Here is a 72,089-nt window from a genome sequence, read left to right as displayed (position 1 = left end):
AATGGCTGCCTTAGAGCTACTAAGTATTACGAGCACATGTCTAAGCATGTCTTAAATCTTACTCAGCAATGGATGCTTAAAGTTGTTTTGAAAAGACACCCATAATCCATGCCTTTGGGCAGCTCATTTAACTAGGTTGTCTTGTAGCTGTTATAAGCAGACTGTGAATTGTGAAAATGAATTGGCTGCCTGGAAGATAGCTAACGCTAACTGCTGCCCCCATTACTAGCTGTCCTAAATAGATAATTACGTAGGCTACTTGCCAAAATAAATTGAATGTTCACCACTGCCAGCTATTTGAACAGGTTGACTACATTTTGAGCTAACCTTGGCTTAAAACAGTTAGCTAAAATCTATCATTGCAATCTGTTTACAGTGAGCGAGCTAGCTAGCTGAAGTGTCCGTCCAGCAAAGAAAATCCCTTGCAGCTAGTGTTTGCTATATTTCAAAGCATAGTCATTTATTTAATAATAAAACATTCCATGATAAATTATGATCATTTCTTAGAATAATGCTCTATGCAACTTACCGAGCCAAGTTGAATCCAGTCAAGATCCGAGTCATGATTGCTCGTTGGCGCTCAAAGTTCAATTTGAGCACCAGTGTTGTGATTGGCTGAAACTGTTGGGGACGGGGAGTGCCTTCCATGCAGTGCTGCCTTGAAGACGACGTTGGGGGCTTAAAACACCAACGAGCGTATGAGCTCACCGCGAAAAATAACCACAAGCTGCCATTTTGTGAAGAACTCTTCAGTTCCCTGAGTAACTTTGAGAGCGCAGGTCTTTGCATCGCGTCGCTAGTGTCTGTCGGCAACATTTCGCCATATAGCCTATATATGGTTAGTAATGAATCTTTATATTTTTTTATGCAAACGAAATATCAGTAACAGATTAATGTTAGTTTAGAAGACGGCTTAATTATGTTAAAAATAACGTCTGTAATCAGAAGCGGATTCCTTCATGTTGATAGCTTATAGCCTAACGTTTAGTTACTTGATTTGTAAATGTGATTTTATAAACATAAATTGCATATGTAGACTCTTATAAGGTCAGAATGATATAATAATTGCGTGTTAATTTTATATGGGTTGGGAGTTGAAAATCGATCAATGTATCCTGAAATTGGATACCCAAGGTTAGGATTCGGATTATTGTTATAAAATAAAAAATGTGATTCCTCTTATCGATTTATTCACACTTATTTTAGTGTAAATCACAATTTTCTTTTACACGTCTGTGAGGACCTGACCTGCCAGGACCTTGTGCAGTTTCGCGCTCATATTTACCTCAGTCTATCAAATGGACCGCAGGAAGTGCTCTAAAGTGTGCATTTTTGTCCAAAGACAAAACTAGGTGTGATATTTACAGTATTGTCTGCTATAATATCGTAATTGTTGTTTTAACTATGTGCAAACTGACTCATTTGAAGAAGAAAAATTACGCCTTGAGAGTCAAGCTTAAAGGGATAGCCTAGTTCACTTCAAAATGAGAATTCTGTCATCATATACTCACCCTCAAGTTGTTTCAAACCTCAGAAATATAAACTCCATCTTGAAAAAAACTAAATCAGTCTACTTTGCTCCAACAAATTTCACTTCATTCATACACTTGTTACAAATTTATATTAGTAACACCAATGGGCTTTTGCATAAGTGCTTATCCCCTCATGTGACTTATTACAGATGATGCTACATATTGTGATCACCCTTGGTTCAGTTGGAAAAAAAAATTCTTGTCAGGATAAATCCTGAAAATTCAAAATGCACATCACAGTTCCAGGTGAGCAGAAAGAGTGGGAAGGTTGTTCAGAGGAAGACCATGGCCTTGAATCCACACATTGCATCGTTCACAGAGCCGGATGACCATAAGGCCACTTGAGCCAGTGCCCAGGGGCACCAACCATTCACAACACTAGGGGGGCACCGCACCATATGACACAAGCTTTAAAAATATTTTTCGTAAATTGTTATATTATTAACTTGGAATTCTTGAAACATCATACATAAACACGTTAATGAAAACTAATTTAAGAATAATAATAATACTAAATTATAAATAAAGATTACATGACCATTATAGTTAGTTTTTAGTTAAAGAAAGACAAGGACGCTAGACGTTTAGCTACAATTCAAAATGTTCCAGGGATCGAAAGTTAATGTTAGCTAGGCGACGGCGATGACCGCCAGACGAATGAGGATGGGGGAGACAGGAGCGAGGAAGACTCGGGTGAGGAAGAGGACATTAATGAATGTGAGAGCTTGTACTGTAGAATACGATGTGAGAACTTGCAGAACAAAACATCTGACAACTTACCGAAATGTATAGCCTAACGTTATTCCTCATGCATAATGACGATCAATCAGTGTTTTTCAACTGCGTAAAGAGGTCCATAAAACAGCTGGAGAACAATTATGTCACATAACATTTACCTCAGGAAAGCCATTTAATGACCATAATATAGGCTATAGCACGTTAGTTGGCTAGAAAAAAGAGCTATAGTATTTTGCTAAATATGTTTAACGTTCTGGCTACTAGCAGTATATTACATATTTATTATATTGTTACTTATATCATTAAATAAAGTTATTCTAATAAAAAAACGCATTATATTTAATTTGAGTTATTTTTAACCTTAAATAATTAATGCCTTTCTTGTGTACCTAATGTTTATCCAAATGAGTCAATATTAAATCAAATCACAATAATTGAATTGATTTGAAATCGTGAAATGTGTCAAGCAATAATAATAAAAAAGTAGTGTCACGATGTGACAAAAAGCATATGGAACTTATTCCCGCTGAAGCAGTGTTTCCGGTGGGACACTTGTGAGTGAAACTCCGTCCCCAGGTCTGTGGATGCGTCTGTTGCCATGACAACCCCGAAATGACAGATTGGCAACAGGTGTGGGGAATTTACTCTGAGAGTTTGGAAGGAGCCCCGCCAGCATTTGAGAGGATAAAAAGCAAGAGAGAGAGGCAGTAAGAGGTCGGTTCTTTCTCCCCTGTGAGAAGTTGTTTTATGGGGCGGTTGCAGTTATTGGAGGACTGGTGAATGAAGAGGAGAGTGTCGGCTTAATGAGGGACTTGAGGACAACAGAGGGAGAGTGAAATACCCCGTTTTCATTGGAGAGGAGCTAAGTAACTGAGTCTCGTAACTGCATGTATTTGACACTGAATTGGATGTGGCTTGGAGTGTGTGGATCACGATCATAAAGATCACCGAGTGGATTGTATTGATTCCTTACCGATCTCTTATCTCTCCCTCCATTAAAAATGGTGATGCGAACTCCGTTTGTGTATGTGAAGAAAAACATCCCAAAATATCCTCAGCAGTATTGATGATCACGGCCCCCTCGCAAAGAGACCCAAGGGTGAGTGCTGGCTCTAAATTGCACTTTGTGAAGTGAGTTTGCAGTGCCTAAGATTGACGTTTCCCCCACATTATATGCTTGAAGTGGAATTGCTGTGTGTGTGTGGAAGATACATTCCCTTTTGCCGTGCACTCTCCCTGTGTTATGCTGGTCTATTGTCAATAGTGAGAGTTCTGCGACATTGATCCGTTCTAACTGTTTGGATGTTGAAGAATTATCATCTGGGATTTGAATTCACCCCTCTGTTTGCGCTAATAGGAGAGGAGATGCCCTGTTGCAATGTTCACTGTCTGTCCCAGTAGAAGCCCCGTGCAGCCCGTCGACTTCGAGTCTGCTGTATCCTCGTAGCCCACCAGTGTTGGGAGAAGTGACTGTCCCTCTGTCCCGAATGCGAGGTTGGCACGCTTTGTCTGAAATACTTACTCTGTCTGCGTCGGAAGAAAGCCCCGTTCAGCCTGTTTGACTTTGAGTCTGCTGTATCCCTACAACTCATCTGTATTGTGAGAAGTGTTCGTTCCTTCCAACGCATGTGCACTGTATGCTTTGTCCGAAGCATCTATTCTGTCTGTCCCAGTAGAAGCCCCGTTCAGCCTGTCGACTTTGAGTCTGCTGCATCCCTATAGTCACCTGTGCTGGGAGAAGCGGCTGTCCCCCTGTCACGAATGTGAGGCTGGCGCACTCTGTCCGGGATATCCACCCTGTCGGTTTCAGAGGAAGCCCCGTTCGGCTGTCGACATTGAGTCCGTTACCACTTTGGAACCCCCTTGCTCTGGAGCAGTGTCCGCCCCTGCTGCGAGCAAGTGTGGGAACAGTGTGCTGTGTTGGAACCGCCATTCAGTGTGTCCCCCTATCTAGCTACTCACCGGCTTGCCGTGTATCTGCTGAAGGCTCTGGTGTTGCGAAGAAAGTGGACGAGCCGACCACTCCTTACCCAAGGAAGACTCCCCTAGCCACCCCACCATCAGACCGGGTACCTGCCGTATACGTACCTGACTGATATCCATCTGCCCCAAAGCCCACACCTGTGAAAGAAGGAAGGAAGGTTGGAATTACCTACTTACCAGAGGAGACTTACCGGACCGCTCGTTCGCCGATCGCACCCCCACCTGTGAAAGACCTACTTGACCACCTACCTGTTCGCCGGTCACCTGCTGCAGGGTCTGTACTGGGGAAGAGGGCGGGAGAGTCCCCCCAGTTACTGCACCGTTCACCCTCGATCCCTGAGGGCAACAAGGAAGACGATTTTAGATTAGGATTTCCAATTTGCTTTTACTTCAAAATAAAACTTGATAATTTTATTCTCTGACACGCTCCTCGAGGTGGTCCTGGTTCAGGGGTGGGTGCAGTCTAGCTTGGCCCACCCGACCTGTGACAGTAGCTTACCAGAAATTGTTCTTGAGGTATGGTGTCACTTAATACGGCCCTGATCGTTCATCAGGGACTTTGCCGAATATGATTGGCAAAATCATTAGGTAAGAGTAATAGAAAAATCCTAAAAGGGTGGAAATGACTTAAAGGCCGTGTTGCAGGTTAAATTTTTCAACGAATTTGTGCAATTTGCTTGTTGGTAATGAACATTTAAACTGTTATCCATTGTATTTGATGTTGTTGGGTATCACAAAACGGAATATAATACGAAAAAGTAGGTACTATCTTACAGCGCCAACGATTCTCCTTTCCGCCACAACGCATTCCATGACGTCACCTTGGGGAGAGAGTTTACCAAAGCCCGCGTTGAGAGCGACTAGAGAGACGAGTAGTAGACGAGAGTATTCAGATAGCGCAGATTATAGAACATGATCATTGTCTATACAACACATCTCTAGTCACCTATAACTGTTTAAGTTGGTTCATAAGACTTTGTGAAAAAAGTAAACAAACAATTAACATACTCGTGCGTGCTGGCTTGAAGGGGACCATGATGAGATGTGTGTATGCTATCTTCAGCACAAACGGGTTCAGGCAGCATCCATTCAGCATTCAGTCACATCTGGTCGCGGGGTGAGCTCCTCAACCAGCGACCAAAACGCACTCACTGCCCTACAGGCTACAGGTACAGAAAAACGCAGTTTCCATGGGACGGCACCGCCCGCACAAGCACCTGCCAAACACCGCGACAGACACGCGGCGGCTACGTTTGCTACGTTACATTTTAAAAATGATATACATATCTTGAGTGATTTATGTACCCATTAATCGACAGTGGTGGTTAAGCTGCAACATGGCCTTTAAACCATACATTTAAAAAAAAAGAAAAAAAAAGTCTGTTTTAAAATGTAATTATGTTCCCCTCACAGTTTCCATTCAACAAATATGCCTTGTATATTTCAGTCTCGATCAGTCGAACCACGAACACCGTGCTAAGTTAGCTGGTCGATAGGTTTAAGTCACAGTTCATCTCACGTAGCACGGCGTTCGTGGCTCGACTGGTCGAGACTGTTTTCCAAAAGATGGCTCCTGCCTGTATACGTGACGTGTACTGTCTTTATAAAGTATCTTCTTATTAAACTGTCTGTACACTTACACAGTTCTCAATGCTTTGGTTTGCATGTAGGGATCCCTCATTATGCTACCGTGTTAGTGTGAGGCTATTTTGAGCCTTGTTAGTGGTATTAACTAGCGATTTATTTTTTACTTATATTCGATGCACCATATACTAGCGTTATAAGCTAATCAGTTTAGAGATAAAACTGGGTACATTCGATTATCATGAAAACACATCCCATAGAACGGTCGACTCGGTACCCATGTGTTATTAATCCCTAGGTTCATTTTGCGCTGGAATTGTCCTTTAAGATATTAATATGAACTTCTGTATTCAAGTATAAGCTTCATTCATAATGCTTCCTCGGTTTCAAGGTTGTGCACTCTCTAAACTGTCCTTTGAAACGACATCACATTATAAAACATTTAGATCGATTTTTGAAATGTGTGAAACGATTTGAATCCGCAGAAGATGGAATCGTATTTCATTTACATTTAGTCATTTAGCAGATGCTTTTATCCAAAGCGACTTACAACTGAGGACTAAAGTAAGCGAGTCATCGTGAAGAGGCAAAAATAACGCAAGAAGTGCTCAAAATACAAAGCTCAGGCATTGCTCAGAGTAGCATAAGCCGAACAAGGGAGGATTAAAGGAAAAGGATTTTTTATTTTAATTTTTTTATGTCAAGTGTTCACGGAAGTGATTAGTTTTCAGTTGTCTTTTGAATGTGGTCAGGGATTCTGCATTCCGGATGAGGGTAGGGAGATCATTCCACCAGCAAGGAATCGTGAATGAGAATGTTCTGGAGAGTGATTTTGTGGCTCTCTGTGATGGTACCACGAGCCGTCGCTCATTGACCGATCGCAGGCTTCTGGTAGGGATGTAGATTCGTAGGAGCGAGTGAAAGTAGTAGGGAGCTGAGCCTGTGGTCGAGCGTCAATGCCTTGAACTTGATGCGAGCAGCGAGTGGTAGCCAGTACAGAGAGATGAACAGAGGAGTGACGTGGGCCCTTTTGGGCTCGTTGAAGACAAGACGGGCTGCAGCATTCTGGATCATTTATAGAGGTTTAGTTGCACATGATGGAAGACCAGCCAGAAGAGCATTGCAGTAATCAAGCCTAGAGATAACCAAGGCCTGGGCGAGAAGTTGTGTTGCATGCTTCGTTAGGAAGGGCCTGATCTTCCTGATGTTGTGCAGTGCAAACCTGCATGATCGAGCTGTCTTTGTGATGTGGTCTGTGAAGGTCAGATGCTCATCAAATGTTACTCCAAGGTTTCTGACCAACCTTGATGGGGTGATTAAAGTTGACCGCCCCTTCTGGTTTTCGTAGCTGGGTTGGCTTATTAGTAAACGCACAGATGTGTGTTTTGTCGTAATGATTGTGTGGTTTGTAGCTGCCGGATAGTTCGCTGCAAGGGCTCTGGGCGGCTGCGGCTCTCACTGTCCACGGCCCTCTCGTATTCCCGTGCTTTGTGGAATGGTGGTGTCTGGCGTGTGTGGTGAGGATGGGCGATGGTTTATGAATTTAAAGGTACGTGAAATGTCCACTATTATGCAGCGCTCATTCTTTTATATTTTGAATATTATATGTTATGTTGTATTTTAGGAGGAATAGATGTTCTGCGACGCCTGGTGGGCAACATGTGTGTGTACAGCCTAAGCGTCTTGTGCGACGCCCGTTCTCCAGGACGTGTCACCGTGATCGCTGTGTATTCCACTAGTCTTTCAAATTGTTTTCTATGTGTTTTTTCTTTTTGGTATTTATGTTTCTTATTATTTTCAGTATATTTATTTATAATTTTTTTGCTCAACTGGATATTCTGATTGGCAGTGTTGTATTTTGGTTGCTTTCTGATACTTTAAAGGTGCTGTTAGCAGTGTTTGGAATACTAAGTGTTAGGTAACTAAGTTATTTTTTCAGTAACAGGGTAATCTAACTAATTACTTTTCCCGTCGTTACATTGCAGATGTCCAAAACGTGCAAGACGTTAATGTTACTAGATGTTAAATTCGGTGCGTTACATTTATTGATCAGGCATGTGATTGGCTAAGGACAAAAAAGCAGGAAAATATACTGATAATTGAATTCATATCTTGCTACTCAGTCAGAATCTCATTAACCTGAAATCCCAGTCTCTGTCACAATAATCATATAACGTTAGGCTATGTGATGTTTTAGGCCTATTTTGCAGACATCCATTTAAAATGTAGGCAATGGCTTATAAAGAACCTTTCTTCCATATCCACTTAGGTTTCTCAGCTTGGACTCAAGCATTTGTGTGGTCCAGGTAACGTTAGCTTTGCATAAAAAAAATGGTTAAATCATTCGCATGGCTACTTTTACTTTTATACTTTAAGTAAATTTCCAAGCCTGTACTTTGGTACTTTAACTTGAGTAAAGAAGTTAAATCAGTACTTCTACTTTTACCAGAGTATTTTTTAACACAAGTATCTACTTCTACTTGAGTACGAGAAGTGAGACGGACTATTTTCTTTAGCGGAAGCAATATAAATCGTTTTTAAATAAATAAACTCCTTTTAAAATCAATATTTTGAGTCAAATTATTGATTTATTTAGTATGTAGCCATGTAATAAGCGGGATAATGTAGAGTTTGTCTTACATGTCCTTCACGAGGCACACGCGCGCGGTCTCTTGCTCTCTCTTTCCCTCTGTCATGCACGCGCTACGCGGTTTGAAGCACAGTCTCTGTCTCGCGGGCGCGCTCACTCGCTCGCTCTAGATTCCGGGAGAAACTATTTGCGGCCATCAGTGAGCTATATATTTAATATAATTATTAAAATATAATTATTGATTTTTCATTAGACTATTTGTTGGTGCCCCCTCAGCACTCGGCACCCTACGCACAGTGCGTTATGCGCGTGGTGGGAGCGGCAGCGCTGAATGAACCTTATTGAAAAGTGTTACCATTTAATCAGTTAACGGTTAATAATCGGATAATGTGAGGTATGGAGCACAGTGTTTTTTTTTTTTTTTACAGATCTGCATGATTCACGTAGGTCACATTTTCTGGTTGGAAAATCTGGAATTCCGGATTAATCCGGAAAAATCACATCCCTGATTGATGAATAAACTGTGTATTCCGATTCCGAACGCACCCCTGGCTCACAGCTAGTGAGGTGGGTTAATAACGAGGTAAGCGATTATGATTGGCTAAGGCAGAGTCATGTTTCATGGTAGCCAATCAGAGCCAGTGTTTTTACACACATGCCAGTACACGCGCCAGGCACCACACACACACACACACACACACAACAGCTAAACCGATTCGACGGAGCAGCAGAGATGGCGAGTCCGGAGCAATCCGATGAAAAGTTGGCATTTTCAAGGTGGAGATTAGCATTAAGATAAGCATTACTTTAAATTTATTGAGGTCAAAGGCAAGAAGTGTGTACATTATGTCCTGGAGCGAAGACGTTGTTGACATCCGTTAAAAGCAACTCAAATTTAATGAAGCATCTCTCATCAACACACGCATATACAAAGCTAGTGCCAAAAAACACCGATACCTCCACCATCACAGATGCTAGTTCGCCATCCACTAGCAAAGGACTCGGGAGAAAAGTCCTCAAAGCAGCAAAAGCTAGATTTTTCTGCCTCACAACAAAAACCTATGACACAGGCTGAAGTCAACCGTATGATAGGCAGGCAGGTATGTTATTAAAAGTATGTTGCCATTATCGACGGTGGAGGATGATTCATTCCGTGCCATTATTGCTAAAATACCTAAGAAAGCAGGGGCCTGTACTCCATGCTCAAAGACGTTTGCTAAATACCTAGATGCTGAGTATGCCGAAATGAACACAGAGCTTTAAAAGAGTTTTGAAGAGTTGGACTTTTTGTCTACAACTGCAGATATTTGGACTGCGCACAACCGCAGTTACCTCGGCGTGACTGCCCACTGGTTAGATCCACACAGCCTAGAGCGAAAGAAAGCAGCCTTGGCCTGCAGACGTTTCAAAGGCCGTCATACGTATGACAGCATTGCTGCTGAACTGGACAATATCCACTCGTCCTTTAGTATTTCTAACAAAATCACAGCTACTGTCACAGACAATGGTTCAAATTTTGTGAAAGCCTTTAAAGTTTACCAGCCCGTTCAGAGTGATGATGACTCTGGGGAGGAGGATGATGTGACTTTTGTCGACCTTCATGATGCCTTACAAGACATGATTGTGGAAGAGGATGTTGTGACTTTGCCACCATACCACAGATGTGCATCACACACAGCAAACCTTATTTCATGCTCTGATGTGGACAAGTGGCTACTTTCAAGGCCAGGCATAAAAGCTGTGTACAGAAGTGCCATCTCCAAATGCACAGCTTTGTGGAACAAGGCCAGCCGTTCCACAGTGGCTGCAGAGATTGTGGATGAAGTCCTTGAAAGGAAGCTCCTTGTTCCATGTACGATCAGATGGAACTCCTTTCATGATGCCATTGCTCGTGTTTGTGAATTCCCAATCGCCACGCTGAACACCATTTCCTACAATTTTGGGTTGAAGGCCATCACAGATCGGGAGTACCAGTTCCTCAGAGTATATTGCACAGTGATGAAGCCACTAACAGTAGCCCTTGACATTCTTCAGGGCGAAGACAACTGTTTCTAAGGCCTCCTACCCACACTGGAGACATTGATCTCCAAGACCCTGGACTTGAAGACTGGCCTCCAAATCCTCAGTGACCTTCCAGAGGCTGTTGTCAAGGTAAGAGCTAGTATTTCTTCAAATACATTGAATGCATACTCCCAGTCTCCCATACATGAAATGTGTATTAATTCTTTAATATTTAATTATTCATATTATATTTAATATTTTATTTAATTATTATGAATTATGAAATCAAAGTAAAATTAAATGTATATCTCTTAGCTCATTGTGTGTGTGAATTTGACGCTCTAGTCGCGTTTGGTGTGAACGCAGCATTCGAGTAAGAAAGAGAAGTTTTCAAAATTTGCATATTTAATTGGGGATATCGAGAGGTAGATGATAAATCTGTATGTTGCTCTTTCTGTATACACCAAACTTTTTGCTTCTTGTTGTGCCTTCTGTCTTTAGTCTTTCAGTCCTGACAAAAACAACAGTGTTAACAGTTTTAATCAGAAATGTAAGGATTGTAGATGTACACAAACGCAAATGGTTCAGTTTACTTGTGTTTGTAAAACAATTTCTTCATTTTTTTAGGTGAGAATCTACATTTTTAAGAAGAGCTGCTTCGAGAATCTGGTGGAATTAGTAAGTTGAATACTTTATTCTTCATGAAATTCTCTTAGAACGGTTGTATTAAATTTTAATTTGGTAATTGATAAATCTGTAGGTAGACAATATAAGATATAATTGAAAGGCTAAAAACATCAATTTTAAAGTACATTCCTTTCATCTTTCATTTCCCTTACTCTCACAAAGTATGTGCTTTAGTAAACCCCCTAATAGCACATACTATTACCCCCCCCAAAAAAGTATATTTAAGTAATTCAATTATTGTAAACATGTGGTTAATTGACTAATGGCTTGAATGATTTGACTACTCTTTAGTCAGGGCAGCCCTAGGGTTTACTTTGAAAGGCCCGCGAGATGGAAAATGAAGCATACTCTGGACTTTAATTAGGATATGTGAGATCAGTCCAGAGTCACCTTACCTTTGAGTCGAGATGCAGCTGCAATGTTGCGGCTACACGAGCCTCCGACTTGCAAACATTTCAGACATTTACATGAGATGTTTGTCATGAATGATAAAAACATTGTTATATTGTTTTAGACCCGCTCGAGCTCAAGAGCAGTGCGGGCGCTGGAGAAGTCGGTGACCGTGGGGAAGCTTCGGCTTTTGTGGCAGTCACAGCCAGCCGTCCTCATGGTCCTCGACTTCTCTCAGGCGGGAGAGCGACCGGCTCAGGTGTGGGCCTTGCCACCTCAGGCGCTTGCCTCACCGGCCGGGACGGAGACAGATGACATTGGTATGAATCCGTTTATCATCACAATCCTAATAGTAACTAAAATGTATCATTAATAGCTAAATTGATGGTTTGTTTTTCAGATGAGCTGTTTCCCCAGTATGAGGAGTTGCCACCAGTCGGGGCGGAGGCCACAGCGCTGTGGAGACCCGATGACCTGGAGGCCAATATAAGTATGAATCCGTTTATCATCACAATCCTAATAGTAACTAAAATGTATCATTAATAGCTAAATTGATGGTTTGTTTTTCAGATGAGCTGTTTCCCCAGTATGAGGAGTTGCCACCAGTCGGGGCGGAGGCCACAGCGCTGGGGAGACCCGATGACCTGGAGGCCAATATAAGTATGAATCCGTTTATCATCACAATCCTAATAGAGCTGCAGTTACTCGATAAGTGGTCCACTAAATTGATGGTTTGTTTTTCAGATGAGCTCTTCCCCAGTTTTCCAATTTGGTTGATTTAGACATGTGGGAGGTTTTGTTTTGATTTATGTCAGTCTGTTTTAATAAAGTTTTGAAAAATTTGACGTTGGGTGTTTGTGTCCTTGTCTTTTTTGGCCGCATAAATGATGTGTAAACAAATCAGGACACTGGCGGCTTCAGTTCTCACCAGTGGAAGAGAGCGAAGGGGTGTCGTCCATCTTTTTCTACAGCCTATGTAGCAGACTAACGGTTTGAGGGGAGTTGCCGTGCCCTCGCGAGCCAGATCACATGACAGGAAGAGAAGTCGTTTCGAGGGGGGAGGGAAGGATAACGTATTTGATAAAAAAAAAATGTATGGAGTGCAAAGATAAATAATTTATAATAAACACTACAATATTACATATAAAAATACGAATTGTTCAATTTTATTTCATGGCAACTTTAGTGGTTTTGTACATATTGAAAATTAATTATAGAACGGTTTATAATAATAATAATAAGGCTGCAGACTAATAACAACCACATAAATGCATTAAATTAAGTTTAGGATAATGTAGGATATGTTCATGAATGAGGGCACATTTTGTGTTTTAACATGTACATCAAGTGTTAATACCTACAGTCAAACCAAACTTTATTCAGACACCTTCAACATATCTCACATTATCACAGTTTATTCGCTGTAGTTTAGAAAATGGTAATAAATATCATGACAAGATCTCTGAGTTATCAGATCAGTTGATATTTCACTGGATTTGGCCATTGTTCTGCGTTTACACTTGGCATTAACATGCGACCTGTATCTGGATGTTGTCCACATACACATTGAAAAGACGAGTGTAAACGCGCTTCTGATGGGAATGTTATCGATCAGCGTGTCCAGTTTCGGAGTCGAGGACGCATTGTGATCGGATCTCGGTGTAATGTAAACGCAATCCAGCCGTCGTGTCTGCATTCACAGGTGGACGTCATATAAATCCCCGCCCAGTCTCCCCACGTGCTGTCAGAAAATAATGGCCAGATCAGTTTAGATAATAAATTAAATTTATTTGAACCTTACAATAAACGTCAATATTTAAAACAGTTTATTTAGACTTACATGATACTGTGTGTGTCATTTTTCATTTTAATTGTGCAACTCTGACAATTACAGCCTGTCCAATCACAGCTGTGAGACATGAGATCTTAATGAAGAGATGCTTTGCCAGAGGAATAATAGGAATAAACTTTTTAATTTTTATGTTTTAAATGTTGAATGTTTTTATTGTTTCAGCATGTTTATTAATCTCCCATTTCTGTTAATATAGTCATTGCATGCTATAACCTTAAACCCAGATGATCGATGATGTGACTAAACCATTTTCTATGATCAACTCTGGAAATATTCCATCATTCAAAAAACGTAATTTGATTTAAGACTGGAGATTGCACAGGAAAGTAAAGTGAGTGAGTAAAAGCAATTGGGACACCGCATTCACACACACCGCAGGAGCGTCCACACACACCGCAGGAGCGTCCACGTCCGCTGGAGTCCAGGCCGAGACACAGTGAGTGTTTATTATCATCACTCATGCTTCTGGCTTTAGTGTTATCTCTACTCCTGTGTTCTCCTGGCCTCAGGTGTGTTTGCGGCTGGACTTCAGGCTCATGCTGGATATTATTAACATGTTAACGTGTGTTTTTCAGGATCCTTTAAATCTCTTTATGAGTGTGTGAAGGAACTGAAATCCAGAGGCGATCGGAGTGATCATATGGGATTTCGCAAGTCGGATAGCAAACGAGTATGTTACTCACACTTTTCCCTTTAGTCTTCAGTCCTGACACATACAGTTTTGATCAGAAATGTAAAGATTGTACAGATGGTACTCAACCAGAATGCCTATTATCGCCGCGACAGCCACCGCGGTAAAAATAATCCAGTCGCATTTCAAAGTCATTCGCGAAATAACCGCCAGGTGGCGCAGAGCGACATTGTGCAAAACAGCAGCTATTGCCGTATTTTGAAATGTAAGCGGGGTTAATGTCAATTAACAGATGAAATAGGCTACTATAGAACATTGTTTAGGACAGAAAAATATAATCATAATTTAAAAATAGAGACGAGAACAATATAGCCTTTATTTCATATTGTAGCCTACGCCTAGACGTCAGTGGGGGACATAAGCCTATTGCCCGTTGGGAGCAGCGTGATAAAAAATTGTTTATAATAATAATAATAACAAAAATAACATACAAAAATAAATTAGGTGCAATGAAGCTGATTATTTGTTTACTATTCTATTGAGGAATGAGACGAATGAAGCACTTCTCTGGAGAATAACTGGGCGCTTCTCAGTGAGTAAACTCATGGCCGAGTGGCAGAACTTACGTATCGATCATTTAAACGACACGGGTTCGAATCCCGAACAAACATAGACTATTGTACATTTTATATTAGCCTATTAATGCATGTCATAGCCTATTATTAATGCAGACAATCAAACAAACAAAACATTTTTTTATACAGGATAGCCTGTTTTTTTTTTGTTCCTATAAAGAGTTTGTAAAAACATGGTTTTAAGCAAGGTGCGATTTGCCAGGGGGACGGGGATTTCCTTCTGGTCTAAACATCCCTGCTTCTGCTGAATTATTTTAATCCCCCCTCCCTCCACAGTAATCAATGCTATAAATTACTTCACTAATAGACCATTTATAAAATATATAAAATAAAGATAAGCAAGGCGTTTAAACAACAAACAATAAAATCAGAACCAGTTTCGGTTACGTTCATGGTTCCCTTAATGCATGCACGGCTTTCAAAATGTCACAAAGCGTTTTGAGATTATTTTGAATTAAATATTGAAGTTTATAATTAAGTATTTTGGCACACCACGCCGAGTGGCGCTATCCATTGTTCTAAAGTCAGGTTTTATTCTGGCATGTTGAATTAGTGTTCGACAGACGCGGCGGCGCGTTCATTTGGATTTATTTTTCTCATAACAGCTAAAATAACTTAGGCCCTAATAGGCTACTCCGTAGTTTTTTAGTCATACAGATCAGAGTAGAGTAGCCTACATCGTTCAAAACTGTAAACTTTTATTCATATTAGGCTAACGACAAAAGTTTATCTGTCGTCTCTGTCTCCGGGAACTGCGCGTCACAAAAATGAGCCGAAAGCCACTTTCCTCCGCTCAGTCACGATAAGAAATCGGCTATGTCTAAAGCCTTTAAATGTCTAAATAGCCTATTTAATAAATGTTATCTGATTAGGTAATCCGTATGAAACCGAGAGGTGCAGAGGATCTACTCAAACTAGCTATTATGTGAGCGCTTACCAATGATGAACGGACAAGGGTGAAAATCTTGCTATAATTAAATTTAGTCTAGGCTAAATCGCCCTGAATTAAATTGTAAAAACAGATCAGATCATTTATTTGTCGACATGTTGCGATATTGTTTCATTTTAGTTCATAATTATTCTATAGCCTAAATGTTATTTAGTTTAGCAGCAGCAAGCACTGTGGTTCGAGATTTGTATATAAAAAAATAATAAAAATTCACAAATCGCGCACCCTGGTTGTAAGGATCCAAAGATCCCCGTGGAATTTAACATTGAGTTGAACATTGTATTCATGACAACAAATGAACATGCGTTTGTATTTAGGTTTGCTTGGAAAAAGCTGGCCCAAACCGAGGTAGTGTTTTATTTCTTCAATTATTGAAATAATCAAATGTTTATCAATAGCCTATCTATTAGCCTATATGTAGCCTAAATAAATTAAATTATTTCATTATCAACACTTTACTAGCCTAATGCTATGACTAGAATTAAGTGTGAATTGCGACTTCTCCTTGTTTTAAGTCGGTCTCATACTCAGATCGCCTGTGGGGGGTTGGGGGTTCAGGAGGTGTTAATGTTCTGTCTTTCATATGGAGAGTAAGGCCCCGTTTACACGATGGGAAAACGCAGATATTTCTCTGCGTTTTGGCCTGTCATTTACACGAAAACGCCGTTTTTATCCCAGAAAACGATTATTTCTAAAAACTCCGGCCAAAGTGGAGATTTCTGAAAACGCCGGTTATGTGTTGTCGTGTCAACTGGGAGAAACGGGGTTTTAGGTTCTCTCTTGTTGATTCTGAGGATTCTGATTGGCTTGCATGGCTTTATCCTTCTCCCTACACTGCCGCCCATAGGTTTAGCATAGTTATAAAGGAACTCGACGGCGTATTTATGCGGGTTGTGTGCACGATGTTATTATTTAAAACGGAGGGGGGGAAATATTCGTTTCTCTAAATACCCGGCTATGTGTAAATGTGGCCTAAGCCTGATGACCGGCAAAGGCAAAATACTTTTAAAGATAAATCTCTCGATGTGTCCAAATGTAGGCCCCTAAATTATAAATATTGTCGTTTTATGTATTGTATTTAAAGGGGTTTCACACACACTTTCAGTTGAAGTGTTCAATCCATTTGTTTCAACTAGTTTTGTAGAATTTTAATATGTTTGAGCAGTGAGTTTGTTAACAATCTGGCATTATCTAAACATGAACTATCGACGAAACGCGTTCTTGCCAACTAAACGAATGCAAGTGAGCAGCAGATACAGAGCGCTTTTATTCTCCACCTTGTTTTATTGTACGGTGAATTCAACAAGGCATTCTGTGTCTTTGAAGCAACAAAGGCTAAATCATTTGTTACAGGTTTTTTTCGTGATTTGTCTGGATGACACACAGCGACATATACAGTATTATCAGCTGTATGATGGGTTTTACCCTGAAATGTTTAATTTCGAGAGAGACCCGGCGTGCGCAGTGCAGGGAGACTAAATAAACTAAAATAAAAGAGATCCAGCGCGAGAGAGAAGCAAAGAAAAACGCATGATCTTAATTTATGTTGCTTTGAACTATTTTCGTTTTGTAGACTAGCCTACTGTTTTAATTGTTTATTTAGCTGCAATTTCTTTGGCAATACAAATTAAAAATTTCGCAAGAATAATATTCTGTTTCTTACTTAGAAAATAAACTAACTCGATGCAACCCTGTTTTAAATAAATAAACTGCCCCCGACATTTTATTTAAACCTTGAAATGTCCAGGATCTGTTTTTAAAAATGTCTTCCTTTGCTATGGCGGGTATCAATGTCAGTCATCTCAATTTCGTGAATGATTCACAAAACAATAATTTAGCAGATTAAAGATAGCTTCGTCATTTTCATTTTCTGACGCGATCGGCTGAATTGATAATCTTCCTTCATCCGTTTTGTCGTCTGTGCAGCGGCTCTACTCGAAATGTAGCAAATTTATGTTGTAATGTGCCATTGATAATTAAACAAAACGCTTGACTTCAATAAACAGTTACCTATCTAAGCATCAAGAATGGTAAAACATTTAACGCTGTCAGCTAAGGTTAGTGAGATTCGATCTCGCATCGCTTGAAGCTCATGGTTCATGGCTCGTGCTGTTGCGTTGTCCACAGAGTTATCATCGGACCGCTGTTAAGATCACGTCTTATGCTCTTGGAAAGCCTCATTGATGTAGCCTAATATTTTTCTATTGCAATGTTTTGTGTTGAAATGTTTTCATTATTTATTAAATGTATTAGGCTACATTTAATTTCAGTCTTGTGATTATGAATTCGTTTAACTACATGTTTCACTTGAATTGATCTGCTAGTACCACATTTCAATGAGCCGCGGCACGGCGGCAGATTACGCAATAGAGAGAATAAACTGACACTTTTCAAAGTCTGCGATTGTAGCGCCTCTTAGCGGTCAAAGGCAGCAAATACACACCCGCAATTTTAGCGGCGGTAAAAGTCGTATTCTGGTTGAATACCATCTGTAGATGCACAAACTAAAATGGATGAGATTACTTACGTTTGCAACAATTTTCTTCACTTTTTAGGTGCTCATCAGTTTTTTTTTAGGAAGAGCCGGCCTGAGAATCTGGTGGACTTTGTAAGTTGACAACTTTATTTTTCATGAAATTCTCCAATAATCATTTTTTTTATTAAATTCTAATTTGGTAATTGATAAATCTGTATGTAGACCGTATAAGATATAGTTGAAAGCCTAGAAACATCAGTTGTAAAGTACATTGCATCTTTAATAAACTCTTTCAGCCCAAAGTATGTGGTTTAGCCCCAAGTATATTTAAGTAATTAAATGAATATAAATATGTGATTAATTGACTAATGGCTCGAATGAATGACAGGGCAGCCCAAGAGTTTACTTTGAAAGGCTGGCGAAATGAAAAGTATCCCGGGCCTTTAGTCACGAGATCAGAGATTAGTTAGGAGTCAACTAACCTCCTGTCGACCTCTTTTCTTTAGCCCGGCTATTCCACTCCTTTGAGCCAAGACGCAGCGGCCATGTTGCTGCTACAGAAGTCTCCGGCCAGCACACACGTCATGCTAGCCTGGGAAAACCCAGACCACTCTCAGTTGTAACTGAGTTAGGGTCTGGCACAGCTCCATAGACAATTAATTTCCACAGGGGCGTCAACAACGGACATTGGATAGATCTAAAACCAATCAGAGCGATGAATGACATGACGTATGCAGAGCGACGGAGAAACATCTCGAGACTCTCAGCAATTCTCTGTTTGTGTTAACGAAAATGACAATTTTAAATCGCTTGAAACAGACGCGATAGCTGATTCGAACGAGTGATGTTGTGATGTTCCACGGCGGCATCCATCTTTGTAATGTACAAAATCTGCGTCACCATCTCTGCTCTGTCGTCATCGTGTAAAGCCCGCCCCAACATTTCTGATTGGTGCCGCGATTTCGACGGATTGGAAATGGGTTTCAATGGGCTGTTTGCCAGACCCACTTGCAGAGCAAATCTAAATTTGCCGGAAGTGGTCTGGGTTTTCCCAGGCTAACGTCATGCACTTATATGACATTTTTGTGATGAAAGATGTAGACATCCTGGTGCTGGAATATCCTCATCACGGCATGACCTTGTTTGAATATGTCCAGCGAAACCGAGGCAGCCTGACTGAGTACGCGGTGAAGCACATAATTCGGCAGCTCGTTGTGGCGCTGCAGCACTGCATGCATCACGGCATCTTTCACAACACACACATGAAGAACATCCTCATATATCCGAACAGCCTGCAGGTCAAGCTGATGGACTTCAGAGGCGCACTGATCCTCCCAGAGACACGTGAGTCGGCTTCTCCAACACCGCTCACTGTTGATGTATTGATGATGCTTTACTAAACACTGCACATGTGTTCCTACAGGAGCTGATGAACCCATTTTAAATGCAGCGGTCAGAAAGCACGCGGAGTGGGCCGTGACCGACGACATACGGATACTGCTGAATGCGCTGGTGCCAAGAATAAGCCGTTGGTTTTGGCAAATGTCGCATCTGTCCAAAGGTGAGAGCAACAACAAGAGTGAGATGGAAATGACATTGAGAAAAACATATAGAGCTCAGTAAAATGATCAGTGTCAATGATGAGCAAAGTGTAAAACACAGCGGATTGACAATGAATGTTTAGCTATGAATAAATGTTAATGGGCATCCAGAGAATATCATAGTAACAGCAAGAAATTAATTTCATGGTGACATGACCTTACATGAACTACACTTCTCAAAATCTGCTTATGAGTGCAAGCGTGACTAATCAACCGTCTTCTGAAAACTGTTGCAGAATGCCTGGATCTTCTTGAAGAACTTAAGGATGACAGAGGGTCACGGATCACCCTAGATGACATTTTACGTCATGAGTGGCTTAATACCCCTTTAAAGAGAAGAAAGACGTTCCCCTTCAGCGGTTTTCAGCGTCCCTGATGGAGGAGAGTTTTATTCTATTTATTTTTTTATTGCAGTTTGGAGGAGGATGTCGATGTTTCACATGTGTGAAGTAGTAGTACTTCACACAAGTAGGCAGTAGTGCAAGTACAATGCAATAGGCTATCACTTGCGAAGCAAACATCCACAAGCAAATGAAAGGCGCTTTCCGAAGTTGGCCACTCTAGCGATACGCTATCTCTGTATTCCCGGGACATCTGTGCCACCGGAGACCCAGACTAACCCCACATCATGTAGACATGTTACTTAAAAAAAAAAAAAAAGAACTAGACAAGCTGTGGATTGAGGTAGGGCTGCTATTTTTATTTGACGAAAAAACGTAGTCTGATGGGGAAAAAACCCTGTTTTTTTTTTTCAAAGCTTCAACCCGATTCAGTGTTTTCTTCTTGTCATCTTAATTTGTTATTTACTTAAGTTTAAAAAATATATTTAGTGTAGGCCTATTTCAGTTTTTTTATATATATCATTTCATTCTGTTTTTCTCTGTTGTCTTGTCACTGTCAGAAATGCTGCAGGTGCGTGATCATGTGGATCCAGGTTCTGTTGTTGGTCTGTTCTGCTGCTGCTGTTTGCACGTTAAAATAAACCTGTGATCATTTTTATTATTTTTATTTTTAACGGGTCATAGACACTCGTTAATTTTATTTTTATAATGCCATTATTAATTCAATATTATAATCTTATCAGTTAACGGTTTATAATCGGATAACGAGCGGCGGTTGTCGGTCGGGAAAATTAACCGAAGTGAGCATCCCTAGTTGGAGATGAACTGTGCAGGACAGGCGATCGGCAGGAGCTGGATTGGGCACCTCTGCTCTACAGTCTTCTGGAACGCAACCATTGGGAGCTAATGAAGACTTCCAAAAGTGTCAGCCCAAACCGACCAAAACTGTTAACGAAATGTCTAGGGCTGTAGTCAACCAAAGAAATGCTTAGTCGGAGATTTCAACATACACGTTGATAACACAAATGATGCGTTAGGAGCTGCGTTTACAGATTTATTAAACTCCTTTGGGGTCAAGCAAAACGTTAGTGGTCCCACTCATCGTCTTAATCATACTCTAGATTTAATTATATCATATGGAACCGATCCAACCGATATAGATATTATACCGCAAAGTGATGATGTCACTGATCATTACATGGTAACTTGCATACTACGTACGGCTGAAATGTGTCATGTTGCGCCACGTTATCTACCAGGCAGAACAATCCTTCCAACCACTATAGATAGATTCTTGAATAGCTTACCTGATCTATCTCCGCTCCTCAGTGAACCCAAACAAACAGATGAGCTAGAGGAAATGACTAGCAGTATGAGCACCATTTTCTCTAGTACATTAGAAACTGTTGCACCAATTAGATTAAAAAAGGTCAGAGAGAAAACTAAAGCACCATGGTACAACAGTGCTACGCATGTTATCAAGAGAGAAACTCGTAACTTAGAGCGCAAATGGAAACAAACTAATTTAGAGGTCTTTAGAATCGCGTGGAAAGACAGTATGTCACGTTATAAAAAGGCTCTAAAAGCAGCCAGGGCTGAGCATCTCCGCAAACTAATAGAAAATAACCAAAACAATCCAAGGTTTTTATTTAACACCGTGGCTAGATTAACAAATAAACAGACATCACCTGAACAAAATATTCCGTTACATTTTAATAGTAATGATTTCATGAATTTCTTCACTGAGAAAATAGAAAGCATCAGAAACACAATTGTAAATGTACAATCTTTGACAGCGTCTTATGATTCAGCCTCAATTATCGCCCCTCAAGAACAATTACAGTGCTTTACAACTATAGGACAGGAAGAGCTAAATAAACTTATCACTGCATCTAAACCAACAACATGTTTATTAGATCCAATACCCACTAAACTACTGAAAGAAGTGTTACCTGTAGTGGAAGAGCCTCTTCTCAATATTTCCACTGTTATGCTGATGACACTCAATTATATATTTCATCTAGACCAGATGATAACACTAAATAATCTAAAATGACAGAGTGTGTTAAAGATATAAAATATTGGATGACGTGTAATCAGTGTTGGGTAAGTTACTCTAAAAAAGTAATTAATTACTAGTTACTAATTACCTCTTCAACAGTGTAATTAGATTACTGTACTAATTACTCACTCTAAAAAGTATTTAATTACTTTTAATTACTAATTACTTTCTAAATCCCATATCAACCTCAACCATCTGAATAATACAAGGATAGACATTAAACGGTTTTAATTCTTCCAAATAATTTCTATAAAATTGCATGAATTATCCTTAAACTGACCAAGGTTAAATAATAAACATATACTTTTTAACATCAGACAATAAATTGATGTTAAACCCACTATTGTTTTATATAGAATTGTTCTAGTTAATACCAGTCTGATCTCATGACATTTTATACTTATTTTACAAGGTGGCTAATTCGTACGAGTGAGGTCGTAGGATTTAGCCACCTCATAAAATGCATACAAATTGCCGTGAGATTGGATTGATCTATACACAGTATTTAGCTCAATTACATTAGAAGTAACTGTAATTAAATTACAGAAAAATTAAGAGTAATCCCTTACTTTACTTTTTAGAGGAAAAAGTAATTAAATTACAGTAACTAATTACTTAGTAATTAGTTACACCCAACACTGCGTGTAATTTTCTTCTATTAAATTCAGATAAAACGGAGGTATTACTGATTGGTCCAAAAAACTGCCCACAAAACCTCTTACAATACAACCTTAATCTAGATGGACGTCCTGTTACTTTATCCTCTACAGTAAAAGACCTGGGTGTTATACTAGACCGCAACTTGTCTTTTGAAAATCATATTTCAAATGTCACAAGAACAGCCTTTTTCCACCTTAGAAACATTGCTAAGCTACGTAATATGCTATCAGTTTCTGATGCAGAAAAGTTAGTTCATGCATTCATGACCTCGAGACTAGATTACTGTAATGCTTTATTAGCTGGTTGTCCTGCATCCTCCGTAAACAAGCTACAGTTAGTCCAAAATGCAGCTGCTAGAGTTCTTACTAGATCAAGAAAATATGATCATATAACACCAATTTTATCATCTCTACACTGGTTACCTATTAAGTTCCGTATCAATTACAAAGTATTGTTACTGACCTATAAAGCCCTAAATGGTTTAGCTCCTGTGTATTTAAGAGATCTTCTATCGCCATATAATCCATCGCGCTCTTTAAGATCGCTAAATTCGAGGCTTCTGGTCGTACCTAGGATATCTAAGTCCACTAAAGGAGGGAGGGCGTTTTCACATCTAGCTCCTAAACTCTGGAATAGCCTTCCTGATACTGTCCGAGGCTCAGACTCGCTCTCCCAGTTTAAAACTAGATTAAAGACGCATCTCTTTAGCCAAGCATTCACATGATGCATCTCATACCTTTTATACTACAGTTAAATCAGATCAAATGCATTCATATTATGAACAGCAGCTACGCTAATTATTTCCCATCTGCCTTTTTTGTTGTTATCTCGGGACGCCTGTCCCGAGATAACTCAAATAGAGTTCGTCAGCTCCAGTTATGTATCCAGCCTCTCATGGAGACTTCAGATGCCCCAACGCCTGTGATGAGACGACTCGACGCCTGTGAAGAGACGACCCAACGCCGGCGATATGTTATGCCCTAAATTTCATGATTAACTAACTGTATTTTTGTATGTATATTTTTGAAATGCATTTTCTGTAAAGCTGCTTTGAAACAATGTGTATTGTGAAAAGCGCTATACAAATAAACTTGAATTGAATTGAATTAGTCGGCCAAAGTCCTGTCCTGTGCAAAAAAAAAAAAGACGCGATGTTTTGCATTTTGATTGAACATTTATTAAACAATTGTCATAGAGCATTTATAAAACAACGAAAAAACATCAATAATACATAACACTATAATAATAATACAATTCTTTGAAAATTAAGTGATTTTTTTAACTGCAAAGTGAGGACCTCTGTCCTAGGTCTATAGTGACAGTCACAATTGCGCTCCTGACCACACCACACGCTACAAAAAATATAACTGCTATATATTCATCCATCTGCTTTGTTTCTAACACAACGCTATTCATTTTCCAGTCCGCATCGATAAAATGGGCCTTAACTGTCATGTATGCCTCCATTCTAAGCCAAGACCACAAATCAGTTGTGGGAGGATTGGAGTAACTGGTTTACATTTACTTTAAGTCCATCAAACCGCGAACGCACGCATGAGTCCCGTGCTGGCACAGTATATCTTGGCTCGGCGATTTTAAACATGTTGCTAAAGCCCTCCACCGTGTTGACTGGCCTCAGATCTTGGGCGATGTAATGCACAATCCCCTTAGTGATGTCCTCCTTTCTCTTTGCTGACAGAGGATGGACCAACTCCAGTTGTGTCGGGGTGCTTCCTGACGCCTGTGGCATGGCCTGGGGATGACCTTTTAAAAATGTATGTTAAATCCACTATTGTTTTATACAGAATTGTTCTATAGTCTATGCAGTAGCCTATTTAATGTAGGCTAATTATAATACATCAGATTTTATTTTAAATTACAGAAGAATTAAGAGTAATCCCTTTAATTAAATTACAATATTTAGATTACTTGGTAATTAATTACACCCAACACTGTATAACAGTAATTCCTCTGTTTGTCTGGCGCTGTTGCCATGGTAACTCATAGTATCTGCGCTCCATTGATAATGGCTTTCTATAGTTGTGGTGCACGTGCTTAACTCTTGAGTCAGTCAACTTAGAGTTGATTGAACTAACTAATTTCAGCTGATCTGAAACCGAAAACTCAGAGTTTCCCATCTCAGGGTAAGTCAACTCAGAGTTCAAGTTTTAACTCAGAGTTGGTTGAACCTCCTTATTGAAACAGGCCCCTGGGGTCCGTTCTTCGTACGTTGCTTAAAACATCCGAGATCAAATGAGACATCCAAGATGATATCATCGTGGTAATCATGATCTGGCTAATTAGGTTCTTCGAACACACCTGCCGGTTATGATTAGTATAACTGGATTGAGTTAGTGAGATAATTGCGCGTTCATGCGCTGGTTTAAAAGGGGACATGTATCGATAGTGGAAACATTGATCAGCAACGCTGCTATTGGCTGCTCATCATGGCCAAAGAGCGCGCTCAGTTTTTCACCTCAGCAGAGCAAGAGTTATTACTGGAAGGGTATGCGGAGTTTGAAAAGATAATTAAAACGCCAGGGAACACCTTAAAGTGTGCAAAAGCCAGGAGAGAGGGCTGGCAAAAAGTAGCAGACAAACTAAATGCGTAAGTGTTCCATGTTATGGTTATATCACTTATTACAGTATATATTCTTGTATTTTAATAATTTCATAATTGCTTGATGTCAGAGCCAGCTCAGGACCCACTAGAACATGGGAACAAGTAAAAGTGAAGTACAAGAATATTCTTCAAACTGGTAATCTTTTCTACTTCTACTGTTTAGTCTCTTTTACCAAAAACATTTTAAATGATGTGTCTGTCTGTTTATAACAGCAACCAAGAAAAAGGCTGATATGAAAAAAACAGGTGGTGGTCCTGCACCCCCACATTATACCCCGGCAGAAGAGCTGGCCCTTGGGTTAAATGTGAACCGACCCATTATAGAGGGCATCCCTGGGGGTAGCTCTTCCTTAGACCAACAGCCAGGGACCAGTAACAGCAACACCTTAATTACAGGTAAATTAGTTTTAAATCATTTTGCTACACTGTAAATAATTTGGTGCTGCATTAAATTAAGTATGTCTATAATCCAAATGGCTGGTACAGTCATTTCAACAGAGAAATATTGAGTCAATTGCTTTGACTTGTGAAGGTGAAAACTGCATAACTTAATCTAAATATATTTTGCAATATGTTATTGATCTTATTTTTTCCTAGTGTAGTTCATTGTAATGCCATTGAGTTCTCCTCTTTTGTGTAGTTTTACATAATACACCAACACTTTTACCTGTTCCCAAGAAAGTGGTGGCTGAAGCATGTGCAGTAAGTGGATTGTTTTTTAAAACTTTACATCAAAAGGGAAGAAAGTGCAACACTTTGTAATACCCATTTTTCTTTTGCACAGGACAGTGAAGAAACCCTCTCAGATGACTGTCCTTTGGAGGAAGTACTTGTAAGTGCATAAATAACTTAATTTAATTTATAGCTGTGTACAAATTATTTCTGACTGCAATATGAGTTGCAGGAGGAAAGGCCTGCGGAAAGGCCTGCGGAAAGGCCTGCGGAAAGGCCTGCGGAAAGGCCTACTTCACAAAGTGATACAGAGGTGGGCAGTCTACTTTTCCTTTTTATTTCTGTTGCATGAGGCTTGTGTTGATTTTTTTTTTTTTTTTTTTTTTTTTTTTTTAATGGCACAGGGTGATATCCGTACCCTTTATAAACGGAATCTTCAACAGAAAATAGAGTATTTTGAACTTAAAAAACAAAAATTAAGGGGAGAAATAGAACTTGACGCCTTAAAGAAGAGAAAACTGGCACTAGAGATTGAGTTGCTTCAAAAAGAACTTCAGAGTAAGTGCTAAAACACTATTTTTCACACCGTACTATTGCTGACCTTGCATAACAATATCTCTTATTGCAGGCAAAAGATGACCATCACTGGCTTTTTTTGAGAAACAATTCAAATAAAACTCAAGGAACTAAGCATGTTGTCTTGTGTATTATTAATTTAATGGTTTGTGTGTGTAAAAAAAGAAAAGGAAAAAGGAAAAAAAAATCAAAAATGGTGTCCCACAATTCGGTCCCGTGCAGCTCTGCCACTGGGTTGGTCCAAGTGCACTGGCTGGAGGTCATCATCAGGCTGCACCTCCACCACAGGGGTCCTCTCCTTTCTGATGGTGGCAATATTGTGGAGGATGGCACATGCAACAATAATGTCACAGGCCCTGTCAGGTGCAACCCTCAGACCCTTCAGACACTGAAATCTTCCCTTTAGTTGCCCAAAGGTCATTTCAATGCGTGCCCTTGTCCTGGCTAGAGCTGCATTGAAACGGGTTTGTGGTCCAGGGGTTGGGTCAGGGAATGGTGTCATGAAATACTGCCTGCAGGCATAGCCCCTGTCTCCTAGCAGGATCCCATCGTAAGCACCTGAAAAATGCAGTTTTGTTAGGCTCATAATAAAATAATGTAAACAGTGAGTTTGAAATTATAAATTTTCCTTACCACGTTCAAATAATGTGCATAAATGTGACTCTCTGAAAATCCTGGAGTCATGCACAGAACCAGGCCATTTGGCTTCCACATTTGTTATGTGGAACATGGCGTCACACACCATCTAAAATATTTGTAATCCGTCAACTGCATACTTTTTGATTACTTTATATATATATAATTTTTTTTTTTCTAATCTGGAATATTAAGAATCGTAACAGTAATTTACCTGCACATTTACACTGTGAAATCCCTTTCGGTTCACAAAATCCCCTTCATTGGGGCCAGGTGGGGCCCTGATGGGGACGTGTGTGCAGTCTATGGCACCAATCACGTTAGGGAAGCCTGAGGAACAAATACTGTAAGTCCTAGGCTACTTTTTGGCATGATCATGGTTGCATGATCTTCATTAACAATTATAATGTACCTGCAATGGCAAAAAAATTCTGCTTCACAGCCTGTGGTCTTAAGTGGCTCGGAAATATCACAAAGCCCCCTAAAAACAGTTTGAGTGCCAGATAAACTTTGCGAATGGCACGACATACAGCACTTTTCCCCAAGTTTTCCGCATCTCCAATAGTGTAAAGGAAAGTGCCACTCGCAAAGAATCTCAAAGCTATACAAACTGTTTGTGCAGTTGTTAAAGCCCGACTCCGACGAGTCGAACATTTAACGTGTGGCTCCAACAAGTTAACAATGTAGATGACACCCTCCCGAGAAAAACGATATCTCTCAATCAGAAGATTATCGCGCTGCGCTAAAGGATCCTGTCGATCTCGCAAAACGCGATTAATTCGAAAAGCTCTTCGAATTATTCTGGCACCTTCAGCAACAGGTTCCTGACGTAAAAACGGACAAGACATGGCTGCGAAAGACTTACCGTATCACCTCCGCTTATAAAGCCGGGATCTAACGTTAATCCTGTTAACATGAAATAAGCCTGCTCGCGAGCAGGTTTAAGATTGCGCACCTGTTGCTATGACAGCAAGTCCAGGATGAGCGTCGAAGAACCAAACAATCCAAGATCATGCCAAATCGCCAACAATCAAATCCAGCTAAGTGAGTTAGCGACGTACGAAGAACGGACCCCTGGTCTGCAGCCTCCCCATACTCGTATATGTTGGTGTAAGATTATGCTTACACTCCTCTGACCGCCTGATTTATGAAGCTGTGGGTACCTTTGAAATCCAGGTGTACGCAATACCTGCCTCTTGATTAATGCCGCGGCTGAAAATGATCGTCATTAGATTAACACGCCCCTATATATTCACGTCTCCGCATCCCCCACGCCCTCATTTTACGCCATGGACACGCGGAAGACGGCAAAGAGGAGAAACTTCTCCGGTGGAAATCCAGTTTAAATCGCTGGTTGGTTGAGCAAATTACCTATCACAATGCATTATTTTACAGCACGTTTTGAAACTATTAGCGTTGAATTTCGCATGACGTCACATGTAATGGGGTGTACAATAGTGATGATGATGTGAATAATTGCATGACAATTTGTAATATTCTTCTTATTAGTATTATGATTTTGATTATTAATGACATTTATTGTTATTAAGAAGAATGTCTTTGTTATTATTATTATTTAAAAGAAGAAGAATGTCATTTTAATTATTTTGTCAGTCTGAATTATGTTTTGGTCATTGAAAGCCTTTCATTACTGAACCCAGTCCGTGCGCACCTGCCGGGCTTGACTCACAAAAATAAACACTGAAGTTTAAAATTTCTATGTTGTTGTTTTTATTTACAGTGGGTCATAATATATCATATCTTTAGTTTGTCAGTGCGTTTTGTGGTGTTAGGAATTGTTTTTCTGCGCATTTCAGCACTAACTCAAAACATGCGTACATGTACACCACCTCCTGAGCTGGAGTAGGATTTGAGCGTGCCGTACGCCAACGTCCATATTGATAAATCGCAAAGTCACCGTGGTTTTGGGTGTACGCTGGAAATTTGGTGTACGCACTTTTCATAAATGAGGGCCATTGAGAGTGATTAAAATGTGGTACTAGCAGATCAATTCAAGTGAAACATGTTGTCACGAGGTGACGAAAGCAAAGCGGAACTGAGTTCCCGCTGGAATTGTGTTCCGCCCGGAACGGTGTTACTGTAACACCGGGTATGTTTCCATAACGGCACTGATTGGCCGATTGACATCTGGTGCGGAGGATCTGATGTGGCGATCTGTGAGAGGATTATGGAGGCGGGGCAACCCTATAAAAAGGAAGTACAGAGGCCATAGCAAGGTTGTCGATTCTTCCTGTGAGTTCTCCCTCCGCGTTGTGTGGTTGTTTCTTTGTCTTCCCCCAGCGATCTGGTGTGGTTCTCTCCTGTTGGGAAATGTTTGTGGAGTGTTGCAGCTGAAGGACCATCGTGAAAGAAGCGGAGTGTTGCTTGTGGGATCCGAGGGCAGTTTTGAAGAGTGGAATTCGTCGTCTGGACTGGGAAAGAGTGAGATGAGTGATTGACAAAGTGAATCTCATAAACGCATGTTTTCTACACTAAATTGGATACTGGTTTGAAGTGCTTGGATCACGTGGTATACATCGCACTGAGTGAAATAGACTGATTCCTTGTCGATCTCTAGCCTCCCCCTCGGCCATTGAAACCAGCGAAGTGAAGCCGCTTGTAGTGGTGAGGAAATTATTCACCGCATCTGTCCCAACTCTGACTATCATCGGCTCTTCAGATCGAGACCTCTGGGTGAGTGTTGGCCTTACTTTACACTTGAAGAGTGGATTTGTAGTGCTGAAATTGACGTTTCCCATCACGTTGCATGTTTGGAATTGGACTGTCGTGTGTGTGTGGAAGATTTACCTTTTATCGCCGGGCACTCCCCATGTGTTATGCTGGTCTACCGTCCATCATAAGAGTCTAGCAAGATCGATTGCAGTCACCTGTTGGATGTCAGAAGGAAAAGCCCCCGTGTGCACACTACACGTGAGAACTGGTTACCTTTGCTTGAAGTTTGTATGCTGTCTGTCCCAGTGAAAGCCCGGCTCAGCTGGTGACTCTGTCCCCTGCAACACACGTGAGAACTGTTTACCTCTGCTTGAAGTTTATGCTGTCTGTCCCAGTGAGAGCCCTGCTCAGCTTATGACTTTGTCTCCTGCCACCCATGTGAGAGCTGTTCACCTCTATTTGAAGTGTTGATTCCGTCTGTTCCAGTGAACGTCGCTCAGCTTGTGACTTTGTCCCCTGCAACCCACGGGAGAACTGTTTACCTCTGCTTGAAGTTTGTGTGCTGTCTGTTCCAGTGAAAGCCCTGCTCAGCTTATGACTCTGTCTCCTACCACCAATGTGAGAGCTGTTCACCTCTATTTGAAGTGTTGATTCCGTCTGTTCCAGCGAACGTCGCTCAGCTTGTGACTTTGTCCCCTACAACACACGTGAGAACTGTTTACCTCTGCTTGAAGTTTGTGTGCTGTCTGCTCCAGTGAAAGCCCTGTTCAGCTATTGACTCTGTCTCCTGCCACCTATGTGAGAGCTATTCACCTCTATTTGAAGTGTTTGATTCTGTCTGGGCCAGCCAAAGCCCCGCTCCGCTTGCGACTTGAGTCTGCTGTAGCCCTGAAACCCACCTGTATGGTGCGAAGTGCCCGCCCTTACAACTCCTGTGAGCCCTGATCCACCTACTCGCCTGCGATATTCACCTGTGATACTCACCTGTTCAGTGAGTTGGCACCAGCGCCAGAAGGAAGTAAGCCTGACTCATTTACTTACCTGCGATACCCACCCGTGCAGTACCTACCACTGTGAGTTGGCACCAGCGCCAGAAGGAAGTAAGCCTGACTCATTTACTCACCTGTGATACCCACCTGTTCAGTACCTACCACTGCGAGTTGGCACCAGCGCCAGAAGGAAGTGAGCCTGACCCCCCACTTGCCTTGGATTCCTGGGAAGAGGAAGGAAGAGGAATTTTAGTTTAGGATTTTCAAATTGTTTTTATATTTAATAAAGCCTGTCATTCTTTTTATTCCTGTCTCCTGCCTCCTCCTTTGATACGCTCCTCAGGGTGATCCTGGTCTAGGGGTGGGTGCAGTCTGGCTTGGCCCACCTCGACCTGTGACACATGTAGTTAAACAAATTCATATAATCACAAGACTGAAATTAAATTGAATACATTTAATAAATAATGAAAACATTTAAACGCAAAACATTGCAATAGAAAAATATTAGGCTACATCAATGATGCTTTCCAAGAGCATAAGACGTAATCTTAACAGCGGTCCGATGATAGCTCTGTGGACAACGCAACAGCACGAGCTTCACGGAGCTTCAAGCGATGCGAGATCGAATCTCATTGTAGCCTACATGCTGTTGGGTGACAACGTTTATATTTTACCATTCTTGATGTCAAGCGTTTTGTTTAATTATCAATGGCATTACAACATAAACATTACAACATAAATTTGCTGCATTCCAGTAGAGCCGCTGCACAGACGACAAAACTGATGAAGGAAGATTGTCAGCCGATCGCGTCAGAAAATGAAAATGATGAAGCTAGTCTTTAATCTGCTAAATTATTGTTTTGTGAATCATTCACGAAATTGAGATGACTGACATTGATACCCGCCATAGCAAATGAAGACATTATTAAAAACAGATCCTGGACATTTCAAGGTTTAAATAAAGTGTCGGGGGCAGTTTATTTATTTAAAACAGGGTTGCATCGAGTTAGTTTATTTTCTAAGTAAGAAACACAGAATCTTATTCTTGCGACATTTTAAATTTGTTTTGCCAAAGAAATTGCAGCTAAATAAACAATTAAAACAGTAGGCTACAAAACGAAAATAGTTCAAAGCAACATAAATTAAGCAAAATTGGCTCTCGCCGCCCTGCCACCGACGCCGTGAGATTCGGGGACGCTCTGACGTAGATTTTAGAATGCGCGATTAAAAAAAAATGTTCAATTTTGGGGGGAACTATCCATTTAATGTTAATAAAACAACAAAACACAGAAAATCTCTCACTAACAAAGAAAATAATGACAAAGATGTTATCTTCGCCACTTTGGCCTAAATGTCTGCCATACTTTTTTATTTCATATTTTCTTCTTAATTAGATCAGAAGAATATCTTTTTTAAATAGCTAATAAAAATAGCATTTCTCTAGGGAAATATTATATTGCAAGAAATATCGTTATCGCAATATTCAACAACATCATCGCATATTTTCCCAATATCGTGCAGCCCTAATGCACGATCGGTTCCGTGTTTTGTCTCCGCACGCCCAGTTACATCCGGCGCTGTGCGTCGGATGCCGTTTTTGCATCAGGTGGAGATTACACTCTCTGTTTACAAGAACTTCCAGCAGTTAACATGAATGATGTTATCAATATTGTGAGGAAGTTAGCGGTCACACCTAATGCTGCGTTCATACCAAACGCGAATAGAGGGTCTGGCGCGAGTGATTTCAATGTTAAGTCAATGTAAAGACACGTTTACGCGTCCTGCGGCGCGAATGAGGCGTTTAGCGCGGCATACGAGAATGACACGAATTGACGCGCGAATTAGGTGAATTGAGCATCTGGCGCGAGTGGTGCATTTTGCATTCACGCGTTTGACGCAAATTTTTTTTACTTTGGCGTCAATTCGCGCCGCGTTAACCCAATCAGGAGCCTGCTTGCTGCTGTCACGTGGTGAAGTGACGTGATAAACGGGGGCAGGCCCGCTTTTCATGTACAGATGGTACTCAACCAGAATGCCTATTACCGCCGCGCCAGCCACCGCGGCGAAACTACCGCGGCAAAAATAATCCAGTCGCATTTCAAAGTCATTCGCGAAATGACCGCCAGGTGGCGCAGAGGGACATTGTGCAAAACAGCCGATATTGCCGTATTTTGAAATGTAAGCGGGGTTAATGTCAATTAACAGATGAAATAGGCTACTATAGAACATTGTTTATGACAGAAAAATAGAATCATAATTTAAAAAATAGAGACGAGAACAATATAGCCTTTATTTCATATTGTAGCCTACGCCTGGACGTCGATGGGCGACATAAGTTGGGAGCAGCGTGATAAAAAAAAAAAATAATAATAACAAAAATAACAAACAAAAATAAATTAGGTGCAATGAAGCTGATTATTTGTTTACTATTCTATTGACGAATGAGACGAATGATGAGCGCTTCTCTGGAGAAGAGTGGACAAACCCGGCGTTTCTCAGTGAGTAAATTCATGGCCGAGTGGTAGAACTTACGTATCGGTCAATTGGATGACACGGGTCGAATCCCGAACAAACATAGACTATTGTACATTTTATATTAGCCTATTAATGCATGGCATAGCCTATTATTAATGCAGACAATCAAACAAACAAAAAACATTTTTATACAGGATAGCTTTTTTTTTTTTTTTTTGGTTCCTATAAAGAGTTTGTAAAAACATTGTTTTGGGACGGGGATTTCCTTCTGGTCTAAACATCCCTGCTTCTGCTGAATTATGATTTTAATCCCCCCTCCCTCCACAGTAATCAATGCTATAAATTACTTCACCAATAGACCATTTAAAATATATAAAATAAAGATATGCAACAGGCACATTTAAACGACAAACAATAAAATCAGAACCAGTTTCTCATGGTTCCAGTGGCCTTAATGCATGCACGGCTTTCAAAATGACACAAAGCGTTTTAAGATTATTTTGAATGAAATATTGAAGTTTATAATTAAGTATTTTGGCACACCACGCCGAGTGGCGCTATCCATTGTTCTAAAATCGGGTTTTATTCTGGCATGTTGAATTAGTGTTCGGCAGACGCGGCGGCGCGTTCGTTTGGATTTATTTTTCTCATAACAGACATCTAAAATAACTTAGGCCCTAGGCTACTCCGTAGTTTTTTAGTCATACAGATCAGAGTAGAGTAGCCTACATCGTTCAAAACTGTAAACTTTTATTCATATCAGGCTAACGACAAAAGTGTAGCCTATCATCGTCTCTGTCTCCGGGAACTGCGCATCATAAAAATGAACCGAAAGCCACTTTCCTCCGCTCAGTCACGATAAGAAATCGGCTATGTCTAAAGCCTTTAAATGTCTAAATATTTAATAAATATTATCTGATTAGGTGATCCGTATAAAACCGAGAGGTGCAGAGGACCTACTCAAACATGTTTAGCTATCATGAGTGCTTCCCAATGATGAACGGACAAGGGTGAAAATCTTGCTATAATTAGGCTATAGTCTGCGCTAAATCGCCCTGAATTAAATTGTAAAAACAGATCAGATAATTTATTTGTCGAAATGTTGCGATATTGTTTCATTTAAGTTCATAATTATTCTATAAATGTTATTTAGTTTAGCAGCAGCATGAAGCACTGTGGTTCGAGATTTATAGATAAAAAATAATAATAAATCGCGCACCCTGGTTGTAAGGATCCAAAGATCCTCGTGGAATTTAACATTGAGTTGAACATTGTATTCATGACAACAAATGAACATGCGTTTGAACAAATGAACATGCGTTTGTATTTAGGTTTGCTTGGAAAAAGCTGGCCCAAACCGAGGAAGCGTTTTATTTCTTCAATTATTGAAATAATTAAATGTTTAATAATAAACTTTTATGACAGAAATATTAGCCTACATAGCCTAAATAATTAAATTATTTCATTATCAACACTTTACTAGCCTAATGCTATGTCTAGAATTATGTGTGAATTGCGACTTCTCTTTGTTTTAAGTCGGTCTCAAACTCAGATAGCCTGTGGGGGGGGTTGGGGGTTCAGGAGGTGTTAATGTTCTGTCTTTCATATGCAGAGTGAGCCTGATGACCAGGCAAAGGCAAAATAGCCTACTTTTAAAGATAAATCTCTCGATGTGTCCAAATGTAGGCCCTTAAATTATAAATATTGTAGTTTTATGTATTGTATTTAAAGGGGTTTCACACACACTTTCAGTTGAAGTGTTCAATCCATTTGTTTCAACTGGTTTTGTATAATTTTAACATGTTTAAGCAGTGTGTTTGTCAACAATCTGGCATTATCTAAATATGAACTATCGACGAAACGCGTTCTTGCCAACTAAACGAATGCAAGTGAGCAGCAGATACAGAGCTATTTTATTCACGATCCACCTCGTTTTATTGTACGGTGAATTCAACCAGGCATTCTGTTTGAAGCAAGACTCAATCATTTGTTACAGTTTTTTTTTTCGTGATTTGTATGGATGACACACAGCGTCATACAGTAGGCTATTATCAGCTGTATGATGGGTCGAGAGAGACCCGGCGCGCGCAGTGCAGGGAGACTGGCCCTGTCCACATGGAGACGCGTTTAGCTGTATACGGACCAATTTTGTGTCGTATTGGCGTTTCGTCCAGACGGATCCGGCGTTTTGAGAGACTGAAACCGCTATTTTTTGAAACCGGGTCCCAAAGTGGATAAATCTGAAAACGACACGCTTGCGTTTTCGTGTGTACAGCCAATCCGTATTTGTGAAACGATGATGTCATCACCCCACGTGTCGACTAGTCAGAAACTGCTGCTAGTCACGTAACAGCAACAACACCTGCCGACTACATGCTTGTATAATAATATAATATAATGCTGCAGAAGCTACTGAGCCTCTTTTATTACTTTATTTATTATTTACTTAAATGTATTTTTATTGTATTTCTTTATATTTTTCTTATGCTATGGTGCTGGTCTGTTGTCTGATTAAGACATTTGTAGGGATGGGCATTTCAAACAAAAATAATATTCGACGATCACTGGGAATTATTTGATTAGACTGTTCAAAAAACGCACATGCTCGCTGGCACAACGGCGCTCGCTCAAATTCCACTCCGACATTACATTTCTCAGTAAGCCTGTTGTAGCCATTAAAGAAAATGTATTTAGTTTCATATTTATGTTTAAATAATATGTATTTTTTTTTATTTCATCTATGTTGATTTATGAAAGTGAACAGCATGAGTAATCATAAGATGCGCAATATATCGGGTGGTCATTTTGACCACATTAAGTTTTGTTTTATATAAAGCTGGTTTGTATAAAGCCTTTCTTTAAAGTGAATTTCGTTTTGTATAAATTGTATCTTAATTTTAATCAAAGTTTCATCAACCAATTGCCAGGATTTAATAAATAAGCAAATATAGCTGACAATATAATCATGACATGGACGCGCCGGCGCAATATAACTTGCATTGCTCGTGAACTGGAACTCGTCTCATAAATGAACCGAAACTCAGAAACATATAGAATGCTTGAAATGTCTACTTTTAAACTGTTAAAATGTCTCCTTGCTATATTTGACTCATTCATTACTTTTGCCGGTTCTTTGTGGCAAGCTTTATGAGTCCAATAACTAATTGAATATCGTGATTCGTGACTCATCCCTATTTTGTACCAGGCCATTTATGGTTGTTCATATTGTTTAATAAAGTTATTGGTAAAAAAGAAAAGAAGCTACTGTGCCTAATATTATTGTATTTATTTATTTATTATTGCAAATTTATGTTGTAATGTGCCATTGATAATTAAACAAAATGCTTGACTTCAATAAACAGTTACCTATCTAAGCATCAAGAATAGTTAAACATTTAACGCTGTCAGCTAAGGCTATTAGATTCGATCTCGTATCGCTTGAAGCTCCGGGAAGCTCAAGCTGTTGCGTTGTCCACTGAGCTATCATCAGACCGCTGTTAAAATCACTTCTGCTCATGGAAACCCTCATTGATGTAGCCTAATATTTTTCTATTGCAATGTTTTGTGTTGAAATGTTTTCATTATTTATTCAATGTATTACATTTAATTTCAGTCTTGTGATTATATGAATTCGTTTCACTTGAATTGATCTGTTACCACATTTCAATCACTCTCAATGAGCCGCGGCGCGGCGGCAGATTACGCAATAGAGAATAAACTGACACTTTTCAAAGTCTGCGATTGTAGCGCCTCTTAGCGGTCAAAGGCAGCAAATACACACCCGCAATTTTACCGCTGCGGGAACGGCGGCGGTAAAAGTCTTATTCTGGTTGAGTACCATCTGTAAAGTTTATAATGTAATTTTAACCCTTTAGAAACGGATGTGTCGTTGCCGACACAGATCAGCAAGCTGTATTCATTGTACCGTAACTCTTCAGCCGTTTGCACTATCAAAACCATTCAAATTGCCCCTGACAGTAGACAACATGCGCTTTTCGGCAATATACGGCTTATTACGGAAATTTCATGCTTTCCATCAGCAAATGACAGCGGGCTTTCTGGCAGAGCGGGAAGGAAGGATTTGAACCGAGAGATACGAAGCGTTTTGGATTGCATAAAATAATAAAAGAAACGGACAAACACATGGTGAAAGAAGTGGTAGACAGCAGAAGAGGGGATTGGGATGATTTTTAATGAAACTTGGGAGGCGGATGGCCGTTACATCTTCACGTATCTTTACATGTGGTGTATGCATGTGTATGTGCGCGTGCCAATATGAATGGACGCATTTGTATGTGTGCGTGTATGAAAAAAAGTGTCCTAAATGAAAACTGTGCAACCCAATGTCACAAAATAGACTTGTATAGTTGTATTATACTTCATTTTTCAACTTTAAAGTGTTAGTTTCTTTCGTTCGTGATTTTTCTGTTTTTCTAAATAAAAATCGGAAAATTTATTCTCGTTTTTTTTATTTTTGTCTATTTAAATTCTATTTACAAACTCACCACACACAATAATGGTCAATAACTTTAGTTTGTTGAAAGCTAATCTTTTTCTGAAAAAGATGACATCTTGCACATGAAGATAGCACATTGTTTTAGAATTTTACAGTCAAAAAAATAAAAATATGTGAAAAACACTCATTTTAGCTTCAGGTTCTAAAGGGTTAATGTTTGGCCTCAATAACTTATTTTGTAATATGACTAAATGCCCGTGTGAAAGAAGTAATGACATTGTTCAGATGTTAACTATGAATGTGACACTGAACACTTGCACTACATTTCTGAATGAGATGAAGAAAAACTCACATAATAAAGAAGTTGTTTGACCTTCGTTATAACGAGTCATTCATGTATTTTAACTTATATGTTTCACATAATAGAACCGAAGCTATAGATTGTGAATTTAAACATGTCTCGTTGACCAGCGGCAGACGTCAGGGGGACTAGCCGAGGTGAGGCTGCCCCAGGCGGGTTTCATGAGCGCTGAGCGCCCGCTGATCGCCTGGATCTCACAACTCCGAAACGTCAGATCAAATGTTTTAAAAAGGCGATATCTTTATAAATAAACCACAGATTTGAGCTTTAAACAACTACATTCTCGACTGAACAACTCTTAAAACTACATTTCGTGACACAATAACAGTAGTATTTTTAAATTTCGCCTTTCTTGCTAACAGAACCGCCTAGCACTGGCTCTCCCAGAAGAAGCGGATTACGCCTCGGACGGGCGTCAATTTCGCTTCAAACGCTTGCTTTTTACGAATGCATTCAAAATGTTCAAGCGTCAAACTAGACACGATGGACGCGTATTTGACGCTCTAGTCGCGTTTGGTGTGAACGCAGCATTCAAGAAAGAGAAGTTTTCAAAATTTGCATATTTATTGGGGATATCGAGAGGTAGATGATAAATCTGTGTTGCTCTTTCTATATACACCAAACTTTTTGCTTCTTGTTGTGCCTTCTGTCTTTAGTCTTTCAGTCCTGACAAAAACAACAGTGTTAACAGTTTTAATCAGAAATGTAAAGATTGTAGATGTACACAAACGCAAATGGTTCAGTTTACTTGTGTTTGTAAAACAATTTCTTCATTTTTTTAGGTGAGAATCTACATTTTTAAGAAGAGCTGCTCCGAGAATCTGGTGGAATTAGTAAGTTGAATACTTTATTCTTCATGAAATTCTCTTAGAACGGTTTTATTAAATTCTAATTTGGTAATTGATAAATCTGTATGTAGACAATATAAGATATAATTGAAAGGCTAAAAACATCAATTTTAAAGTACATTCATTTCATCTTTCATTTCCCTTACTCTCACAAAGTATGTGCTTTAGTAAACCCCCTAATAGCACATACTATTACCCCCCCCCCCCCCCCCCCCCCCCAAAAAAGTATATTTAAGTAATTCAATTATTGTAAACGTGGTTAATTGACTAATGGCTTGAATGATTTGACTACTCTTTAGTCAGGGCAGCCCTAGGGTTTACTTTAAAAGGCTCGCGAGATGGAAAATGAAGCATACTCTGGACTTTAATTAGGATATGTGAGATCAGTCCAGAGTCACCTTACCTTTGAGTCGAGATGCAGCTGCAATGTTGCGGCTACACGAGCCTCCGACTTGCAAACATTTCAGACATTTACATGAGATGTTTGTCATGAATGATAAAAACATTGTTATATTGTTTTAGACCCGCTCGAGCTCAAGAGCAGTGCGGGCGCTGGAGAAGTCGGTGACCGTGGGGAAGCTTCGGCTTTTGTGGCAGTCACAGCCAGCCGTCCTCATGGTCCTCGACTTCTCTCAGGCGGGAGAGCGACCGGCTCAGGTGTGGGCCTTGCCACCTCAGGCGCTTGCCTCACCGGCCGGGACGGAGACAGATGACATTGGTATGAATCCGTTTATCATCACAATCCTAATAGTAACTAAAATGTATCATTAATAGCTAAATTGATGGTTTGTTTTTCAGATGAGCTGTTTCCCCAGTATGAGGAGTTGCCACCAGTCGGGGCGGAGGCCACAGCGCTGTGGAGACCCGATGACCTGGAGGCCAATATAAGTATGAATCCGTTTATCATCACAATCCTAATAGTAACTAAAATGTATCATTAATAGCTAAATTGATGGTTTGTTTTTCAGATGAGCTGTTTCCCCAGTATGAGGAGTTGCCACCAGTCGGGGCGGAGGCCACAGCGCTGGGGAGACCCGATGACCTGGAGGCCAATATAAGTATGAATCCGTTTATCATCACAATCCTAATAGTAACTAAAATGTATCATTAATAGCTAAATTGATGGTTTGTTTTTCAGATGAGCTGTTTCCCCAGTATGAGGAGTTGCCACCAGTCGGGGCGGAGGCCACAGCGCTGTGGAGACCCGATGACCTGGAGGCCAATATAAGTATGAATCCGTTTATCATCACAATCCTAATAGTAACTAAAATGTATCATTAATAGCTAAATTGATGGTTTGTTTTTCAGATGAGCTGTTTCCCCAGTATGAGGAGTTGCCACCAGTCGGGGCGGAGGCCACAGCGCTGGGGAGACCCGATGACCTGGAGGCCAATATAAGTATGAATCCGTTTATCATCACAATCCTAATAGAGCTGCAGTTACTCGATAAGTGGTCCACTAAATTGATGGTTTGTTTTTCAGATGAGCTCTTCCCCAGTTTTCCAATTTGGTTGATTTAGACATGTGGGAGGTTTTGTTTTGATTTATGTCAGTCTGTTTTAATAAAGTTTTGAAAAATTTGACATTGGGTGTTTGTGTCCTTGTCTTTTTTGGCCGCATAAATGATGCGTAAACAAATCAGGACACTGGCGGCTTCAGTTCTCACCAGTGGAAGAGAGCGAAGGGGTGTCGTCCATCTTTTTCTACAGTCTTTGTAGCAGACTAACGGTTTGAGGCGAGTTGCCGTGCCCTCGTGAGCCAGATCACATGACAGGAAGAGAAGTCGTTTCGAGGGGGAGGGAAGGATAACGTATTTGATTAATGATTAAAAAAAATGTATGGAGTGCAAAGATAAATCATTTATAATAATCACTACAATATTACATATAAAAATACGAATTGTACAATTTTATTTCATGGCAACTTTAAAGTGGTTTTGTACATATTGAAAATGAGTTATAGAACTGTTTATGATAATAATAATAAGGCTGCAGACTAATAACAACCACATAAATGCATTAAATTAAACGTTTAGGATAATGTAGGATATGTTCATGAATGAAGGCACATTTTGTGTTTTAACATGTACATCAAGTGTTAATACCTACAGTCAAACCAAACTTTATTCAGACACCTTCAACATATCTCACATTATCACAGTTTATTCGCTGTAGTTTAGAAAATGGTAATAAATATCATGACAAGATCTCTGAGTTATCAGATCAGTTGATATTTCACTGGATTTGGCCATTGTTCTGCGTTTACACTTGGCATTAACATGCGACCTGTATCTGGATGTTGTCCACATACACATTGAAAAGACGAGTGTAAACGCGCTTCTGATGGGAATGTTATCGATCAGCGTGTCCAGTTTCGGAGTCGAGGACGCATTGTGATCGGATCTCGGTGTAATGTAAACGCAATCCAGCCGTCGTGTCTGCATTCACAGGTGGACGTCATATAAATCCTAGCCCAGTCTCCCCTCGTGCTGTCGGAAAATAATGGCCAGACGCAGTTTAGATAATAAATTAAATTTATTTGAACCTTACAATAAACTTCAATATTTAAAACAGTTTATTTAGACTTACATGATACTGTGTGTGTCATTTTTCATTTTAATTGTGCAACTCTGACAATTACAGCCTGTCCAATCACAGCTGTGAGACATGAGATCTTAATGAAGAGTGTGCGCTGCTTTGCCAGAGGAATAATAGGAATAAACTTTTTAATTTTTATGTTTTAAATGTTGAATGTTTTTATTGTTTCAGCATGTTTATTAATCTCCCATTTCTGTTAATATAGTCATTGCATGCTATAACCTTAAACCCAGATGATCGATGATGTGACTAAACCATTTTCTATGATCAACTCTGGAAATATTCCTTCATTCAAAAAACGTAATTTGATTTAAAGATGGAGATTGCACAGGAAAGTAAAGTGAGTGAGTGAAAGCAATTGGGACATTGCTTAATTTGTATTATCTTTACTCTTATTGGTGTCGTGCTACAGACCTAATTTAAATATTATGCAGGAAACAGAAATCCGATCGGTTATCCAGATACAGAGGCTACTTAATATGAACAAATGTAAACGCACGGTGTCCTGATTGGCTAATGATCCGCTTGATCGGTTCATGGTGATCGCATGTTAATGCCAAGTGTAACCGTAACACATAATGAGCTGATGAGTTGAATCAGGTGTGTTTGATTAGGGAGACATGCAGTTTTGGGGGTCCTTCAGGAGAGGTTTGGGAAACACTGGTATAAAGCGATCGAGTCTCTTCAGGAGATTTGGACTAAACCGCTCGATTTAAATAGATTATAGTTTCTCTTCAACTCTGTTGCGTGGAAATCTATCAGATTTCATTTAAAATACCTTCATTTGTGTTCCGAAAATGATCGAAAGTGTCACGTGCTTGGAACGACCTGAGTGTGATTAAATGATGACCCTTTTTTATTTCTGGTGAACTGTCTCTTTAAATGTGTTTGCGGCGATCGATCGCGCGCAGAGCAGCAGCTGTGACGTCACCGGCAGCGCAAGTTCCATATGACGTCACAGGCCAAGTTGTTCAGGTCAGTCAGTGCAGCGATTATCATCAGAGTCAGAGTTAGAGTGCCGTTAGTCAGAGTCAGAGTTAGTCAGAGTCAGTGTCAGAGTGAGTCAGAGTTTGTAGAAACGCATAGACATGATGGAGGAGAGAAACTCAACAGAGGAGAGTGAAGCTCCCGCTCCCCCTAGAGTCGCGTGGGGAAACAACACCACAGGTTAATACACACACACACACACACACACACAGCTTAAATGAAAGATAGTGGGGGGTTTTCTTGTAGAGTTATTGCGTCTGTTTTTGTCATTGATTTTGTGATTTTTAAAATGTGTTTTTGTGTGTTCATATGTTTGTTGTTATTTCTGTGTATGCATGTAAAAACTCACTGCAACACAATTTCCCCATGGGGATAATAAAAGTCAACAACAAGAACATATTATCAACTAGCCTCCTGTCGACCTCTTTTCTTTAGCCCGGCTATTCCACTCCTTTGAGCCAAGACGCAGCGGCCATGTTGCTGCTACAGAAGTCTCCGGCCAGCACACACGTCATGCACTTATATGACATTTTTGTGATGAAAGATGTAGACATCCTGGTGCTGGAATATCCTCATCACGGCATGACCTTGTTTGAAAATGTCCAGCGAAACCGAGGCAGCCTGACTGAGTACGCGGTGAAGCACATAATTCGGCAGCTCGTTGTGGCGCTGCAGCACTGCATGCATCACGGCATCTTTCACAACACACACATGAAGAACATCCTCATATATCCGAACAGCCTGCAGGTCAAGCTGATGGACTTCAGAGGCGCACTGATCCTCCCAGAGACACGTGAGTCGGCTTCTCCAACACCGCTCACTGTTGATGTATTGATGATGCTTTACTAAACACTGCACGTGTTCCTACAGGAGCTGATGAACCCATTTTAAATGCAGCGGTCAGAAAGCACGCGGAGTGGGCCGTGATCGACGACATACGGATACTGCTGAATGCGCTGGTGCCAAGAATAAGCCGTTGGTTTTGGCAAATGTCGCATCTGTCCAAAGGTGAGAGCAACAACAAGAATGAGATGGAAATGACATTGAGAAAAACATATAGAGCTCAGTAAAATGATCAGTGTCAATGATGAGCAAAGTGTAAAACACAGCGGATTGACAATGAATGTTGAGCTATGAATAAATGTTCATGGGCATCCAGAGAATATCATAGTAACAGCAAGAAATGAATTTCATGGTGACATGACCTTACATGAACTACACTTCTCAAAATCTGCTTATGAGTGCAAGCGTGACTAATCAACCGTCTTCTGAAAACTGTTGCAGAATGCCTGGATCTTCTTGGAGAACTTAAGGATGACAGAGGGTCACGGATCACCCTAGATGACATTTTACGTCATGAGTGGCTTAATACCCCTTTAAAGAGAAGAAAGACATTCCCCCTTCAGAGGTTTTCAGCGTCCCTGATGGAGGAGAGTTTTATTTTATTTATTTTTTTATTGCAGTTTGGAGGAGGATGTCGATGTTTCACATGTGTGAAGTAGTAGTACTTCACACAAGTAGGCAGTAGTGCAAGTACAATGCAATAGGCTATCACTTGCGAAGCAAACATCCACAAGCAAATGAAAGGCGCTTTCCGAAGTTGGCCACTCTAGCGATACGCTATCTCTGTATTCCCGGGACATCTGTGCCACCGGAGACCCAGACTAACCCCACGTCATGTAGACATGTTACTTAAAAAAAAAAAAAAGAACTAGACAAGCTGTGGATTGAGGTAGGCCTGCTATTTTTATTTGACGAAAAAACGTAGTCTGATGGGGAAAAAACCCTGTTTTTTTTTTTTTTCAAAGCTTCAACCTGATTCAGTGTTTTCTTCTTGTCATCTTAATTTGTTATTTACTTAAGTTTAAAAAATATATTTAGTGTAGGCCTATTTCAGGTTTTTTATATATATAATTTCATTCTGTTTTTCTCTGTTGTCTTGTCACTGTCAGAAATGCTGCAGGTGCGTGATCATGTGGATCCAGGTTCTGTTGTTGGTCTGTTCTGCTGCTGCTGTTTGCACGTTAAAATAAACCCGTGATCATTTTTATTATTTTTATTTTTAACGGGTCATAGACACTCGTTAATTTTATTTTTATAATGCCATTATTAATTCAATATTATAATCTTATCAGTTAACGGTTTATAATCGGATAACGAGCGGCGGTTGTCGGTCGGGAAAATTAACCGAAGTGAGCATCCCTAGTTGGAGATGAACTGTGCAGGACAGGCGGTCGGCAGGAGCTGGATTGGGCACCCCTGCTCTACAGTCTTCTGGAACGCAACCACTGGGAGCTAATGAAGACTTCCATTCTAGTTGAATACCATCTGTAGATGCACAAACTAAAATGGATGAGATTACTTACGTTTGCAACAATTTTCTTCACTTTTTAGGTGCTCATCAGTTTTTTTAGGAAGAGCCGGCCTGAGAATCTGGTGGACTTTGTAAGTTGACAACTTTATTTTTCATGAAATTCTCTCCAATAATCATTTTTTTATTAAATTCTAATTTGGTAATTGATAAATCTGTATGTAGAACGTATAAGATATAGTTGAAAGCCTAGAAACATCAGTTGTAAAGTACATTGCTTTCATCTTTAATAAACTCTTTAAGCCCAAAGTATGTGGTTCAGCCCCCAAGTATATTTAAGTAATTAAATGAATATAAATATGTGATTAATTGACTAATTGCTCGAATGAATGACAGGGCAGCCCAAGAGTTTACTTTGAAAGGCTGGCGAGATGAAAAGTATCCCGGGCCTTTAGTCACGAGATCAGAGATTAGTTAGGAGTCAACTAACCTCCTGTCGACCTCTTTTCTTTAGCCCGGCTATTCCACTCCTTTGAGCCAAGACGCAGCGGCCATGTTGCTGCTACAGAAGTCTCCGGCCAGCACACACGTCATGCACTTATATGACATTTTTGTGATGAAAGATGTAGACATCCTGGTGCTGGAATATCCTCATCACGGAATCCACCCTGACAGGGAAATCTGGGAAAGTGGACTCCCAAAAAAGTCAGCTTGATGTTGCCAAAGTGCAGGCCATAACAGGTTTGTAATTTTCTTGAGTTAACCCACTGGGGTCTGAGGTGTTTTCTTGGCCCTGGAGGTGTTCTGACATGCTCTGACAATATTTTTGTTACTTTTAATATTTCCATGGATAAAGTCTGATTACACTGTATTCAACACAAACTCTGCTACAATAATATCTCAGCAGCATGTATGTAAAAGTTTGTAGTTTTGAGAAAATTACGTTTATGCATTGTTTAAAAAAAAAAAAAAAAAAAAAAAAAAAAAATTGTAGTCACTAAAATAAGGCCATAAAACCCATACTGACTTATTGTTCACGTTATTATCATGTAGTCTACACATTTTGCTCCAAAACTATGTGAAAATCTTCCTGCCCACTCAGTACATCACGCGAGTCATTTGGGAAGCGATCCATTCAGAACTGATGTCCTGCGTTTGTGGTAGATACTGTAACGTGCTGATGTAACTTACCCAGCGGGACACGATTTGGCATGCGCTGCATGTCTCATTTCTCATCTTTTTGTGCGCACCCGACCCGAAGCGTGCTACCATACCTATACAGCGCGCAAGTACTGAATTGACCTCTGTTTCGTGTCTGAATGGACAAATACACACAACAATATGTCTAAATGTCGGTTTTGGAGAGTATTCACGTAAATTATGTCGGTTTCGTCTTAAACAGTTTTGAGTGTATCGGATGTGCAATTCTGGATCCGCATGCCATTGGAAATTATCCGATGTCTTAAAGTGACAGTGGGTAATACGTTAAACCCAATGCGGTCTGTGTCCTTAATATTGATCAAGCAACAAAAGAAAAAGAAAAGCATTCACTGCTCGTTAATAGCTTTAAGGATTAATTATATTTTATTCATTTAAATATGTCTGCTTGAAAGAATAAAAAATGTATGCATGCAAGTAGTTATAAAGAATGCATATATCATTAATTGAAAAGACGACTGTTCTACTTTAGGAAAAGTGGTTTTATTTAATTTTAAGATATTTTTTAAGTCACAGTAGTTAAATCTGTACATATGTTCAAACTTTAAAATCAATTATATTAACAGGTTAATAGATGTTTTATCCGGGAGTATATGGGATTCGAAATTTGAGAGAAATTCTAAATTAATGCATTACAATTTAACTAAACCCATTATATTTTAGTCGACTAAAATATTATTGTATTTCGTCGACTAAAACTAAAACAATTCAGATAACTAAAATATGACTAAAACTAAATCAAAACATTATATGATTTTTTATGTAGGCTATATCTTGTCTTAAGAGATGAGCGAAATGTAAACGGTCGGGGGGTTGGAGAAATGTGTCAACTTTTTCAGACCTTCTGAGTTTGCACGTATGCACATAAAGTGGCCTTCTGCTGCTTGCAAACTGACTCTTTTGAGGAGACAGTGGATTTCCATTATTTTGGTGCCCTGATTCTACGCGATATGCGCGAATACACTGTAGGCTCACTCTCGATAATCAACATTATCATCCCTTACATGTGTTTTATTTAACTAAATACATCATAATCCGCTAAAACGCATGCGCAGATCACTTTACTTCCTGAACAAGTGTGCACCCGAGTCTGTGTTGCTTTCACATTCACGCAAGCCGCGGCACGGTTCGGGAGCAACCAAATTCAGACCACCTCCTCCAGGTAGTCTTGGGTTCGGTACCCCAGTGCGCACCCAGGGCCGCATGACAGCGTTCACATTAGCGATTTTTCATGCGAACCGTGCCCCGTTCCGAACTAAACTGCCAGTGTGAAAACACCCTAACAGAATGGATTTATTTACAACACAACATAGTCCTAAAATACAAAAAAACAGAGAGACGTGAAAAGTCACACATCTTAGTTACCATTTCCAAGGTATTTGCTTCAGATTAAAAATACCAAAATTTGTGTGAATGTTTTAGTCAGCAGGGCTCATCAGTGCCATCTGGTCCCTGTAAAAAAAAAAGTAACAAAAGACAAATGTGAACATGCTGATATCAAGAGGAACCTGCCAGATTTGGGGAATAAAATTATTTTAGATCTAATTTAATTTTTCAGATTAAAATAGCAAAAAAAAAAAAAAAAAAAACGGTCTGTTGTGCCTTGTAGGCATATACTTATACGGCTGCATAAAATAATAATAATAATAATAATATTAATTTTACATAAATACAGGCAGCCTATAGCAATAAATCAATAAAAAGGAACACTTCAGTACACTACACTAGAGAAACATCTATGGATTATCATGTTACTTCAAATGTTTTCATTCGTTATGATGTTACAAAATGAGATTGGAGTAAAAACATGAAGCCTAATGTGTGATGCGTTTTGCTTTTGAAACGCACAGCGCGTGCAGAGAACATTTACTGAAGCGACCGACCGCTCCGAACTATGAACCATTATTGTTACCACATTATACATATCTACGTTTGAGCAGATATCCACAAACACAATATTTAACAGTAAACACTGGTCTAAACATTATAAAATTAGAGTAGAGTAAATTAGAGATTAGAGTTAGAGTAAACACTCATATCAACCTAATTTTATATCATGCTGTTTAATTATTATCGAACATAAAAACATCCTTGTATCATACATGTATATTTATTTATCATTGAAAGGTTGCCTGCCTGTCTATTGTTCATATTTTAAAATGTTTCCATCGATTTCATAAAGTTCAGTCTGGCACCAGTTCAACTAATGTACAGTTTATGCACCAATAACACGCTAGCTAATAGATTTAATACATTTCTTACCTTAAAAATCTTATTTTCAAACCGCATTCTTCTTCGTCTGAGGTAAATCCAAGGTAAACTCATAGCGTGTCTTCCAAACTCGATGAAAAGCAGAGGAATGATGAAGTTTCTCTTCTCTCTTCATGATTTGTTTTAAACTGATGACGGAGTTTACAGGTTTTGCGTTCCTTCACGTGGACGATTAGCATGTGAATCGCTTGTGCGCATGGGGGGGGGGGGGGGGGGGGGGGGGTCTGGTGACATTAGAGATAATGAGCATGCGTTTGAGAAACTGTACCTCTCGTTGCTTTCATACGGATTAATTAAACAGAATATTTGGTTTTTATATGATTTACTTATTTTAAAAATAGAGACTTAAAGCTTTGTTAAGACATACAAGTTAGTTAATTTTCTGTTGCGTTTCAGAATGAACCTAGTAGGCTAAAGAGGAAGAGATGATTTGGTTCACATGCCACATTAACTGAGGCACTACAGCAATCTGTCAAATTCATAATGAAATTGACTTTTCCCTAACAATAATAAAAAAACAACTGTTATTGCCTTTTTTTTAAATATAAGTACACTGCCATTTTTTGTTCATTCATCAAATAAAAAAAGCTAGACTGAAAAATGTATTATTGGGATTTAAAAACGACATTGGTTCATAATGATCTTACATGGGTGTACTCGCTTGTTGCATACTGTGTGTGACTACCGTATACTGAAATCATATTGACATGATATACTGATAAAATTCCTCACTGCTAATCCTCGTGTACTTTTTATTTAGTAATACTTGTTTAATACAGGATTTTAACAGACTGAAGTAGTGGGGAAAAAAAGTTGTTTGAACATGCCCTCTGACCTTACCTCGTTCACTTTAACAGATGCTGTTCTTGCAGAGTTTCCACACACAAGTGTGTCTGATGTGCGAGCGGCCATCAGGCGCAAGTGTAACAACGAGCATTTCAGCAAGAAAAAGTAAATAACAATGTGTAGTTTGTGTGTGGCTGCTGTTCCAGAATGTTTTTTATTTCTCTTTTTTTTTTCTTCAGTGTTCTTTTAATTTAAAAACATGGTTGGTACATTTTATTATGTTTTACAATAATAAAACCGTGTGAGATTTAAATAAACACTGTTTGTGTTGTCAATACCATGTGTCTCTGTTATTGAAGTTATGTTATTTATTGTACGAAGGGCCTTGGAAACAAGTTCATTCAGTATTGTGTAAAAAAAAAAAAAAAGTCCCCCAAGAAATTCAGTCTTCAGTATTCTGGTAACATTTTTAAAATACTGCATTGTGACGATGTAATGTTTAAAGTATATTGTACAAAGTATAGCTAAGTAATATTTGATTATTAATGTGCATTTGTTATTGAAGACAAAGTGTGCTATTTGTAGTATTTGGATTAAGCCAAAGGTATTACAGAGAATATCATTTTTACTCAAAAATAATAGACATGTATATTGCTCGTAATGATTTTGTAATGTACTTGTAACACAGATAAAGTACACTTTATTATCACTAATGAAGTATGTAACTAGTCCCTACAAAGGCATATACTTAAAGTATACTAAATATACTTAAAGTTGTTCCAATTTAGTACACAAAAGTACACTAAATACATTTAAAGTTATGCTTTACTACAACTTAATTACTACTAAAATATACTTAGTACAAAAATAGTTGTTTCAAAATACCACACTTTAAGTTAACTAATCATTAACACACTTGAAGTATACTAATAATTAGTCTGGCTTCAAGTATACTTAACATTTTTTTTTTTCACCAGGGCACAGTGTGTCAAAGCGGATTAAAGGATAATTCCGGTATTTAACACCTTGAGTCTATATTGTAGTTTGTTTTGGATGAACAAGAGTGGTGGACAACATTTTTTTGAAAAAACCTCTCTCGGGTTTTTGACTATAATAGAATTGGCCATGGACCCATTTAACATTGGAGTCAATGGGCATGTCTGAAAATGTCATTAAAACAGCCAATAATGTTCGTTTACAAAACTGTTAAAGGGCACCTATTATGGAATTTTGAAATGTACCTTTCATGTAGTGTGTAACATAGATCTAAGTGAACAAAAACATCCTGCAAAGTTTGAAATATGAAAGTGCACCGTATATAAAGTTATTGTCTTTCAAAAGTGAGAGTCGACTCTGAGTCATTTTTATGAATCGTTAGAAGATCGAAGCTTTTTCTCTGACTAGATGACGTCAACTTGTCAAGTTATTTGAATACGATACGCCCACTTATTGCGCTCCAAGGCCAGGGGAAAATATCATGGCGACGAGACGCTGTGTTCTGAAGTGCGGCTCAAAAGCCAACTTTTTTCATCTGCCCAAGGAGGAGCATTTGAAGACTAAGTGGCTACAATTCATATACAGCTATACCACAGAAGTATAGTCCGAGCCTTGTGCTTTGTTCGCGTCATTTTGAAGACGATTGCTTTTTAAATGCAATCAAACTTGGATTCGCGAGCTGGCTGATATTGAAGGAAGGTTCAGTTCCAAGTGTATTTGCATCAGCTTCCTCCTCCGTATCACAACCTGTAAGTGTTATTAATAATTTTTGCTTTTATATTTTATGTAGCATGCTTAATAATTATTTTGTTTGTTGTGTAAGCACTGTTTAGCTTCTAGGTCTTCAATGACAATTGTATTGAGATATGTGAAGTGTTTGTCGTTGTTTTCGGAGTTGTCTAAAGAATAGAATAATACCTCGTAGTAACGTAACTGCATTTTTTTTTTGTAAAAACGTTATGTTTATGCATCGGGCTAATGCAAACAAAGACTGATTGTGCTTTTACAATATGAACTCTGGGCTATGCTCGCTAACATAACATTACATTCTTTATCTTATTTTTCGTTTTTTACTACAAACTATAAAGCAGTGGACTATAATCATTATTATAATACAATTTAATTGATAAAAGCATCATTGCACTCCGTGTTAAAAATAAGTATTATCTCTGTAAACACTGCTGGGTCATCTGACCAATCAACGCAGATTAGCGTCGCGCAAAGGAGGGGTTTGAAAAACGAGTCGTTGAACGAATCATTTGGGAGTCAGTGAGCTAATCAGGTAAAAATAAATGCATATTAGACGAAAGCAAAAGTGTTTTTTGTCATTGCATGCATGTAAAACTGTTGTTGGGGACTCCCACAACAACATTAGGAACATTTTAAATGTCATAATAGGTGCCCTTTAAACTCACCGAGTGGTTAGTGGTGTTCGTTGATGATTATAAACAATATATCGTCGCAATATATGATTCCAATCCGTTTATTTTGCTATAGTGGTACTATTTTTTCAGACACTTCACAACCGTGTAACTTCCGCTCAATATTTGAATCTGAAGCGTTAGCACCATAGATATTATATATGTCGTCTATGGTTAGCACACTCCCGACCACTTGATGGCGATAACCGATGTTTATGTCTCGCAGGACACTCACGGTCACAGTCGAGTTCAACTTCATATTGCACTGGTCAGTGGTCACGTCTTTCAATATTTTCAAGGTTTTGTTTGTTTATTTCGCTTACTCTCCCGGAGCACAGTTGCTCTGCTCGCTAGCCTTGTGAGAAACGGAAGCGAGCAAAAAGACTACATCGACCAAATGTAAACAGCCCCCTTTCCGTTTCCGGTAGCGCATTTATATTAACGAGCACTCAGTCCTTCAACAGAATTCAATGGGATTTTACAAAATGACGAATAAAACACGACAGAAACTGTATTTCGCAACACTTTTTGTTTCTGGAACATCAACTAACATCACTAATCACTCGGTGAGTTGCACAGTTTTGAAAACTAATGTTAAAGGTTGTTTTAATGACATTTTCGGACATGCCCATTGACTCCAATGTTAAATGGGTCCATGGCCAATTCTTTTATAGTCAAAAACTCGAGAGAGGAACCATTGTCAAAAAAAATTTGTCCACCACTCTTGTTCATCCAAAACAAACTACAATATAGACTCAAGGGGCCCTATTTTAACGATCTGAAACGCAAGTGTCAAAGTGCAAAGCGCAAGAAACTTTGTGGGCGGATCCCGGCGCTGTTGCTATTTTCCCAGCGGGATAAATGACTCTTGCGCCCGACGCAAATCTAAAAGGGGTTGGTCTGAAGTAGCTTCATTATTCATAGGTGTGGTTTGGGCGTAACGTGAAATAAACCAATCAGAGCGTCTTCTCACATTCCCTTTAAGAGCCGGCGCGCTTGTTCCATGGCAGATTGCTATTATAACGGCGGATTTGCCAGCGCACGCCAGGAGCAATTCACAGCCGAGGAAACCGACATTCTTGTCAGGGCTGTAAAACACAGAGAAGTGACATTGGGGATAATGGGAGAAACCCACCCAAATTAGCTTCGGTTAAACAGGCGTATAATTTGGGTAGTAAATGTGTAGCTAGCCTAATCTAGATTTTTTTTTTTTAGGCCTAATCTAGCCTATTCTAGATAGATCTTTTTCACATCTTCACGGACACAACAATGATTTCCCTCGTGTGTTAATATTTTTCCTTGTAATAATGTATGATTTGCAAAAATGAAAACTGCTGCATCTGTTTATAGCCTATTAGAGAATCAAAGTGGATGCGCGTTAACATTATGGCCAAGCACGCGCCCTTAAAATACCATATCACTAACACGCAACGCGCCACTGTCTTTAGACTGTTTTTTTCCTGGTCAATGGCGCAATTGCTTTCTAAAACTGGAAAATAGCACCATGGAAGTTTTGCGCCGGAACACGCCTTCTCTTTGCGCTGAACCGCACCCGCGAGCGCAAGTTCATTCCCTAATTTACCGACGTGCGTCTGTGGAGGGAAAAGTCCGCTGTGCGCGGGTGCAAAATAGGAATGACACATGTGTCGGTGTACAAAGTCAATTGCGCTGGGTGCAAGATAAGGGCCCAAGGTGTTAAATACCGGAATTATCCTTTAACGTTAACATATTAATAAACTTAATGTGATACATATTTGTAAGTCCTATATGAATGAAACAAGTGAGAATTAGATTTATGTAAAACTTTCAATAAATCCAATTTATTTTAAATAAATAAGAAACGGGTTTATGTATTATGTAATAAACCTAATTTATTTCAAATGCATCACATTTAAGTAATTTGTATTAATAAACCCAAAGTATTTTAAAATCATATTTATAAATTTGTATTTACTTATTCATCACCATTTCCCCTCCCCAATCAAATATACAACACAAAAAAGAATGGCCAGACAACCTCCTTTCACATTTTGTTCCTCATTTTTATTTTAGAAATGACAACCTCAAAAGGCAGCAAAAAGAGGAGCTAGCAAGACAGCCCGCGCTCACATACACGGTGTTGTGTGCAACCTCGACAAAACAAAGTACCTTTTACATGCACATTGAGGTTAAATGCACTACTTTCAAAGTTTTTTTTTTTTGTCACAATCAACCTTGCACAAATAAATGCTAAGGATTTTAACAGACTGCAGACATAGTACTTTTTCTCAAGAACTGTGCTTAAAAAACTGCAAAACTTGAGGTAGACATACAAATCAGGTCAAATCTGATTCAATGACACTTGTTAACATTACACAAACATTTTAAAAAATCGGTGACATTTTCAAAAATAGGGTGGTGGTCACCGGAAAATGCAATAAGACTTTAATAAGAAGATTTGCATCACCACACTTTTTTACACGTCTACATGTTTGGAGTACAGGAGTATAAAAGGTTATACAGCAATACAATAAGATAAATTTCCTCGAACTGCTTTAAACCGGTAAAACTTGAGGTAGACAAAATTTAGGTCAAATCTGTTTTAAGGACAACACTTGCTTATATAAGACTCAGTGGTTGAGTGGATTTGCATCACCACACTTTTTTACACGTCTACATGTTTGGAGTACAGGGGCCTGTTGCACAAAAGTAGAATTAAGACATCCGGGATAAATGACTCAGCTGAGCTCAATGAAGCCAAAACATGTGCGTCCAGGCTTAATTGGTTGCACAAAGACCAAGCCAGGATGAGCAGACACGGATTCATTAAGCCAGGTAAACCAATCCTGGATAGGTGCGCGCTCATGGCTCACTCAAATAGACCCCGCCACAGATCACAGATTAACTGATTTACCATGGCAACTAGAGCCGCGTACTTTTCCCCGTCGGAAGCGCAAATCCTCATGGAGGCATACGAGGAGGTAAAAGATATAATTAAGAAGAAAGGCAGCAACACCGCCACAGTGATAAAGCAAAGAGAAAAAGCGTGGCAAAGTATTGCAGACGGCCTGAATGCGTAAGTAGTGCACAATTACACACTCACCGCTCCGCTGAAACATCACAATTACAATTCAAATATTTAATTCACATCTCCAAAAACGCATTTGTACTGTAATTATGAAACGGTTAAATTTTTAATTGAAATGCACTGCAGATATGAGTGAAATTATGTAAAGTAACTCCATCACACTGTATAAAGCTATGATAAATTATTATTAAAGCCTTACATTATTATTTAACGTTACTACGCTCAGTACGGTTTAATCTTAGCCGTTGTACTCTGCTTATGTTGTCCACCGTTTTTTTGTGTGTTTCTCCTGCTTTTATTAATGTAAAGCTGCTTTGACAGAATGAAACAATTGTGAAAAGTGCTATATAAATAAAATTTAATTGAATAAATAGATGAGCTATAATAATAATCACTTTAATTTATATAGCGCCTTTCAAAGGACCCAAGGTCGGTTGCTCACTGCACTGCAAAAATGTATTTCTTACTTAGTATTTTTGTCTTGTTTTCAGTAAAAAAAAAATATCTAAAAAAAATCTTAAATATTTTCTTGAGCAAAATTACCTAGGAAAATAAGCAAAAAAATCTGCCAGTGAAACAAGAGAACTTTTCTAAAATTAAGTGTTTATGGAAAAAGTAAACTTATTTCAAGAGAATTTTTCTTATTATATTGACAGATTTTTTTATTTTTTTGCTTGTTTTAAGCACACATTTACTTAAAGTTTATATTTTTTGTCTAAACTATAAGGAAGGAGAGGGCCCCCAGAGTGCCACCAGCCATGGACTGGGACAATCCGGCAATCTTCCCTGATGACGACAGTGGTCGGCTGCTGAGGGACCAATATGTGTTGAATTATTTTAGTTAGTATGTGTGCTTTCAATTTTGGTTAAATATGTCCTGCGGTGGCAGAGGAATTTGTTTTTTTTTGGGTTCGTTTTTTTACGAATTTGGCCTCTTATGATGTTTGTGCGCAGTGCCGGCCCGAGCCTTTTGGGGGCCCTAAGCAGAATTTGATTTGGGGGCCCCTCCCACCACGCGGAGTCACCTGTGCTTGACGATTATTGACACAAATGTCACGCTATAATGCTACATTATAAATTAACACAGTGAGGTTATGTGTTAATACAAAATAAATACGTAATAAAAAATAGATAGGCTACTTAAATAAAAAAGTTTTAACTTTTACTTTACTCTTTTACTAACTCTTTGAAACTTCTGAAAACAAACTGTCACAAAACATAAATAAATTATTTGCAAATGTGCAATCTTCAACTACAAAATTAAACCAAAATAGGCAAACATGGATATAATCAAAAATAGAATGTTACAAAAAATAGATACTTAAATAATGAAAGTGCATACATTTTTCACTTTTGTTTTTAAAACTTTTAACTTTTACTTTACTCTTTTACTAATTCTGTCAATTGTTTGCTAAAATAATGACAAAACTGAGAAATCAGAAACATAATAACAGCAACAACGATGACAATTATTGACGGTGTAACTGTCCTCAAAATCTTTTTTTTTTTATAGATTATTGTTGTAACAGACTTTGTTGGATTGTACATGCATCATGACAGAATCCAACAAAGTCTGTTACAATAATAATGGTGTACTGGCGCTAGTTATATGTGTGCATGCAATGTATTTTTCCCCTCGGGGCTTGCCGTAGATGCACACTTGGTACTGGAGTGTCGCGGGGGTTTGGAATATAATAAAGTGGAGAAGAGTTCAAACTGCTATCGTTTATTATTTTCTTATTTCTGTTATATTGTTAGGTGAACCCTGTACGCTCGGTTACATTATTAAGATTATTAAAACCATATTAATAAAGTTGAAGTCTATTTTCATCACAGAAGTCTCCCCCACGAATTGTCTATGCACGCGAGGTGTCTAGATTATGCGCTTGACTCAAACGCTGGCAGACACAGCAGCAGTTGTAGGCAGGTATATTGATCATAAAATCAGAATTCGCTTGTCATGAGTCATTCATTCATTTATGTCACTTGTTTAAGTTATTTAATATGTGTAAAAAAAAAAAAAAAACTCGATTGTTTGTGTAAAAAAAGAAAAACTCGATCGGGGGCCCCCTGGTGGCCAGGGGGCCCCAAGCAGCCGCTTAGTTCGCTTATGCCTCGGGCCGGCCCTGTTTGTGCGGTATACTGTGTGTAATACAAGGCTGCAGGGAGGCTACTGCATCCATTCATTTGTCTGTTCAGTTGATGTGTATGGATTTGTCCTGCATTTATTTTAGTGTGCAGACATGCAGGGTGTGTTATATACAGACCTTTGAATGTGTATGTATCATTTTGTATAATATGCTTTGATTCTGTGCTTTCCATCTTGTAGACTGTGACTTCAGTTTCGAAAGGAGCTGATGGTTTACCTGCTTTGTTTTGTCCTTATTCAATAAAGGAACATAATGTTACACATTGTGTTTTTATATTCATATGGAATGTGTATTTGTTTATATGACAGAGTACTAGGGCCACACTGAAGAAAAAGGATAAAGTCATACATTTATGAGGCTGGTTCTTTCTGCAGAAAAGCTACATATTCTTTTTACAGTTTTGATACTTATGACAATGTGATACTTAATATTCTGCCACATCAGCATGTGTTTGTTTATGAAACCATACTGAAGTACAATTTCACGAAATGCCCCACATCTGTCATTTTAACAACTGTCATCCTTTAAAACAACTGGTTACAATATTATGACTTGTCTTTTTTTTCTTTTTCTCTGTGGCCCTAATATTCTATCATTTTATATATAGCCTTATAGTCTATGGGAAACTGTAAATTATCTAATGATAGTAATATCATCTAAAAATCATTATTTATCCAAAATCATTGAAATTAATGATCACAAACGTTTAAATAATGACAGTGGGTCTAGTTATATGTGATAACAATGTATAGTGAGCAGTGAAATAACTATTGGTTTCCATTTGTGGGGACTGCTGACTGACATTAGGGATGAGATTAAATAGATCCTGGAATTTAGCCTGGTCTGGAGCAGGCTAGCTCCACAGAATAAATCTCCATGGTAATTTATACCATAACATATCCTCCTGCCCCCTATCCAGCTTTAGTGCAACCGGATTACGGATCAATTGAGCCAGGATCACCAAGAATATCCTGGCTTAATCCCTTATCCTAGTTTTGTGCAACAGGCCTCTGGAGTATAAAAGGTCAAAACAACAGCAACTACAGCAACAACAACAACAAAATCTCAAACGAGTAGAAAAAGTGCAGATGTAAATATCAGCGTATCTGTCAATTAATCACTGAAGCATCTTAATTTTCAGTCCCTGGACTTTTGACGACAGCTTGGTTGTATCCAGATCCATCAGGATTTTCTGAAATGCTTCAAATGTGCACTTGAGGTCCTTTGGATAGTTTAAATTAAGGGCATAAATTAGTCCAAAAAGCATCACACATCCATGTGTGACACTTGGCAGGTTTTGCAGAACTTCAACACCTTCAAGAACAACACCCACATCTGAAGGTTCTTCTTCAGGACCAGCGCCCTCCGCTCGAATGACATAGATGCCCATTGTTGTCTGTGCAATGAGAGACTCACACCGTGTCCTAACTACACGCGACGCGATAAAATTCCAGCGACAGCAAGTGTGTCTGTCCACACTAGACGCAACGCGACTGTGAGACGGCACACGTCAATCAAAAAATCACAGCCATTCAGAACAGCGTGTGGGCGGAGTCTCTCTGTGAAAGCGCACTGCTGGCCCGCACTCGCATTGGAAATGGGTAAGGACATAATCAAATTAAGAAATAACATTATTAAAAATCAAAACATTAACAAAATATACTTATTGACTAATTTTGTTATGAAGTACAGTTGTATGTTTGCATAGAATTCAGTTTGAACGCTATAGAAATAATTATATTATATGCTTTCAAAATCTGAGGTAAATTATCCATTGTGGCACAGTGACCTATTTTTAACTAAAAATAAATAAGGTGTAGCCCCTACTCATAACCAGTGTCATTTCTTCATATGACAATCAGTTTATTCGATCTTGTTCATAGGGAAATTCATATCCATCCCGTCGCTTTATTATGGATGGAAGGAACATTATATTCAAACTCAAATGAAACCATTTTAATACTATACAAAAAACTAATGAACACCTGAGATTATTAATGACCAAAAAAAGATTACAAATGAGATTATTGAATACGAAATATCGCATTCATTATTTCCCCCATTTAGGTCCGAGGTTCAAACGAGAGCTCTGGAGGAGGAAGAGAGTAGTGGCCTTTCTTTTATTACAGGGGAGGAAGACGAGGATGTGGGTGCATCCAATAAATCAAAGAAGAGCAGAGCAAGGGGCCTATCACAACCTAGTGCAGGAACTTTTCCTGGACAAGGCACGTTTTTTAAATTATTACCGTATGTCCTCCACTGATATGGAGAATGTGCTGTCCTATGTTGGGAAGGACCTGAGGAAGCAGACCACATCATACCGTGTTCCAGTTGAGCCACAACAACGCCTTGCTGTAACACTAAGGTAAGTAAAATACACTGTACTGTTGTTTTATTTTTTTTACCAAATTGTCAAAGAAGCTTGGCTTCTTTAGTGACTTCTTCTTAAGTGGCTTATATGCCAAGAAAGTCACTTTTTTTATCCATAGTTAAATGCAAATATTGTTAGTGTTTTTACTGTTATTAGGTGAATGCCTCAAACACCATTTTATATATATATATATATATATATATATATATATATATATATAAATATGAAAATTATATTATTAAAGTAAATATATTGCAATTCCATTTGGGGGCACAAATGATGATGACATTATACAAGACTATTCAATTGATGACTATGCATAGAAGGAACAACTATACAGAAAAAAAAAATCTGTTAAGTAGTTTATTTCATAGCAACTGGTTTAAAATTGCTCAACACAACATTTTTCCATCAACCTTTATAAAAGACCACACAAATGTGCTTCAACATAGCCTTTACCAAAAAAACAGTAGTAGACAGTAGTTTATAGTTTGTAACAACCTTGGAAATTATATATGAACAGTGCGCTGCAAAATTAGGCACATATAATGCTGTAAACAGTATATTTGGTTGTGCACATGGGAGAAACTGGGTGTAAACCCTCTAGACATTTTGAACATCAATGAAATATTGAAATAAGATTAAACTACTCAAACATGTAGTAATGTAGTCTTCAGAACAAAGTGTTTGTGTCTGCTTGGGTGTCTGTCTGTGTGAGTGGTCTGCATGTGTCTACACGTGCGTGCACCTCTGTGTGTGTTTGTGTGTGTGTGCATATATATATATATTATATGTGTGTGTGTGTGTGTCTGTGTCAGAACTTAACTGTGTAAATTTCCCCAGCTATGCTGTGATGGTGCAGCTGAAAAATTAGGATGATTTGGCAGGCTATGTGTATGATTAAGCATGTAGTTGTGAGGTTCCACGTGGTATTGAGGTGCAAATTGATTAGTAGACATAGGCCTTTGGCATTTGATGCTGCTCCTCCTACCAGTTGACAATGAGTGACATTAATTTGACTTTTAATTGCCCTTTATTTACCGTTATTTTCCTCATCTCGGGTGCCAAACTCAATAAAAAAAGTTCATCAGGATCTTCATGAGGCATTGGCTGCTGAAGAAATTTGTACAGCTCTGAGGTGGCCACTTGTGCAGCTGACCTCCTCTTCTTTATCTGACCTCCTCTTCTAGGTCCCGATGTTGCATTTTCTTGCTCGTCTCCTGTCATGGTGTACTCTCTCTCACTTCCTCTTTCTCCTTCATCTGTTGAATGTTCTCTGTCTTTATTTTCTCCATCATCATCTTGTTCTTCACATGCAAATTCATTGGTGTGACTGTAGTCATCTAAGTTGCTCCTTGTCCTGAGGAAAACAAATAATAAAATACCCTAAATTAAATTATAATAATGCAATGTTTGAACTAACATATGACAGAATGTTGTAGTTTGATAAAGAATCTTACATTCTTGGCTGAATATATGGCAAAAGGAATGTCATACAGTGATAGTATTTCCATTCCTTTTGTTTAGTTGCCCCTGAACCACTCGGTGGGCGTTGTCTGCTTGTGTTTCTCACAAATTGTCTCGTAGATTTTTCCACTTGGACTTTAGAGTTTCATAATCTGTAAAACAAACACAGATGCATTATTCACAAACTCTAACAATGTGTTTTTTATTCACAGGTATTTGGCAACAGGAGACTCGATGCACAGTCTGGCGTACTGCTACCGTCTCGGAATCCAGACAGTGTCTGACTGTATCAAGGAGACATGTAGGGCCATTGAAGAACAAATGTTGACAATCTATCTCCCAAAGCCCACAAAGGGAATGTGGGAGGACATAGCTTTGTCCTTTGAAGATCGGTGGAATTTTCCCAACTGCATTGGGGCACTAGATGGGAAACACATCTACATCACTGCTCCGCCAAAATCTGGAAGCCTTTTTTTTTAATTATAAAGGCTCTTTCTCAATAGTTCTCCTTGCCCTTGTTGACGCCAACTATAAATTCATCGCAATCCAGGTTGGTGATTTTGGAAAAAGCAGTGATGGAGGGGTCTACAGCAACTCAACACTAGGCAGAGCAATGAAGGAGAAGACACTGAGTGTTCCTGAGGAAAAGTGTTTGCCTGGTGCTGAGGACCTGGGAAGACTTCCCTACGTGATGGTTGGAGATGCCGCATTCCCTCTCAAGCCCTACTTAATGAGACCCTACCCAGGGAAGAATCTAGAGAGAAGGCAGGCAAATTTCAATTACCGCCTCAGCAGAGCCCGAATGACAGTGGAAAAGGCATTCGGCATACTATCCTCGCGCTGGCGTATTTTCCACAGAGACATTAACTTGATGCCCGAGACCACAGACACCATGATTGTTGTGACATGCATTCTGCACAACATGCTGACACACCCAGGTGAAGCAGAACACTGGCTCAGAGAGGCATCTGAAGTTGTGTCCTTGAGGGGGCTGACTGAACGCCCCAACAGAGGAAGCCTGGAAGCATCAAATGTGCGAGAGAAGTTTGCGGATTACTTCAGCTCTCAGGCAGCATGTTTCTGATCAATACATTTGAAAACATCCAAATGTAGTTCTTGGAGACGCTTTAAAAATGTGTTGTATCAAACACTTTGAATTGATGCAAATCTGATTGTTGTAAACTTCCATGATTTACTCTTGTGGTAACTTTTTTTAATTTCTCTAGTTCAGAATAAAATGGTTTAATTTCAGCTGAACTGTTTTGTACTGTCTTTAATCCATGCACATTTTGGATATATTTTTGCCACTAGCTTATGATTTGAATCAGCATGGGAAAACATAATATGCTATGCAATACACAGTACATAATAAAAATATATATTGACCTACACGCCATGGTAAACTACAATATTTTAGTTCAAATTATTAATAACTATTAACATTGCATTACATATATATATATATATATATATATATATATAATATATATATATAAAATATAGGTCATTATAGAGAGATGTTAAAAATGTGGGCTCTTGGTTTGTTTCTCCACGAATAGGGTTGCTTACTAGAGAAGCTGCACTGAGGACAGTGTATGTGCCACAGGTGAGATTTTCCATTTACTACATACATTAGGCACTCTGATTCCATATATGGGGCACATATATATTATTAATATGATAGACTACGGTATGCATACTCTGCCCCGTGTCACACCGCCGGCGCCTCTGCTACGAGCAGCGCGGACTAACGTTATTGTCATTGTGACTTCCCACCCTGCCTGTATTTCAGTAGATTGTCTGGAATGACACCCCTGGATACAGGGACACAAATCGTCATGCCTATTCACTCTACTTTACATTGAAAATAAAGCGGAATTTGTTTTACACAGGTTGATGCGTCATTAGTAGCCTACTATATAGCTAAATGCTACATAGCTAAATGCTACATTCATTCATTCATTCGCTGTAGATGAAAGTCTACTTAACTTACCATGTGTATTCAGTGCTTCACCTATAGTTCTCCAGACGGAATCCTTTTTCCTGATGTCTTTGTGGAATTTGTGGGATTTATCGTACAGAATTGAATGATTAACATGGAAAAGATACCTTTTATCGCGTGTCGCGGCGTCGCGTGTAGTTAGGACACGGTATCAGCCTCTCCACTTTCAGAGTCCTGGAGGATAAACAAAGAAAATAAGTAGTCCCAAGTTTTCCCGTTTTATTTTGCAGCAGGCGGTTTCTTTCCTATTGATTCAGTCCAAGCCTGTGTTCAAATTGTGTGAAATAACAGAGCTGGAGGTAGACAACATCATTGGATCACTTAAGAGTTCCAAAGCAAAGGATGCATATGGGCTAGATTCATATTCTCTAAAATTATGTAAAGACTCCTTAATTGCTCCAATAACATATATGATCAATTTATCATTCAAGCAGAGAATTGTTCCATCCTTCTGGAAAACGGCCTTAGTCACCCCAATTTTTAAATCTGGTGATAAATTAAATGTAGCCAACTACCGACCAATCAGTATCCTTCCAGTAGTCTCCAAGGTCGCTGAGAGGTGGGTTGCTAAAATGATAAATGAACATCTAAATAAAGGCCACTCCCCCTTGCATCCTATGCAATTTGGGTTCCGTACCAATCACTCGACTGAATTTGCCAACAGTTTGTTTGTAGAAAAAGTAAAAAGTAAATTGGACAATAATGCTTGTGTCGGTGCTGTGTTTTTAGATCTAAAGAAGGCATTTGACACTGTTAATCATGACATTTTATTATCTAAACTGACATATTTTAATTTTTCTTCAAATGCCATTCAATGGATTAAATCTTACTTGGACTCAAGAAAACAGTGTGTTAATATTAACAGTGTCAAATCGTCTTTCTTGGATGTTCCAGTTGGTGTGCCTCAAGGGTCAATACTTGGTCCCTTATTATTTTCTTTATATATAAATGACCTTCCAAACACTTGTGTTGATGTTGAATTTCAAATGTATGCTGATGACGCAGTCATCTACACAAGTGCAAAAAGTGTTCAAGAGGCTTCTGCCATGCTGACCTCCGCTCTGGTCCCTGTAAATGAATGGCTTTTTAAATCCTGTCTGTTACTCGATACTAAAAAAACAGTTTGTATGATGTTCACTAAACAGTCCCGCGACATAAAACAATCTGGTGTATTTTTAAGAGGAGAAGAATTAGAAATCGTCTCAGAATTTAAGTACCTTGGTGTGACCCTTGATTCCACATTAAATTTTAAAAAACATGTAAGAAGAATATCTAGTACAGTAAAATTTAATTTACGAAATTTTAAACAAATTCGTCAATTCACACCACTTGGGGCTGCAAAAGTGTTTTTACATTCTATGATTTTATCACATATTGAATATTGTTGTACAAGTTGGACATTGACTGGTATGAACACACTCAAATCAATAGAATCACTATAAAAATGCCTTAAAAGTTTTTGATAAAAAGCCAATGTCCTTCCATATTTGTAATATTTTACAAAAATATAATCTATTAAGCCTAGAGAATTTTAAACATTTTAAATATGCCTGTTTTGTTTACAAAGTATTAAATGGATTAGCCCCACTTCCCATGTCGGAATTTTTTAAACCAAAGATTTACAGTGGTGCCAGGACACGGGCCTCCGCTAGAGGTGATTGTGAGGTGCCTTTCAGAAGAACAGTCTTTGGACAAAATTCTCTGTCTGTTAAGGCCTGTAAGTTATGGAACAGTATCCCCATCACTGTCAGGGAATGTCTCACATTTCCTATATTTAAAACCAAACTCAAAGTGTGGCTTAAAGCAAACCAGTCTTGTGACCATTAAGTGATTCTTTATTTTGTTTTTGTTTCTTTGCTTGTATTTGTTTATTTTTTGCTATTTTGTATGTTACAATTTTTGTATTTCTGTATTTGTCTAGGGACTACGGATGTAAATTAGCCCTGTGGCTATAATCCGGTATGTTTACGTCTGTTTTTGTTGTTTCAATGCAGATGTTCATTAATGTGCATTGTCCCTATCAAATAAATAAAAAAAAGTCATGTAATTGAAATGATAATTGTACCGTGTTCCTGTTTTGCCATGAATAACGTTGTAATGAGGGTCCACTGGAGGCAAGTTTTAAGAGAACCCAAGTGCAGCTTTAATTTAAACAAAACATGACATTAAACAAAAAGCATGGCGTGGCATGAAAACAGGACATGGACAAACACTTACAACAGTGGTTTACAGGAAACAATACTTGACACAGACACAGGCAAACATGAGGGCTTAAATACATACAAGACTAACGACCAGACAAGGGACACCTGTGAACAATGATCAAACAATCAGACAATAAACTCAAGACAAGGCACATGGCAGGGTCACATGACAACAAGGGATCACATGACAGACAAGGAAGCAGACATGACGTGAACAAAACCGTGACAAACGTATTAATTTCCCCATCTACAACAAATCTGAGATCAGCATAATGATGTGAGTGTTTCATGATTCTGATTTCATATTTTCTTTACTTTGTACTACCAACTGGTAGTGATGGGCAGATCGAGGCTTCGTGAAGCAATGAAACAGTTGAACCAAATGGTCCATATTGTTTCGAGGCTTCGAATCAATCCGACACCCGTCTCCACGGTGACACCTAGTGGTCACTTGCAGGTGTTGATCTGAAACCTTGACGAGACATTAAAATTCTTGTTGTTTTTTTATTATTGTACTTTTCTAATATGTGAATCTTGTAACCTATAGGCTCCCTCACTGTGCATAATGTTATTTTGGTCCTACAAAATGAATATTAATAAAATAAATCAAGCCACAATGTCTCACTTTTTTAGATATTTTTATTCAAAAATATTAATTTCTCTGCTGTGGAAGGACTTAGCCTACTTCTTGTTTTACAGATAATTTCTCCAGCCTTTGAAAAAATCCTCTCACAAGGGACACTTGTTGCTGGCATGCAAAGATATTGTTTAGCCATGACATACAAATGAGGAAAGATTACTGCTCTCTCTTTCCAGTAAGTTAGTGGATCATGAGTTCTGGGCAAATACGCATCGTTGATGTATTTTTTCACTTCCACTGTGGCATCAGCTGTAGCATTGTGTATCATCTGGGTTTGATGGATACGAGTATCAAAAAGTTCCCATAAACTGTCCTGTGTTTCTACTGGTGTTGATGTTGATGGGTCTGATGTTCAATATCATCCAACTGCGGCCACAAATGGGTGTTCTCGTGCTGGTGGGGGTTCCCGTTTTCGCAGACTGAAACGCCCCGTTCTTATTCTTCGCCTTTCTTGCTGACTGTCAACATCCGGCCTCCTCTTCTTCGCCTCTTCTGCTGAACTGCTAACTGTCAACATCCGGGTTAATATAACAACATTCGCTAGTTAATTTTTCTCAAAAAGAAGTCTGTAACGTTACGGTTAGCATAAAACTAACGTTAGCAAGCTAAGCCATCTACAGAACGTTAACGTTAGTCCAATTACATCTTAATAAAATTACATTTACGTGTAGGACAAGTTATCTCAGTCCTATCTTTAAGCATATGAAGACGTCAGCTAGCATCGAACTAGATGACTAAGCCAGCTTTCGAGCGGCTTGATTAAGTTTAAATTACTGATATTACAACACAATTTTAGGGAGGCTCCATGGTAGCTAAATATAATGAGAATGTTGTGGTTGTGCAGTACGTTCATTATATTCTACGAGTTGAGGACACAGATCTCTCTATGGCCCTGCCCTAGATATAAGTTTGTTGCTTCAAATAAAGGAACCCTTTGAGATCCATTCCGAAAACAATACAGTCGTCTTAATGTCTGAATTAAGTAATGAATCGATTAAATTAACACTTGGGACATTGTGCTGTTGCAGTCCAGTTAGCAGATGCACTTAATGAAGGCTCAAACAGTAGGCTATTCGACCCCAAGGATTCACTTACTTTTCCAACAGGCACTTTTGATGTTTTCAATAAATACACAAAATACAGTAATTTCTCTTGAACAATTTACTTTTGAACATTGTAGTACATACAGTATAAAACAAACAGATTTATTGGCATGCAAAAATGAAAGGGATTACAAAATAAAACATGTCACAAATAAAATAAATGAGTAATAAAAGTGTTGACGTTGTTCTAACCACACAGACTAACAACACTATGGTAGGCAGACATCTTCAATCAGATACCTGCCATAAGCCATGTGCCTCAGCCCCAGACGTGCGCTCGGCCAATTCCTTCTTTTGGAAAAGCCTTTGAGGCGTAGTGCAAGGCCGCTGCCACGGCCTGCAGTCTTATAAATTTTCCTAACAGTTATATGCATCAGACTGTCTTTCTTAAGTTTGAGGTCCCTTGCCAAACTATCATTAATATAAACGGAGGGGTGGAATGGCTTTGTGAGTTCCTGGAAAGTTTTCGAAACTCTGTTGAACACGCCAAGCATAGCCATGTCCATACTCAGTGTCTCTTCAATAATACGCTGAAGGACTACAGGTGGTAAGAATGGACTGTCCTCTGTTGTAATGGGTGTGCCTGATGGACAGCTTCGAGATTGGAAGGTGTGGCTGAGATGGGGAGATGGAGAAGGTGAGATGGGTGTGTCAGCTAGTCCTGCAGGGCTAGAGAAAGAAAAGAGAGATCAGTATATTGGCTACCAATATAAGTAAATAGCAATATATGAACACAGTATATAATACCTTTCACTGCTTGGAGATTGTAAGGTGTGGCTGAGATGGGGAGAGGGTGAGATGGGTGTGCCAGCTAGTCCTGCAGGGCTAGAGAAAGAAAAGAGAGATCAGTATATTGGCTACCATCGTCATAAGCACCAAATATAAATAAATAGCAATATATGAACACAGTATATAATACCTTTCACTGCTTGGAGATTGTAAGGTGTGGCTGAGATGGGGAGAGGGTGAGATGGGTCTGCCAGCTAGTCCTGCAGGGCTAGAGCGAGAGATATCAGTATATTGGCTTCCATCTTCATGAGCACCAAATATAATTAAATGGCAAAATATGGACGCAGTATGTAACACCTTTCTAATGTAAAGGTCTCCAGCAGCTGCCCACACCACCACCTCCTGATAGAGAGCATGTCCACCTGAAAATAAAGTTATGCTTTAAATGTCTTCATAGCCTGATACAAATCCATGTTACAGTACTATTTACTCATTGATGGGATCTATGGCAGTGTACATTTTTACAGATGTTGCCATCTCCTTCAGCAAGTACAGTACCTACAGACAAAGTTAAGTGTAAGGCCTATTGGTGCATGTTAACTGTAGCCTCCAGATAGGACAAAATGATTAAAAGTCTTATATTTCACACTACAAATCTGATTGAGATTTGAACGAACTCACCTCACTGAAATCATATGGCTTTTGGAGGGTAGAATACATTGCATACTGAAATAAACATACAAATGTGTTAGTTGTTCTGCAAACTAGTAATCAGTTATCACTTCTGAAATTATTGCATCTCACCATCAGCATAAACACACCACAGCTGTTGCTCTGATGCTGGGGAGATGCGCCCTGTGGTGGTAAAAGGGGTGTGTGATTTATTATCAATGATTCTTATTATATGATGCCTACTGATATCCACACTCATTTTGTAGCCTTAAATCATACAAAAAGTGCAACACAATGTGCTTTGAACTTGCATTTAGCAGCAACTAGGGTCCATCAGCGTCACTTTATAAAATCATAATAAATAAAAATCAAGACACCTGCCTATGTACGCTACTTTACTAAATGCAATGAATCGTGCTCCAGCCACACGTTTTACCTCATCAGCCAAGTAAAATGACTTCCATGGTCCATTGGACACCGCATGAGCCAGGTTACTGAAAAGGTTTGGAAGACGAGTTAATTGCAATTCATGCCTTTCAAATTTAACATTGAACCCCTTTAGGAATTGCTGAATCTCTACCATGACTACACATACCCACCTTGAGCCCTAAGAGCATGGTTTAAAAATGGGGTTGAACTACACCTTCCCATGCTAAAAAGTGACCTGGGAGTAGCAGCAATTCCTAGTAGGGACTTAGAACGTATGGAACATATGAACCAAAACCATAAATGCAGAACTAAACAAAAAGGAAGTATAGTCCAAAACAGAACTACCATACTTCCAAAAAACATGATCATATCTAAGTTTTTGGGTTCTCAAAGCAGTATTTGGGTGGTCTAACTAAAAAAACAATTAAAGTAAAGATGCAGATGAGGTTTCTAGTGAACCAATGAAGAACTACTTTGGGGTGTAAACATGGAAATTGCTTTGAATAGAAAAATATAGTTACTGCTGCAAGACCCAGAGTTAGATATGAACATAGGGAACCAGTATTCAGCTTTCTATGAAAAACCTGAAGATTTCTAGGTAGCGGCCATCTCCAAAGCCACTAGGGTGTCTTGAATCAAAATACTGCATAATCCTCTGTCTTGGTTTGAGAACCTGTTAAGAGTTTTATTTCATGGAATGGCAAGATAAGGGTTGGTTAAAGACCCAAATCTTACGTCAAACAAAACAGTTATAGTAAATAGTGCATTTACATATATGTATGTACCGTATATGTATATGTGTATGCATGCATGTATGCATGTGTGTATATATATATATATATATATATATATATATATATATATATATATATATATTAAATGAATATAATTTTATACAAAGTGCTTTACAAGTGATTGCTCTCATTCATCCATTCTTTGAGGCTGAAACAAAATATCATTCAAATTTATGTTCAGCATGGCCAAAAACATTAATTTCATTGGGAGGTGGGAGTGTATGGTAAGAGTCTTCAACACACAATCCAAAATAGGGGGCATAGAGAAGTTGGAATTGATCCAGAAAAGGTTGGGTTAGATTCTTAGACCTGAAATCGTTATGCATATCAAAAATGTTGTTATGTACTGCATGAAATGTACCAACAAAGCATGAATGATGATTCAATAATAACAGCACAGTATTTCAGATAAAAAAGCCACTTCAAAGTGAGTTTACTCACACACAATGTCCAGTGCCCAGGCTGCCAGGCAGGGAGAAGCACCACGTCTTTGGATGCAAAGTCACACTGAGGAAAATAAAAAGAGTTCAAAGAGGAACTTGAACGTGAGGTTAAAGCTGAGGTACAAGTTCTGTTACATTACTACTCACAATCATTTTAGCAATGGGAGAAGCCTCATATGGAGGAAGCCAGGTGACCACCACATAGGCATCCACAGTCACGGTTGCAATGCCCTTTATTTGAAAACAGACGCATAACACACTTTGTGTAGGCAACAAAAGTATACAGTCAGGAAACTTGAATGCACAGATTATGTTAAATGTAACTTACATGTGCAATTGCAGTCTTGACGATAATGTTGAAACAACAATTTGCAATCTAAAAAAAACAATGATTAATTAGTAAGACAATTAATCATCTCACACCATAGGAAATACAGTTAAACACTTGGATCAGATTTACCGTTGCTTCAACATCTCGCTCTAGGCCCAGAGTCCAAAAGTCAGACCTTGTGAGGATCGAGTTGTTGGCTTGAACAATTTCCTCCTTAGGGTCACCCTTACTATCCAGCACATAGTCCAGCTATGGGGAAATATACAGAACATTATGAATGGATGTATATTTAAAATGTCTAATTCACAAAAACTAATCTCAAACTTACTAATTCACAGAGTCTTGCGTTTGGTTCTTGTTTCCAATCAGCAACTGTAAAGTTGGGATTAGTACGGTCAACAGCTGAGGAGAGCGACTGTAACCTTGAACCTAATTCAAAATAAAGAGATGAGACAAAAATGAGAGGAAATGTGTTATTGAATAAATATACACAATCACTAATACAATGCATAAAATATAGAAGATTTCCTTACGTTTAGAGGGTGGTGAAAGATCTGGGTCTGAGCTGAACCCCGTTTCTGCTGGCTGAGAGGAGGCGGCAACAACTGGGTCGGGGCTAAGTCCTGTTGGCTGAGAGGCACAGAATTCTGCCTGACCATGCTCATTGAGACACAGCTGAATTTCAGGAGTCACAAGCTTCTTTAATTCCTCCTTGATCTTCTTGTTCTTCCGCTGATTGTAATTGTGAATAACATTACGCATCATGAAAACATGAGCAGATGGCGAGAGCATGTTCATGTAATAATTGTTTTTTTTCATGGTTGAGAAGAGTTGTTCTGCAACCTGGCTGTTAATTCTCCCTGCCAGTTCAGGTACCATCTTTATCCTCCGGAGGATATCTTTCGGGTCTTTAGTGTTTCCCTCATGGAATCTGTCATAGAGACAATAGTGGTCTGCTGACCCAGTCAATGGATGGCCACCCGGGTCCGGCACAGTTTTCTTAGTGTTAAGCCATGGTAAATTGACCATACCACCATTAGATGCGTACTGCAAGTTTTCATGGCTGGGGTCCAACAGCCTACCTCATGAGGGCTGAAAGGCATCGTCTCGGGCTCTCTAAGGTTAGCATGCACTGCCAGACCTCTTGCAAAATCATATATGCATATGTTGGGCATGTGTTTCCAAGATAACAATAAATCAGTGAAGTCCCTTGGACTTTCTGCCCTAATGTTAAATTTCAGCGAGACAACCTGCCCACAGGGGCACATAACAACAGCCCAGCCACCTGAGGAGAACAAGTGTTCAAGGAAGTCAAACTAAATTACCAGCAGTAGCCCAATGAGAAAAGACATTGTTGGGACATTTTTTTTACTTACCAGATGCTCCCCAAACCTTTTGAAAAATTTTATCAAATTTGCTTCGGGTTTTCATTTCTTCTCTCAGCCTTAGAACTAATTCCATTTTGGAACCTTGGGAATCAATTCCGCACTCCCTGCAGAGCTTTCGGATGGCATGGACCTGTAATAGATTACCAAAATAAAGGTGTACACTGTAAACACATTTATACTAGCTATATTGATTATATAGAATAAACAACAACAAAAAACACATAGACCTGTTTACCTTCAAATTGGATACTTCATCCAATAGCCTGTCCTCTGTTATGTCAGTCTCTGTCTGTTCTTTTGGGTGCCTTGTTGTGTGGACCTTTTCATGCTCCGTATTGAGCACCTTGTTGGATTTGCGGGTGTGAGGTCCAATCCACGGGGCCCAGTGGTGGTACGTAGGTTTAACGGCAAAAGGATTTTGTTTATCACCTGAAAGAAAAACAGTCTGCATTGATGGCTAGAAATTAACTTTGTAATTCTTAAAGTGGAGTGAGAAAGACAAGGGGAAAAAAGGTAACAAAGGAATTATACATCTCTGGGAAACATTATATTTAAAAAGTCACTTACTTGGAACAAAACCACGTGCAATCCTCTCTAAACATAGAGAGTCCCAGAACTCATCAATGTCCACCTCCCCATCAAATCCATCTGGTGGATCCTCTAGTTCACTGACTAAAATAAAAAGAAATAT

General features: G+C 39.1%; 2 protein-coding genes and 5 long non-coding RNA genes across 7 annotated transcripts in view; 3 read left to right on the top strand and 4 right to left on the bottom strand.

Annotated features, from left to right (window-relative positions):
- Positions 1–592, bottom strand: part of LOC306997675 (uncharacterized protein) — a 5,958-nt gene extending 5,366 nt beyond the window's left edge. Inside the window, exon 1 of the mRNA XM_079611039.1 lies at positions 530–592. The gene's annotated coding sequence lies outside the window, so the exon portion shown is untranslated. The remainder of the gene's footprint in view (positions 1–529) is intronic.
- Positions 593–26,759: 26,167 nt separating this feature from the next.
- Positions 26,760–28,021, bottom strand: LOC306997677. Its single transcript, XR_013797427.1, has 3 exons — positions 27,434–28,021; positions 27,217–27,328; positions 26,760–27,141 (listed from the first exon to the last, which is right to left on the bottom strand). It is a non-coding gene; the product is annotated as an uncharacterized lncRNA (long non-coding RNA).
- Positions 28,022–37,881: 9,860 nt separating this feature from the next.
- Positions 37,882–39,942, top strand: LOC306997366. The gene is made up of 3 exons (XR_013797353.1): positions 37,882–39,006; positions 39,544–39,739; positions 39,820–39,942. It is a non-coding gene; the product is annotated as an uncharacterized lncRNA (long non-coding RNA).
- A 4,598-nt stretch (positions 39,943–44,540) lies between these two features.
- Positions 44,541–49,361, top strand: LOC306996500. The gene is made up of 3 exons (XR_013797105.1): positions 44,541–45,050; positions 45,431–45,657; positions 49,263–49,361. It is a non-coding gene; the product is annotated as an uncharacterized lncRNA (long non-coding RNA).
- A 9,522-nt stretch (positions 49,362–58,883) lies between these two features.
- On the top strand, positions 58,884–61,428 carry LOC306997246. Its single transcript, XR_013797325.1, has 2 exons — positions 58,884–59,190; positions 60,876–61,428. It is a non-coding gene; the product is annotated as an uncharacterized lncRNA (long non-coding RNA).
- LOC306997247 lies at positions 59,482–62,753 on the bottom strand. The gene is made up of 3 exons (XR_013797326.1): positions 62,657–62,753; positions 60,657–60,815; positions 59,482–60,556 (listed from the first exon to the last, which is right to left on the bottom strand). It is a non-coding gene; the product is annotated as an uncharacterized lncRNA (long non-coding RNA).
- Positions 62,754–66,821: 4,068 nt separating this feature from the next.
- LOC306997449 (uncharacterized protein) lies at positions 66,822–71,087 on the bottom strand (the record flags this gene model as incomplete). Its single annotated transcript, XM_079610754.1, has 14 exons — positions 70,544–71,087; positions 70,339–70,439; positions 70,140–70,259; positions 70,008–70,055; positions 69,827–69,910; positions 69,678–69,743; positions 69,027–69,115; positions 68,450–68,507; positions 68,146–68,196; positions 68,023–68,067; positions 67,699–67,763; positions 67,532–67,609; positions 67,360–67,437; positions 66,822–67,281 (listed from the first exon to the last, which is right to left on the bottom strand). The coding sequence occupies exons 1-14, from the start codon at positions 71,037–71,039 to the stop codon at positions 66,822–66,824; spliced, it is 1,839 nt and encodes a 612-aa protein (XP_079466880.1). The 5' UTR covers positions 71,040–71,087.
- Positions 71,088–72,089: the final 1,002 nt, after the last annotated feature.

The sequence above is a fragment of the Phoxinus phoxinus genome (genome assembly GCF_949152265.1).
Source record: "Phoxinus phoxinus genome assembly, chromosome: 4".
Taxonomy (NCBI): domain Eukaryota; kingdom Metazoa; phylum Chordata; class Actinopteri; order Cypriniformes; family Leuciscidae; genus Phoxinus; species Phoxinus phoxinus.
This window is presented reverse-complemented; position numbering and strand designations above follow the sequence as displayed.